The sequence below is a fragment of the Dendrobium catenatum genome, unplaced genomic scaffold (assembly GCF_001605985.2).
Source record: "Dendrobium catenatum unplaced genomic scaffold, ASM160598v2 fragScaff_scaffold_79, whole genome shotgun sequence".
In the NCBI taxonomy this organism is placed as follows: domain Eukaryota; kingdom Viridiplantae; phylum Streptophyta; class Magnoliopsida; order Asparagales; family Orchidaceae; genus Dendrobium; species Dendrobium catenatum.
Window position 1 is genome coordinate 100,353 of NW_021318541.1, and position 72,089 is coordinate 172,441.

The 72,089-nt window shown below is 33.7% G+C and overlaps 1 protein-coding gene across 1 annotated transcript; it reads right to left on the reverse strand.

Moving 5' to 3' along the window:
- Positions 1-9,012: 9,012 nt before the first annotated feature.
- Positions 9,013-51,660, reverse strand: LOC110100829. Its single transcript, XM_028696088.1, has 7 exons — positions 50,759-51,660; positions 42,498-42,689; positions 42,162-42,401; positions 39,702-39,919; positions 38,884-39,138; positions 9,322-9,582; positions 9,013-9,239 (listed from the first exon to the last, which is right to left on the reverse strand). The coding sequence occupies exons 1-7, from the start codon at positions 51,189-51,191 to the stop codon at positions 9,231-9,233; spliced, it is 1,608 nt and encodes a 535-aa protein (XP_028551921.1). The 5' UTR covers positions 51,192-51,660; the 3' UTR covers positions 9,013-9,230.
- Between the last annotated feature and the right edge of the window lie 20,429 nt (positions 51,661-72,089).

Below are 72,089 nucleotides of genomic sequence, written 5' to 3' on the forward strand. Positions count from 1 at the left end.
ACCTTCATCAGCTTACCTTCAGCTAGCCCCCCAGTACTTTAGCATCTCTAGAATTCCACCTCTACAATAATCTAGCATTCGCTCCAACACTACTGTGGACTCCCAACAAATGAAGAAAAGGAAAAAAATAATGTTTCAATTGCTTAGGTAGTTTAAATCCCTAATCAAAGGCTGATGACCAAAATGCCCCCTCCACCAACCAATGTATGCCTTTAAAAGTGACTTACCCAAAATTTTTATTACCCCTGCTACATTTTTTTTATTTTTAAACAATAATTCAATTTTTAAACATAGAAAAAAAAATTTATATTTAATTCCCTAACTTTCAAATCCTTTACATATAGGCATATAATGTTATATGTTAAATTGCTATATTTTATGAGTAGAACACAATGGCATTAAATTTGTTGAATTTTGTAAAAATTGAAATTTTGGTTTGTTTTAAATTGAGTCAAATGTGGCACATACCTAATCAAATGTGGTTTTTACATACCTTTAAGTTTCTCAAGAAAATTCAAATCTAATATATCTACTCCCCTAATTAGGTCATTAGAAGGTTGAAGTTTTATGTGACTACACTATCTATGGTGACACTCTCTAATCTTATTTACCACTAGAGCTACCCCAACCTTTTCATGTATATACTCATTTCACATTCTATCTCTAATAGTAAATCCACTCATCGACCTAAGCATCCTCATCTCTACAACACTTAATTTTATGCTTCATAAAGTATTATAGGTCGATCTCACCCATCTTATAGAATTTTACCTTAAGTTTGGGGGTACTTTTTTACCACACAACAAGCATAATGTATTTCTCCACTTTAACCATCCAACAAGTATTATTGATCCTATTTGAGTTAAATATTACTTACATCACAAAAAAAAAAAAGATACCAGTAAGAAAAATTCCACATGGATAAATTATGAGCTGTTGGTTCTTGGCTAACAAAATTACTAGTAAAAATGGACGAAAAAGTTTTAGAACATTCATATCAGCTTCAAAAACCTACTCTCACAATAATTCCATGATAATTTTACATACAAAAAAAAAAAAGCTAAATTGGCCTTCAGTTAAATATAGCAACAAGATCTCAAATGAGTATAATCAGTACCTTCCTCTGAATAGACTTTAGCTAGAAAATTTTTACAAGGCCATAATTATAATAAAAAAAACAATCACAAGGTAATGAAATACTCAGTTTTTTTTTTCAAAACTTTTTTAACCTAGCTATTTTTAACCTATCATACAAGAGATACAAAAAAGATTTGTTACCTATTTGTGAGAATTAGATAGTTGATGAGCTTACAGGCATTGATCTATAAGGATTAGGTTAGATGATGAGGTTGGATGCCGAATTGAAGAAATTAGATCAACATTGAGGAGGTGGTTCCTAGAGATGAACTACCAGGTCCTTAAAATTTCTAGGAATGGACAATCAAAGGGGATGGAGGTCTCAACAAGGTAAGATGAAGAAGATGAAATCACATTGTAAGGCAGTGGCGGAGCTAAAAAAGTTTTTCAGTAGGGGCCTAAATTTATTTTCCACCAAAAAAAAAAAAATCATTCATCCCAATTGATCTAAATTTTACTCAAAAGATATCAAACTTAAAGATTTTTTTTTTTCAAATTATTTTGCTCCAAAATCATCACAATTGATTTAGCAAAACCTGTGGAAACTAGTGAAGCCATTGCGAACGAACAAGCTAAGCCAAACTCTTTTGCTGAGCGTGAAACATAAATGGAAGCAGAATTTGAAAATCAAAACAAAATTGAACAAGGGAGATGACATTGCGGGTGACAATGGTGAGGATATCAGTGCAGGAGACCTTGTTTCAGCATTGGGTGATAGCGTCAATGACAGCCTTGGCCTTGATAACAGTGTTAAAATCATCACCGGTGAGGGAGAGATTGTCCAAATTATCCTTTTTCACCTTATTGTTCATCGTTGACACCATAATTACCGACGCATCGCAACTCTACATGTCACTGGATAAGAATATCGCAAATAGAGACAAAGTAAGAAAATAAGATTGAAGGAGAACTGTGAAGTACATTGATGAAATAATATTATTATCACGTGCCCCCACTGGACCCCCCTTACATCTGTCGTTGTTGTAAGGGAATGTTACATGGAACAACTTAACACTCAAAGAAAAGACATGAATGGTTCCTTTCTTTCCTCTCGCATAGGATAAGATGTTAAATCCATTGAACTATATAAATTTGGGATGTACTTCAAAAGGAACAAAATAATGAATTTATTTTGTCTTGACTTTGAGGAGCAGCTCAAATCCTATTTGGCAGGATTTATCATAAATCTTATACCCAAACCACCTCTTCCAATAATACAACTCTGGTTTAGTTTTCCATTTCCCTGACAACACCACTACTTTCTCTTTCCTCACAAACCCATAATTGGGGTCTACTCCAAACTTTTCTTTAATGACCCTTTCACCCTTGTCTCTATCAAGATCTCCAACATCCAGTCACTCCTTCATTTTAACATTTTATTCAAGCTTATGAATAAATGAGAAGGGGATTCACAAAGGGAAATCTGACTTTATATGTGCCCCGGATGTGAGACCTTTTCGAGATTGTATGTCATAGCATTTGCTCGATAACGTTAACTTATATGGAAGATGTTGTGAGAATCCACCAAGGATGTAGGACCTATCCGAAGTTATATGTCCGAGCACTTTGCTCGATGACGTTAACCTATATAGAAGAGGTCGAGAAAATCCAGGAATGATGTGAGATCTATCCAAGATTGTATGTCAGAGCCCTGCTCGATGACGTTAACCTATATGAAAGAGGTCGAGAAAATGTAGTAAGGATGTGAGACCTTTCCAAGATTGTATGTTAGAGCCCTACTCGATGACGTTAACCTGTATGGAAGAGGTCGAGAGAATTCACCAAGGATGCGAGATCTTTCTGAGGTTATATGTCAGAGCCCTGCTCGATGACATTAACCAGTATGGAATAGGTTAAAAAAATCTAGCAAGGAAGTGAAACCTTTTCGAGGTTGTATGTCAGAGCCCTGCTCAATGACGTTAACCTATGTGGAATAGGTCAAGAGAATCCACTAAGGATGTAGGACCTATCCGAGGTTGTATGTCAGAGCATTTTCTCAATGACGTTAACCTGTATGGAAGAGGTCATGAGAATCCACCAAGGATGTAGGACATATCCAAGGTTGTATGTCAGATCCCTGATCGATGACATTAACCTGTATGGAATAGGTCGAGAGAATCCACCAAGGATGCAAGACCTTTCCGAGGTTGTATGTCAAAGCCCTACTCGATGACGTTAACCTATATGGAAGAGATCGAGAGAATCCACCAAGGATGCAAGATCTTTCTGATGTTGTATGTCAAAGCTTACTAAATGATGTTAACCTATATGGAAGAGGTCGAGAGAATCCACTAAGGATGCGAGACCTTTCCGAGGTTGTATATCAGAGCCTTTACTCAATGACGTTAATATGTATGGAATAGGTCGAGAGAATCCATCAAGGATGTAAGACCTATCCAAGGTTGTATGTTGGAGCCTTTGCTTGACGACGTTAACCTGTATGGAAGAGGTCGAGAGAATCCACCAAGGATGAAAGACCTATCCGAGGTTGTATGTTAGAGCCTTTGCTCGACGACGTTAACCTATATGGTAGAGGTCGAATTGAATCCCACTGGGATCAATTTTCCTTAATTTGGAGGGGGCGAACACCACGTATATCCCGAATCAAAGGTGAAGAAGGGTCTGTCTTTAGACCATTACTATCTTTTTGAGGTCGAGATTAAGAACTTGCCCAAGGAGTAGAAGTCCAGCAAGGGACTGTATAAAGATTACAATTGATTGGAAGTATCCTTGCATTTGCTGGAATTTTTCTAAAATATCATCTTGATGATGAAAGCATTGGAGGATCTTTTTGACTATGATGGAGTCAAAGTTGCCCCCCCAGCCCGTATCTATTTCTTATGAAATTGATACAATAATGAGTGATATTAGAAAGTTGACTTGAATGACCTTCTGATATTGGAGCAAAATTAGCCCCATAGTTGGGAACCACATTCCCATAGACGGCGCCAAACTGTTGCATCCAAGAGTATTCACGGCGGTAGAGAGATATAAAGTTTAATGTCTTAGCATTGTACAAAAATTCGACACGCAATCAGATAAGAGAGTGTGTAGCATTCATAGGAGACACTAATATTTTTACGTGAAAAACTCCTAAAAAGAGGGAAAAACCACGAGGCCTAGCCCAGTTTAAATGAATCCACTAGTATTACAGTTGATTACAAATATGGCCCTTCCTTGGGACAAGGCCTTAGCTTGATGTACAATTTATAAAGTACATTACATGATGTGAATATAAAGAATCACTATTGACGTATTCGTTTGGTCGGGAGGACTATAGTCTGGTGATAGAGGTCAGAAAGACTGTAGTCTGTGGACGACGTAAGTCAGGAGGACCATAGTAGGCTAGCGACGGAGGTCAGAAGGATTGTAGTCGGTGGGCGATGTAAGTCAGAAGGACCGTAGTTGGCTGGCGACGGAGGTTGAAAAGATTGTAGTCAGCGGGCGACATAAGTTAGGAGGATCGTAGTCGACGAGCGAAAGAGGTCGAAAAGACTGTAGTCGGTGGGAGACATAAGTCAGAAGGACCGTAGTCGGCGTGCGATGGAGGTTGGAAAGACTATAGTCGACGGACGATGTAAGTCAGGAGAACCATAGTCGGCAGGAGACAGAGGTCAAAAAGACTGTAGTCGGCGGGCGACGTAAGTTAGAAGGACCGTAGTCAGCTGGAGACGGAGGTCGGAAGGACTGTTGTCTGACGACGAAGGTCAGAAGGACGGCGTCGGGTAGAAGTCCAACAATGGAAAGAAATCCATCTTCGGATAGATGTCTAGCGAAATTCTAATAACTGGTAGAAGTCCGACATAGGATAGAAACTTAGCAATGAGTGAAGGTCTGGCATCGAGTAGAAGTCTGACGTCTATTGGAGGCCGAGGAGAACTACGGTATCACTTGGGCTGAGTTTCGGCATCAGGGGGGAACTCTATCATTACTTGGGCATAATTTCAGCGTCTCGTGGAAGTCAGATAGAATTCAGGCGTCCCGTGGAAGTTGGAAAGAATTCCGGTGTCCCGTGGAAGTCAGGCAGAATTCCGGCTTCATTTGGAGTTCGGGCGGAACTCCGACGGTGGTCGAGGAGTCTCTTCCCTCCTATTCTTCTCTTCTCCTCTTCTTCTTGCTTGGATCTTCCATCCCCTCTCAAGAGAAATGAATGATCTATTTATAGATATTTTTGAGTGGCAAGGCCTGTAAATAGGAGGAGGATCAAGGGCAAATGTGGAGTGGTTCGTTGGACGGCCGATATTGAATCCCTTGATCATGAATCGTTAGTTAGACATTTAAAGGTCTTAATGATATCGGAATTTGGCAATCTTGGTCGTTGGATTCGTCTCGTCGAGCCGTTCTATTCGACTATAAGCTCGTCATGTTTGGATACCGTTTGGTAACTCAAACTATGATTCGAACCTTCTGAATGTGCTTCGGGTATTCGATTTGGACCCATTTGTGCTCGGATTGAGTCAAATTTGGTTTCGTTGGGTACAAATTTCCAAGACGCTCAGTTTAACTATACGTTTGCTGAAATCGGAATTCTAGTGAGCCCGAATTTAATTTTTGAAGCTTCCGGCTTGATTTTGCCTCGAGATTCGTGCCCGATCAAGATAATTTTTGCATGATATATCAATGCTCATGATATATAACCTCTCACACCTACCTTCAGTAATTGGGGTCAGAACCCCTCCCGCATTCATACTAGATAAATGGGATAAAACTGAATATATAGGGCCCTTTTAATATAATAGAGAGTGCACTTTTTCATATATCAGAACATATCCAATGTTATGTTATGCAAAATGCAAATGAAATGGAACAGTATTTAAATAAAAAATCTAATGAAACATTCAAATGATGTAGGAATTGCCAGTAAAAGCCACAATACTTAGAAAACATAGTACTCATTGAACTTTACCCTTTCAATTTCTAACTTCACAGAAATATTTACATGAATATTTTGAGACTTACATATAACTATTGCATTTACCAAAGCCTCAGTTCAATAATATACTCAAAATTTAATGTAGAAAAAATCTACTGTTAAAATCATAATTTCATATAGCCAAAATATTTATATAAAGGAGTACAATAAGATATTAAATATTCTAAGGCTTATAATTGTTAATCAAATTTAAATTAATAACAATTAACAAATAAATACATGGATTTTTGACAATGGATAATACATGTTTAATCATGTTTTGCATATGGATTAATCACGATTTCATTATGGCTTAACCATGGTTCGATCATTGTTTGACTATCCTTTGATGATGATTTGTTTTATTTTTCTTTATTAAATACTTCATTAAATTTACTCATTTAAGTTATTTAGACATGTATGTGGATTTATGCTCTAATTATATTAATTGAGGAATAATTGTGCTCAAATCGCATATAAAATTGGGGGTGGTGGAGAAATCAATTAAATAGTTTGAGCCTAATTGACCTCATTGTTGATCCTGAAAGATCTCTTTTGGAAAGTCTTCATAACTATTGGACTACAATTCGCTGGGGCCATAATTCATCAATTGTCATTGAGAATAGTTAATTATGATTAGAATGAGAGATACTTTAATATGTTTAACATTGGAGCTAAGAATACCATATTTTGAGTTATTGAGATTGTTTTCATCACCATGTTATAATTTGGAGAATTCAATTTGAGGAGTTCTAAAAGATCAAAAGTAGTAGGCTCTATAATAACCACTAGAATGGGGACAAGAACTTAAGAAGTATAGATCTTGAGCAAATTTTCATGTAGCACACTGATGTGTGAAACCTTGAGCCATATTAGATTGTAGATGATGTCCTTTTCAACCATGATAAACATGGTATTATTTTAACTAAGATGCTCGATTTGGTTTGAGATGATGCAATTTGTGTGGATATCCATTACTTGGTTAGATAGTAAGATCAGAAATCTTTTAATTTAATGAGCATATGATTCTAGAATTTGAATAACTTTTATATTAAAGTCAATTTCTATTTTTGTAGTATGCTAATTTTTTCTATTTTTCAAATAAGGGAGCAAATATGTCACTACATAGAGAATTATTAATATGTCATCATCATGTTGAATGAACTTTTTTATCATTATTACAAATTAGCCATCTTCACTTACAAAAATATCCACTTCAGGAACTTCTATGCCATCAGGGAAGATAATTTCTTGAGGTCATGGGATAATGTAGAACACTTATACTTTTTTAATAAATTAAAATAAAGTTTATTTGATGATATGTGAGACCTTATTTCTTACGAAAGCGATAATATTGTATAAATGGACCTCTCATGCATTCCTAAGTTGATTTACATGTCAAGTTTATTTAACACAAGTAGGAACTCTTCTGATCAAAATATGCTTAGACGTGGAGGAGGCAACAATAGATGAGATCACAAGGACTGCATTAAGGCAAACCATTTGATATTTTAATAAAATTTTATCTAAATTATTATTGCGACATAGCACTTAATTTACACCACTATAAAGCAAATCTTCTTAAAATTACATATAGTCGTATACAATTCGATCAAAACTATATATGTGGACTTATTTCATACTAATATAGATCCATAGGTCTATTAAAATATGATTGAATCATTTCATGAATTATTTTGATTTTATTATATAGTCCTCTATTGTAAACATGAGTATTTCAACTTATTTATATTCGAATATATTGTGTTATAGCTATTTTGATTGCTCTCTGATGTGATGTATCTATTGGATTGCTCATTAGTGTGATAGAGTAATTGCATTGAACCTTAGTGTTTCAATTTGTTTGAATTATATTAAAATAATGTTTGAACTTTATTCAAACTATGCTTGACCCATGAGTGAATCTAATTTAAATTTTGTTCGAATATGATTCTAACGTATGTTTGAATCATATTTAAACAAGATTTGTACCTCACTCACATATGATTTGAACCTTGTTTGAATTGTGTTTGAATAAATAAATAGCTAGTCAAGGATTTTTATCTAAAACAAACTTTGGAGAATATTTCCCCAAGAAAATGAATATCATGCATATTTTTATTATTTACGCTATTATGGGACATATAAAATCAAAATTCTATTTACCAACCTGATTTCAAATATTAAATCCAAAAAAATGTTGATGAGCATGGGTGTCGAAAATTCACCCGAACTAGAAAATTTTGAATTCAAGTTGGCCTATTTAATAAACAAGTTGGTTCGGTCGGTTTTTCAACCCATTTATTAAATGGGTAGAGTATAGGTTAACCTATGAATCCATTTTTTTACTTGAAATGATCTATTAAATATATCTTTTCCCAATTTTTTATACATGTGTTTAATCTTTTTTTTTTTAACCAAATATCATAATTTGTATATTTAATAAGTTATAAAAAAATAATCATAATTAGTTAACGAGTCAAATTCAAATTATTCTAGTTGCTAGCAGCTTGGGTTTGGGTTTATGTTTTTTATTTGTGAATTAAACGGATCAAGTTAAGAAAGATTGAAAGCTGCACAAGATCGACAGCAGAAATATTACAATCAGAAGCACAGGTTCGTTGAATTTCAAGTTGGTGACTTTGTGTATGTCAAAGTCAGTCCGATGAAGGGTGTGAGCAGATTTAATATTTTTTTATTATTTACTAATAAAAATAAATACTTAATATTTATTTTATATGAATAAAAGTAATTCAAAGCACAGTCGAAATAGAAAAATTTAGACCAAAACATACTAACACAAAATTACAATATTTTAAAATTCATAATAATTGAATTTTGATGAGAATATCCTTATCAAAAAAATTTGTATAGATATATGTTCAGAGTAAACAATGTAGATAAAGTGAATGCCAAAAGTTAAAAAAAAAAAAAAAAAAAAAAAAAAAGTGAATGCCAAAAGTAAAAAAAAAAAAAGCTTCATTCTTTCTTTGATCCAAGCCACTATTGTGCAATTTCTGGTAATTTCAATTCAATAACACTATGACTCAGTTTTCCCACATTACATGTAAAACAAGTGAGAACTGTATCAACTGAAGGGTCTGCCATGTAAAGTGAATATTCATGGAACTTTTCAAATTGAATGAATTGGATCGGATCGAATCGAAGTCTCCAACCAATACTAATCCTCCTGTACTCAATATCTAATCTGTTAAAATTTTGTTTGAAAATGTTACTCTAAAGGTTTCCAAAACTATATATAGCTATCAAACCTGACTGTCCAGATTTTGAGAAGAGTTTTCATCTTCAAAAAGTTCTTTAGAAGATGGAGAGGGTAGCTCATTCTCAGAAATAGCTGTGAGAGGGCCTTGAGGAATGCCAAAGAGAGTGGAGAAGATCTGTTTATGACAATCATCACAGAAACAGTAATAGGAAAAGTGGCCTTCTGCAGGCAGGCGATGGACTGTGGCTCCTGGAATCAGGCGTCTTGAGAATTCAGTCATGGATGGTGGCACTACCCGGTCATCCATTCCCTGTACAGTTAAAAACTAATCATATAGCCGTTGCATAGATCTGTAAATATCAAGTTGTATTTATGAATGAAGCAAAAACAGCTCATGCATATCTGCAGTATACAATGAGTTCTGAGAATACCAAGAGTCAATCCTGAATTTAAAACATTGATCATTAAATAGTAGTCATAATTCTTTATTTACAGTTATATTACATTTAAAAATGTTGTTAGAGTTTATATATACTCAATGGATCATTTTGAACTTATGAGCAAAACTATTTGATCTTAAAAACACCTCTAAATATTGTGTTCTATTTCATTATCCAATTTATGTAAATCATTCTATTTTTCCTAATTTTCATTGAAATGATATCAAAACAAGGTCATAACAAATAACAATCTTATACAATCATCATTTCCTAGTCTCACCAACACCAATAATGAGAATTGGAGTAACCAAATAAAAGGTTTGCTTGGATCCCAAGACATTTCGGAAGTTGTTGATGATGGCTATACAGAAGAACAAAAGGAGCCGTCCTCTTCACTCAACAAAGAGATGCTCTCCAATAGATTTGGTTCAAGAATTAAAAATCTTATATTTTATCTATCAATCGGGCAAGGTTATTGTGGCTACCACCACCATGCAAGCACGAGAGATTCTCCAAAATGCTTAGAAAGAAGCAAAGAAGGTGAAGAGTTCGCCTCCAAACTCTTCAAGATGAGTTTGAAGCCCTATTGTGTCTACCACCTTTATGCAAGAATGAGAGATTCTCCAAAAAAACATGAAAGTAGCCAAGAATGCATAGAGAACTCACCTCCAAACTCTTCAGGGTGAATCTAAAGCCCTGAGCATGTAGGAGTTCAAAACTACGTCTGGCTATTTCACAAGCAAGCAAAGATTTGTTTGGGATGACTGCAGCTACCGATAAAGCTAGTTATAAAACTAACATAAAAAAAGTTGATATTTTAAATTTGCATTGATGAAACAATATATGTTGTTTGGAAAATCCAACTGTCAGGCTATTGTATGAGGTCAAATTATCTTTAATATTACCAATGTATGTAACAAAAAAATTAATTATTGATTGTCAAACATAATCACATGCAACTTCTTAAAAAGAACATAATAATCATTTGATCAATTAAAGTCGACAATTACTAAAACTAAATCACCATAAAGGCCATAAACACTTTGCAAATCATGCACATAAAACCTACAAGACTCCTACTATGATTAAATTTTCAGTCTCAATAGGATCAAATTTCATCAATTGAGCACAACAAACAAAACTCCAAATAGACAGAACGATTTACCCCAAACAAGGGAAGCCAAACTTTTTACATTAATAACTCAAATCTTTCACAGAAAAAGAGCTTTAAGAACAACGGGTAATATAGATATAATAAATTTCAAACACCATAAAAAATAAGTTAAAATACACGTAAGAATACCTTGATGACCACTAAAAGAATTTCAACCAGTCTACTTCTCAAACTCTACCTCTCTTGATTTTTTTTATACCAATTGAATTTTCTTTTGCACTTGGCCCAAAACCAAAACAATTACGATAGGTTGAGGACTATTGGGATTGCGAAGGTGACAGTTCGTTGGGGTTGTGAAGGGCATGGCGGCAAAGATGTCGGGGAACCAAGCTCTAGGGAGGAGGCAGAGAGTTCTATAGTGGAAATGATGGTTGGGTAGTGTATGACAATTAGAAACATAATTGTTGAAGAGTAGAAAAAGGAAGAAGAGGACTAGATATACCTTTCCTAATCAACAATTTGCACTAATTAAGCGAGCTTGATATGTGCATCTCACGAGCAACTAAGAGATGATGCAACGCAATGTGAATAAGAGAATCATACTCTCGCAAGAGGAGAGTTTTGGGGCATGAAAGATGTAACGCCAAATTAAACTGAATAGTTTTGTATGAAAATGGCTCAAAATCACAAAAGACAGCCAATGTGGATGGCGAACAAGGATGTAAAACTTCATTTTAGAAAGCATAACTTTTCAGTACTTCATTAAGAATTAGTGTTCCGAAATTATATTTCATAAAGCAAAGCAACAAAAAAGCTGCTCCAATTAAAACCTTGCCATTATTAATCAAACAAGGTGGAATGATGAGACTTTGAAAGACATCCTAGTAGACAAAAATATACACATAATGAATGCAAAGTTTGGTTACATTATGGTGACTATTGAAGAGTTAAAGAATTTGGAAGCTCATGTCAATTGATGAGCTTATAGATTCATTACAAATCCATGACCAAAAGAAGAACAAAGAGGCAATGGCCTTTGGATAAAATTGTTCACAAACATTCTAATAATGAATGGGGGCAAAAGCCAAAAAGATTGTGGTGATATTTGTAGCCGAGGCAAAGGTACGGGTCCCGGGCGTAGCTTAGGATGATAAGGTTACACTAATGATGAAAGAAACCCAGATCTTAGAGGAGGATGTGGACAAGGGAAAATTCAAAGTATGAAAAATAAGAAATAGTGTTATAATTACAAGAAATATGATCATTATGCTTTAAACAGTTAGCATAAATATTCCAATCAAGTGGTTGAGAATACAAATTTTACAAAGAAATAGGAGATTATATTCTCCTATTAGCATGCAAAGGAGAAAAATCAACGAGCAATCTCTATGGCATTTGACCACCAAAACAAGCAATCACATGTGTGACTAAAAAGAAATGTTTGTGAAGTTAGATGAATTCATGGATGGACAAGTTTCTTGTTGGTGAGTCTTCCAAGGCATATCTGAAGACTAAAATGTAAAATTCTAACCAATTGAAAGATGGAAGTAACCGATTTATTTCAAATATTGGCTATGTGCCAAGCATGAATTTTTTGAGTTTGGGCCAACTTTTGAAGGGAATTTATAAAGTTCATATGAAGGCCAAAAGCCTATTCTTAAGAGAAAAAAAAATGTACTTGCTCCTGTCCAAATTTCAAGCAATCAATTTTTCTTATTAAATATCAAGCATATAAATGTCAAATGCTTAAAAGCTTGTTTAAGAGATTCTTCTTAGAGATGACATTTAAGATTAGGGCATTCACATTGTTGATGCACTTTTTTATTGCATCGACCTGACTCCGATTGAGCCCGACTAGGCTTGATCGTGCTCAATCGATTCGATCGAAGGTCGTCGAAGAGAAATTGACCCAAATCAAACCCGATTTAATTAAATTAAATCAATTTAATTTAATTTAAAGCAAATCAATCCAAATCAAATCCAATCGAGCCAAATTCGACGCAATTCGGCGCCGATTAAAGTTTATTTCATGAAATTAAATTGATCAGACGCAATTCAGCGCCGACGCAATTCGGCGCCGATTCAAGCTTGATTGGGCGGTGCCTTGTGCACCTCTAAGAGACGAAAGGGAGAGTGGGGGAGCATTCGGCTCCCCCGTTTTTGTTCCGTCCCGAACCAGAAACAGATAGAGCGAGAGAAAGGAGCAGGAGAGGGGATTCCGCACCCCTTTTTGCGTGCGTCTCCAGGCGCGGAAGGAGGCAGAGGCGGGGAGCTCTTCGTGTGGTCTCATCCAAGCCGCCGGTTCCTCAAGTGCAGACCCTCTAGGCCATCCATCTCCAGGCGATCGAGAGAGACAAAGAGGGAAGGAGAGGTGTTCGGGTAGGCCTCTACAGGCCGGCTGAACTTGTAGATCTTCTTTACTGTTGTTTTCCTCCTCTTTGGACTTGTTTTCCTCTTCTTTGGACTGAAAAGGAGTTCTTCTTCGCTGCCATGGTTTTCTCCCTTCAATTAGAGAGCAGAAATCCCCTCTTGCTGCTGTTAGTAAGCTTCTATTCCAAAGTCTAGGGCAAAGGTGTGCTGAAATCAGCCTTTGTGGCAGCTAAGAGAAGGTAGGAAGCCTATACTTCCTTCCAAACCATTTCCGACAACCTCCAAACATTGCAAACTGCTGTTTGGAGCGTTTGGACAGCAAGTGACGGCCTCCGGGAGCACTCAAATAGCAAAAATTGTTGTCTGGAGCACTCAAAAAGCAAATTCATCCTTTGAAACGCCTTGGACAGCAGGTTGGAGGATGTTGGAAGCTTCCAAACAGTGCTTGAGAGACTTTGGAATGCCTTAGGCAGCAAAGAAGGCTTCCGGAGCGGCATGGACAGCGACAACGACAGCGACATCTGGAAAGGCTTGGACAGCAGTCTTCTTCCTTGGGAAAGTCTTGGACAGCAGTTAGAACTTGGATTGGAGCTTGGACAATAGCATGGACATCAATTTGGAGCGCTAGAACAACCAGGGTGAGGTAAAACAGTAAAACTTAGTGAAACCTAAGGTCCCCCAAGGCCAATTGATACATGGTTGATATCCCCAAGCCATAGGTCCCTTAGAAACTTAAATTTATACTTCCCCGAAATCACATGCTCGCTGTCCTCTTTGTGAACTTGGGGAAATCTGGTGATTTTTGCCAAGTTGCTCTCATGTGAGAGTCAAAAGGACACGCCGATACGCGTAGGGTCGTTGGATTGGTATCCAACGCCCTCCAAATGCATGAAATAGCATCATGTTGTTCTCCAACGCCTTCACCTACAACTAAACCATAGGATAGGTGATTACATTTGATTCAAAATTGAATGTCGAGGCGTAGAATTCTTCTCTAAATGTGGCATAGTTGTTTGTCCTCTAGATTCACACGTTATGACAAAATTAATGCATGCATGTAGAAGGTTTGTATTGCTATTCTACTTATGATTTTCTTCAAATTTATTGGTGTTCAAATGTGTGTTTCAATTATTTCATGAAGTGGTGGGATATTTCATGAACATTTATGATTTATGTTTTAAATCCCATAATGAAATGATTAATTGAAATCATCTTTGAAATCTCTCCGAATTTGGAGAGCCAAATCATGTAAATTTTCAAATTAAATGTACTCATTTCTAGGTTTTCCTTAGATCATAGCAAAGTGATCCTTAGGACCTATCCACGAGCATTCAAGTGGTGGTTCACTTGCATGCCTCTAGGTTTCGTTAGATAACACCAAAGGTTGTCTCCCAAACCTCCTAGGAAATCAATCTTCCTTCTCCAAAATGAATCCAAAACATTCATTCAAATTATAGGGAACTCTCTTTCTTATACGATTCCTCCATTGTAAGCGGAGCCTCCTCAAGGTTCCAAGTTCCTATCCTAATTTTAGTTTCATGGACTAGCTTCTTTGCCCACATTCGTCCTTGATGTGGGAACCCTTGCCTATTTAACACTGCACCCGGGCGCCGGTGCAGCGGCCCTTGCACACTTGTCACTGTATTCAGGCCATACAGCGCGTCGCTTCCAGGGGACGCCCTAAATAAATCCTAAGTCTCCAACCCTTTGTTGGTTGAGACAAAGTCAACAAACAATCATCATCTCTTTCATGCACATTGATTGGAACCTCCTTAAAGTTCCAAATGTATCATTGCATGACTTTTAACTCACCTTAGGAGCTACCACCAATCTTCCCATGCATAAGGTTGTAAGCTCTTGAACTTGAGATCAAACATCAAGTTCTTTCATCTCATTTGCTTAGCCACTATTTAGGAAAATGAATACCCCTCCTTGGACACCCAATGTCCAAGGAATTCCTTTCAACATGCAATCCAAATGTTGCTTGTTGCTTCTCTTTTCTATAACTTAAGAGTTGTGGAAAGTCTTCTCGTTTTCCTAAACCCAAACTTAGGAGAATGGTTATCTCCCTTTGAACACCAAATGTTCAAGGGTACTCATGAATGTAGAATCTCTAAGTTGCACATCCTTTCCTTCTTCTACCAAATGAAAAGTGTAGAAAATCTCTCCATTCACTTAGCCTAAATCAAGTGAATGTGTGTCATTCCCTTTGAACATCAAATGCTCAAAGAAATTCCTCTAACTTGTAACCTATAAGTTGCACATGATTTTCCCCTTCCTACAACCCAAAAGTTGTAGGAAAACCATCTCATCCTCCTAAAACTCAAAATTAAGAGAATGTACACATCTCTTTTGAGCACCAAATGTTCAAAGGATTTATATGATTTGCAACTTCTAAGTTGCATTTCCCTCTCTCTTTCCTACAAGCCAAGATTGTAGGAGAGCTTCCAAATCCATCTTCATACTCTCAAACCCAAGTTGGGAGAATGAATTCTCCTCTTTGAACTCCAAATATTCAAAGAGCTTTTAGAAGCTTGCAACCCAAAGTTGCATCTTCTTTTCTCCTTTCTACTACTCAAAAGTTGTAAGAAAGTCTCATTCACTCAACTCATGTTGAGTGAATCAATCTTGTTCCAAACCTATGACAAATCGTCTATTTGTTGAATCAAAATCATCAAATAGTTTAGTCTAAATCATTTATTTGTTGAACCAAATTCAACAAATAATCTCATATCAAACAAAGGAATCAAAGTTCTAGCTTTCTCTCATTCTCCTAATCCAAATTAGGTGAATGAGTTCATCTCTTTGGACACTCGAAAGCCCAAAGAATCCTTATGGGCCTACACATTATTCCCTTATGTTTGCTTAATCCAAACTTAGCAAACTAAATACCCATCATTGAACATAAGAGTTCAATGATAATACCTCTTGGTTTGTAACTCCAAAGTTACAAATCTTTCTTACTTATTGAGCTAAACTCAATAAATGACTCACCTTTGTTTGCCTATTCCAAATTAAGCAAATGAAACCCAACTCCTTGAATACAAAAATTCAAGGAGACATCCTTTTGATTCGTAGCCTCAAAACTACTAATCTTCCCTCACTTCTATAGGTTCCAAAGGGCTTAGAAGGTATCATATCCTAGCCCAAAAGCTATAGGTTCCCAACTCTCCTCCAACTCCAAAGTTATAGGAGATTTCCCCTCTCTTTAGCTCCAAAAGCTAGAGGGAGTTCTCTAACATTTAGCCCAAAAGCCAAATGTTGAATTTTTATCTTTCTCCTCTTAGCTCCAAAAGCTAAGGAGAATACCTCAACATGTAGACCAAAAGCTACATGTTAAATACCTTTCTTAGACCCAAAATCTAAGTATCACTTGCATGCAACCCAAATTGAGTGATTTCTCTTGTGTCATTTAAAATGTTAAACCCATAGATGTTCCTTAGGAGTTATCCTTTCTGTTGAAGTTTATCCTACTCTATTAGATGAATTTCACCAAGTCTTAAATGAAACCCCTTAGGCATGTCTATCTTACCCTATTAGATAGACACTTCTCTTATCCAAATATTAAGAGAACTCCAAAAAACCTAAAAAATTACTTAGGTTTCTTTTGATATAATGATTAATCATCTCCCCCCCAAAAAGATGGGATGTCTATATCATTGTATCTTAGGATTTATAAGTAACAGACTTGCTTAAAAGCAAGCAGTGGTTACTTTATGGGTTCTTGATAACCCTCCCAAATATAAAATATTTAAAAAATTAAAAAAATCTTTAAATCACAAATAACTTAAAATGAAGTCACCCTTGTATAAAGATTAAACATATTCATTCCAAAATGAAACTAAACACCCTTAGTGTGACATGCTACACAAGTCTCACATACTTAGGTGCACAGCCCCTTAGGCATGCTAGGATTAAGATTTTTCTTTTTCTGTATATGTGTTCGATGATTTGGTGTGATTGCCCTTGGATTGTCTATGTTGTGGACACTTGCCCTTAAGTGGATAGTAAAGAAATATATATTGTTCTTCTTGTATGTGGTCATATCTAAAAGGGGGACGCTCATAAATAATAAATTGCTTGTCTGACAGATGATGCTTAAAACCCCCCAAAAGATGTGGCCAAAAGGATAGAAGCAGGTGTTTGGCACCCTAAGTGTTTAACAAAATTTGTAAATGTGTGCTTTATTATATAAACTGCTTCTAACTCTATCTTGCAGGCTTGAGTCTTTTACATTTTCTAAATGTATTTGATAGAAGTATGATGTAAAACTTGTGGGGGGTCTGGATCAAAAGAAAATGAACTAAACGGATGTACCTGTGAAAGGTGAGGCCTGAGGTTTACTTGGAAGATAAAGCTTCAAGACCCTATAAGTAGAGTCTGTAATAATTTGACTGGGTTGTATAATGGCAGACAACTCAGCTGTCAAATCTGATTGTAATAACTTGGACTCTGTTTACATTCATTGCATTTGATATATATATATATATATATATATATATATATATACATATATATGTATATATATATACATATATATGTATATATATATACATATATATGTATATATATATACATATATATGTATATATATATACATATATATGTATATATATATACATATATATGTATATATATATACATATATATGTATATATATATACATATATATGTATATATATATACATATATATGTATATATATATACATATATATGTATATATATATACATATATATGTATATATATATACATATATATGTATATATATATACATATATATGTATATATATATACATATATATGTATATATATATACATATATATGTATATATATATACATATATATGTATATATATATACATATATATGTATATATATATACATATATATGTATATATATATACATATATATGTATATATATATACATATATATGTATATATATATACATATATATGTATATATATATACATATATATGTATATATATATACATATATATGTATATATATATACATATATATGTATATATATATACATATATATGTATATATATATACATATATATGTATATATATATACATATATATGTATATATATATACATATATATGTATATATATATACATATATATGTATATATATATACATATATATGTATATATATATACATATATATGTATATATATATACATATATATGTATATATATATACATATATATGTATATATATATACATATATATGTATATATATATACATATATATGTATATATATATACATATATATGTATATATATATACATATATATGTATATATATATACATATATATGTATATATATATACATATATATGTATATATATATACATATATATGTATATATATATACATATATATGTATATATATATACATATATATGTATATATATATACATATATATGTATATATATATACATATATATGTATATATATATACATATATATGTATATATATATACATATATATGTATATATATATACATATATATGTATATATATATACATATATATGTATATATATATACATATATATGTATATATATATACATATATATGTATATATATATACATATATATGTATATATATATACATATATATGTATATATATATACATATATATGTATATATATATACATATATATGTATATATATATACATATATATGTATATATATATACATATATATGTATATATATATACATATATATGTATATATATATACATATATATGTATATATATATACATATATATGTATATATATATACATATATATGTATATATATATACATATATATGTATATATATATACATATATATGTATATATATATACATATATATGTATATATATATACATATATATGTATATATATATACATATATATGTATATATATATACATATATATGTATATATATATACATATATATGTATATATATATACATATATATGTATATATATATACATATATATGTATATATATATACATATATATGTATATATATATACATATATATGTATATATATATACATATATATGTATATATATATACATATATATGTATATATATATACATATATATGTATATATATATACATATATATGTATATATATATACATATATATGTATATATATATACATATATATGTATATATATATACATATATATGTATATATATATACATATATATGTATATATATATACATATATATGTATATATATATACATATATATGTATATATATATACATATATATGTATATATATATACATATATATGTATATATATATACATATATATGTATATATATATACATATATATGTATATATATATACATATATATGTATATATATATACATATATATGTATATATATATACATATATATGTATATATATATACATATATATGTATATATATATACATATATATGTATATATATATACATATATATGTATATATATATACATATATATGTATATATATATACATATATATGTATATATATATACATATATATGTATATATATATACATATATATGTATATATATATACATATATATGTATATATATATACATATATATGTATATATATATACATATATATGTATATATATATACATATATATGTATATATATATACATATATATGTATATATATATACATATATATGTATATATATATACATATATATGTATATATATATACATATATATGTATATATATATACATATATATGTATATATATATACATATATATGTATATATATATACATATATATGTATATATATATACATATATATGTATATATATATACATATATATGTATATATATATACATATATATGTATATATATATACATATATATGTATATATATATACATATATATGTATATATATATACATATATATGTATATATATATACATATATATGTATATATATATACATATATATGTATATATATATACATATATATGTATATATATATACATATATATGTATATATATATACATATATATGTATATATATATACATATATATGTATATATATATACATATATATGTATATATATATACATATATATGTATATATATATACATATATATGTATATATATATACATATATATGTATATATATATACATATATATGTATATATATATACATATATATGTATATATATATACATATATATGTATATATATATACATATATATGTATATATATATACATATATATGTATATATATATACATATATATGTATATATATATACATATATATGTATATATATATACATATATATGTATATATATATACATATATATGTATATATATATACATATATATGTATATATATATACATATATATGTATATATATATACATATATATGTATATATATATACATATATATGTATATATATATACATATATATGTATATATATATACATATATATGTATATATATATACATATATATGTATATATATATACATATATATGTATATATATATACATATATATGTATATATATATACATATATATGTATATATATATACATATATATGTATATATATATACATATATATGTATATATATATACATATATATGTATATATATATACATATATATGTATATATATATAATTTTACAGATCTGATTATATCTGAAGCTCATTTTTTATGCTATCCATCAAAAACATATGCTGGATAATTTTGCTTGTTAGGTTTGAACGGTAAGATTGCTTATGTATTTTGTATGTGGAATATTTAATATTTTTCTTTTTACTCAATTTCTAAAATAATTATCATTTTGCTTTTATCTTAATTTTACAGGTTTTTATCATATTAATTGGTAGTTGGTACTTGGTAGTAGAGATGGAAGAATTTGAAGAATATGGAACATCCAAATATCAGACAGACAAGGAATATATAGTTCTATCTTCTATTCAGTTTTTACTTATGCTCTGTTATGAAACTTCTTAATCAGTTGTATGATTCTTATTGTTGTTTTTGTAATGATGATATGAAATATAATTTGGTCAAATTTTTATATTATTGGAAATTCTATTTCTATATTATTTAAGTTTTTATAATACATATAGATCAAATTTTTAAATTAAATTTTTTAAAGAAAGATGATTGCTCTAGCTGTTGGTTATGCCAATCTACTCATAATATATAGATTCTTCTACAGCTTAAATTTTTTTTTAAAGAAATTAATAGTTAAAGTTCTAGACATTTTATGATTAATTAAGTTATTTTTTTATTGTTGAAAACAAATTTTAATTAAGTGTTAGAAGAAAAAAATTTCAAAAAAAGAGAATTTTTGTTTAAAATTAAAGACTCATGCCAATTAAAAGAGTTAAGAGTTCAATTCGAGCTTTTTAAACGAGCTCGAGCTCGAGCTTTTTAAACGAGCTCGAGCTTTCGAGTCGAGCTCGAGCTTGATATTTTTTAAACGAGTCGATCTCGAGCCCACTAATCGAGCTCGAGCTCGAGCTCATTAAAGATTAAACGAGCCAGGCTTGATAAGGCAAATACTCGACTCGACTACACCCCTATCCTAGACTCTATGATTCTTCCAAATCAATCTAAAATTCAGGACTCCCCTAGATCTAGACCTTAGGATCTATTCTAGATCCTTCTAGACTATAGCCCTTAGGATCTACTCTAGATCCTAGGATTTCTAGACTCTAGACTCTAGGATTTTCTTAGACTCTAAGATCCTTCTAGATTCTAGGACAGAGTTGGATTCAAATCAATTCAAACTCCTGATCAACCCTGATTCCAAATCAAACTAGATTTCAGACTTATTCAAGCATGTCTAGATCCCTAGGCAACTCAATCTTTGAGTCAGACTTTAAACCATCCTTCCATCAAGCCTTAATCTTGTCTAATCATTTATGATTATCTCAAATAGTCATAAATGATTTAGATAACCCAAGTTCAAGCATTCAAATCCAATATCTAACTCAAACCCAAAAATCCAGACTCAAATCCTAAGTCTTAAGGCCCTATCCTAAAGGCCTTTTTTAGCAAATTTTCAAACACTTCAAAACCCAGCCAAATGGCCTCTGATTCAGGGTCTGTCAGTTGCATACTGATGGGACATGTCTCTAGAAGCTACCCTCCAAATTTGAGCCCATTCTGAGGTCTCTAACCCCAGAATATAAATCAAAATCCAAAGGCTGTAAAACCTTCAAATATTTACAATCTATGCCACTGGACCTGCATCTAGTAGATTTTGACCCTGGAGCTGTCTCCAAAACCTCTAATCACCTCCAGACCCTTGATTATGATCCATTGAACATTAAACTGTACTTTAGTGGACCCACTCTGACCACTAGTTGGCCATAGGTCCAAATGACCAAAATGCCCTTTAAGGGCAATTTTGAAGTTTTTCAAAGACTTCAACATGCCCTTTTCAAATCAAAACTCATAACCTCTTTCAATGCATCCTAATCACCCTTAGGAGTGCATTGAACTCAAGCTCTGACCCTGGTCAAGCCTTTTTGACCAGATCGACCTTTTTGACCAAAATGCCCCTAAGAGATTCAAATATTGATTTCAAACCAAACGACCTCCAAATTGAATGCAATCACCTCCAGCAAGTTTCAAATATCAAACCAAATCTGTTGGACCCATTCCCAGACCCTGGGTCAACCTGGTTGACCAAGTCAACCTGGTTGACCTAAGAAACCCTTTAAGGGTCTAAACAGGTGATTTGACTGAAATGACCTCTCTAAGCCATGGAACTACTTCTATTGGCCTCCAAATGTCATTTCAAACCTGTTGAGCCTGACCCTAAACCTTGGGCCAACCTGGATGACCAGATCAACTAAGGTCGACCCAAATGACCCTTAATGGGCCCAATAAGCCCATTTAGCCAAATCAAACCCTTTAGACCCTGGGACCATACCCAATGGACTATAAATATCATTTCAAATCTGTTAAACCCATTTCCAGACCTTGGACCCACCTGGTTGACCAAGTCAACCAGGATTGACTCAAAGCCCATTAAAGGCCCAAATAGGCCTATTTGATCCAAATGACCTATTTAAACCTTGAAATCACCCCCACCAGACTCCAAATATTATTTCAATTCTGTCCAGCCTAAACCCATACTTTGGGTCCACCTAGTTGACCCAGTCAACCCAGGTTGGCCAAATCAACCCTCAAGCTCTTTCACTTTAAATCAAATTTCAAATGCATACAAATATTTGTCAAACCCTCTCCAGGCTATTTTAATTAATTCCTCAAATGACCTTGGCTGCCACCTCACCTACTGTTGACCAGTTGACTGGTCAACATAGTCAACAAACCCCTTTAAGAGGCTTAAATGCCCATTTGGCTCGACCCAAGCTAACCCATTCCCTCTTAATCCATTCCAACAATTTCATTTAATTCCCAAGGCCCTTCCCATGCAACCTCAGCTGCCAAATGGCATGGGGACCAGTCAAAGAGTCAAACCATGCTTTGAAGTGGTCAAATGTGATCAAAACCCCATTTAAACCTAATCACCCTTTAATCCAAACCTATCTAACTGTTTGAATATTCTCTAGAAGCTTCCTGGAGTAATCCTCAGCCTTCATATCTTAATCAAATGGCTTGGATCAAATCCTTGAGCTCATAGAGGACAAAATACCCTTTCCACCTAGGATGCACCCTTGTCCTTTAGATGCTCTGCTCCCACCTACTCCTTGGACGTGTGCCATCATCGGGGGAGTTCGTGCATCAATCCCAACCATCCAAATCATCTGGGGACGTTTGAATAGAGGGAAAACGTCCTAGGAAGCCTGATTCGAATCCTTTAATTCTCTCACCCATCTAGAGCTCCCCTAGTCAAACTCTCAGTTCCTTTGAGTTCCCTTGAGTCCTCCACCTACCTTCCCACTCAAACTCCAGCGGTCAAGGCCGTTTCCGGTGATCTTCCGACGAGCCCCATACCCAATCCGTCCAAGGCTCGTACCAGGTGATTCGTGGCATGTCGGAGCTTGGGTTCAACTGGGAAATCAATCGTGGACAGTCTACAAGCTCAGAGAATCCAAAAACGGTTCAATCCGTCCATTAAATCAATGTAAATTCGTCAACCTAGCTTAAGACACATAGAGTTAATTAGCATTTTATTAAGCTCTCATTTGATAGTTTAAGCATGTCCCCATTGATTCTCTTCACCTAGGCAATCTAGGTTTTAAATTTCAAGTCATTTGATTCTCCGGTTTGAGAGAAAAATTAAAAAAAATGGGTTTTAGGGCGTCTCGGTAGACTGCCGCAGGTGTACGTTTTTTTGAGCCGTTGATTCGGTGATCAACGGCTCTGATCTCGTCATCCTGCCCTCTGTTCAGCCACGTGTATCCGTTGTTCGCGTGGATCATGGTCTAGCGAAATCCTCAGCGTCCATTCAAAACCGCGGGATCGAGACGGACCGTCCGATCCCGCCGGATTGAGATCAGACGCGGGATCTGATCTTGACCGTTCGATTCAATCTCATTAGGTCTAACGGTTACGATGAGATGTCGCGCTGGTTAATTGGCGAGACCCATTGACCGCTGCCGTCCGCGTGTCCCAGTCACTTGCTGCCACGTATAAAGCGCGTGGGCCCGCCGCCAAGTCAATCGTCCAGCAATGATTGCCGCCGCCACCGCGGTTTGGTCCCGCGAACCAGGAAGCGCCATGTGGCCACTCAGCCGCCAGAACTTTTTTTATTATTATTTAACTTGAATTATTTGAATATCCTTAATATTTAATTAGTATTTAATTAAATATTTTGAAATTTAAAAATTTATTTTCAAATTGTTTTAAAAAATCAGAAATCTCTCAAATTCTTAAAATTTTATTTCAAAAATATTTTTAATTATTTATTCTAAATTTATGTTATATATATAAGTAGGTTTATATATATATTTAGTTATTTTGAAAAATACTTTGAAATTATTTATATATTTTAAATCTTTAAACTCTTGAAAGATTTATTGAAATTCTAAACCTAGATCAAGCCTATTTGAATAGAATTAGTGGGGAATGATAGTTAATTAATGGATAATTACTTTGGTAAGTGTTCATTGATTAATTCTTTAATTAATTAACTTATGTTTAGACTTTGCATGCTTAAGGTACACATACCACCTAGCCTAGGCCCTCCTAGTTTTAAGGACTTGATTGTATCTTCGTGTGTGCTTATTTCCTGCTTGTCCAAGAGTTAGTTAAAACATTGATTTAAACCTATTAAATCTAGTGACATTATTAAGGACAATAATTAAGGACATGTTTAGAAAACTTAGAGAAATTCTAGAAATTAGGATTTACACCATTTTGACTTGAAATTTGAACCACTTAAACTTAGTGATACTCACAGCTTTAGGAAAACTTTTCACTAGTTTTTGAAGTCATTAAGCCCCTTAATTAAATTTCCTAAGTTTAAACCCTTAATTAAGCTTCAAAACTTCTAAAAATTCTAATAAATCACTTTTAAACGCAAAAAATACAAACAACCCCTCTAACTGACCAGAATCAAGCCCTTAATCAATGAAAATTAAAGCCAACTTAATTTGACAGCAAACCTACCCTTAATCTAATTTTAATTGAAAATCAGTATTTTATTAATTTAATTAATTAATAATAATTAAAAATTTCAAAAATTTCCCAAACACTTGGGAATCTCTTCTTAGGTCATTCCTGACCTTTGGATTTGATTTCAAGGAGTTGGGACCTCATTTGGAGTAAAATTGCAAAAAGGACCTTTAATTAAAGATATTTAAAAATTCCAATAAATACATAAACTTCAAAAATTCATAACTAATTCAAAAAAAATCCAAATTGACCAAACTCACTTGCATTGAACTCATAACAAAGTATAATATTTATTAAAAATACTAAAGTTCCAGAAAATCATCAAAATCAAAAAGTCAACAAATCGGTCAACTTTAAGTCAAAATTAGTTCAAAACTTCAAACCCACATAAAATGTAGAAAAATTCAATTTCAGTGTACTTACTATCTAACTGATCGTATTAAGGTCTAGTATTTTAATAAAATGCTAACTTTCCAGAAAACGTTCTTAACAAAAAAGTCAACTTTTGACCCTTTAATTAAATGATTAAAATATTCCAAAAAATCTTAAAAAACTCAAAATTGTTTTAAAAACTCCAGAAATGGTTAACCAACCCTTAAGATCAGCAATCAAACACTTTTAATAAAATTCATCAACCCTTAACCTTTAATCAACCTAACTCACTTAATCATATCGGGTACCACTGGGTAACCCAGACCTACGAGACTATTTGCTTAGCCCCAAGGAATGTGAAATAAACTTCAAGACCTCGATGTGAAACAAAGGTGGTTTCCAACAAATAATTAAGAATTATTTTTTTTAAAATTCATTCAAAGCGATTAAGATTTAAATTTCAATTAAATATCCCTTCGGCCTTTCAACTAATCGAACCTTAAGCAACTTCAACCTAATATCATATTTAGGACATATCAAAACCACACAGCCTACCTCACACACTTTAGATGGTTTGCTAGGATCACCGACACTAGTTTTAGGATAGGCCGGTGTTTACTTTTCCGCCGTGTGCCGGATTTTGGAGTTTTCATTGCATGTTATTTGCTAGTTTAGAACTTGTGTGTTTATTTACTTACCTGTTTACTGCACTTTTTTACTGTGGCTGCTTGTGCGTTAGATCTACCATTAGGTTATGAGCGATCTTTTTATACTAATCTAGTTTTGTGCATATGGTCATGCTCGTGCAGGGCATTGAAATTAAATGGGGCATTTAATAAAAATCAAATATATATACTCTCTGCACAGGTACCTACTCGCTTAAGACTCCCTTTAAATAAAAAGAGCATGGCCAAGTGTGGCTAAAATAACGTATTTCAATTTTCAAATTATCTGCTTGGGATTGCATATATAACTGTTGATTATTAGGATAACCTTGCAGGATCGAGTCTGGATTTTTTTTATTTTAAATTAATGTAAATTTGATTGAACAAGGTTGTAAATTTTTGAAATGATTTGAGTTTGGGATATTTAATCCAATTTGAGTTCCAAAAAGGTGAAGACATCCCTAAAGGGGAGAGTCTTCTTCCATTTGGAAGTCAAATTATGATACTTTTCAAATATCCAAAGAGGAGAAATAACACCTCGTTCAAGGGGGAGTTTCTTTCCATTTGGGTATCCGAAACTGACGAATCAAGATGTTCGTAAGAAGACAAAAAAATGGGCGACGAGAAGAATCCCAAATCTCAAAATCATTTAGGTGCTAGGATTAGAAATCTGGGTTGTTGTTAATGGTGTCCGGCCACTTTACTTTTCTGCAAATTCTGTGATGTAATATTATAAGGCACTTGCCTATGGAAATTCAATTTGAAATATTTAATTTGATTGATTTAATTAAATTGATTGTGCATTAAAACTGTATGTTTTTCTAGTCTTTTTATTTGCATGTCGTATTTGATTTGACCTGGAATACGATTGTAGGCTCTTAGGGGTTTGTCAAAAATTCTTCTACTCTAATTAAATAAAATTTTTAAGATAAGATAGAAACTCTAAACGGTCATAAGAAGTAAGCTCGGACTCACCGAGGGTTTTTCATGCATCATATTAATACTTCTCTACCTTGTTAGGCACCTCCCCGCCTGCGGGTTCTGACAGACCACCTGGCCTATGAGGGTGCCGATCTGTCAAGGGGATGTTGTGCAATATTTGGGAAAAAATCTATTTTCTAAGCCAAAATTTTTAAACTGTTACATATTGATTTATGCATTTTATCGAGTCGATTAGCATGCATCGCATTAGTAATAAATTTAAAAAGAGTCTAATATTTAATCGCATTTATTTAGACATCAAATACCCGACATAAGTTAAGAGGTCAATTAAGGATCTTCTCTAGATGTCGACCCCATTCCTCCAAACTTTTCTAAGCAACATCCCTACCACTCAACAATAAATGACTGGACTCATATTTTAAAATCGTTTAGTGGTTTAGCTGGCTCCCCAATCCAGGCCGGGGTAAGACCAGATTCGCACTGCATTAGCTAGGTTTGGGGCTTTTTTTTTTGCCCAATTTAGACTTAGGTTCTGAGGCGAGCTCGGGCTATAAAACCTCAACCTCCGGGAATTGAATCTCGACTTTCTAATAAAATTAACCACTTAAACATTAAATCTTTTTCTATCAAACTTAAGCTCAACACTTAGGATAGACTGGGGTGTTTATGAAATAATTCAGAATCTCAAATCACCTCCTACTTCTCCTCCTTTGACTCTAGAAATAACTGTTCAAACTTAAACCAATCCCTATTCAAATTCCAACCCTTACCCTCCTTTGATATCGGACTTTGAAACTCCAGATAAAACTTATACCGCTTTTTTAATCGAGAGTGTTCGTAGGAAAAATTCCAATCTTCCTAAGATGTAATTAATTACGAGGGCTTGCGCTCGTAGGGGATTTAGAAATCCAAATCTAATTTTCAAAATTCAACTTTTTCAAAACTTTTGATTAATTATCTTTGGGAAATTAAAACAAAAATGACGATCATTACTATTGTATTCGAATAATAGACGATGAGTAATATTTTCTTCCCCAGGGATACATGTTAATCATTGTTATGAATTCATGTACAAAAAAAATTAATGACGCTATATCCAAATTATCATAGCTAAATATTCGATTGAACACCGTTTTGATCCTTTGGGATCATATGTAGTTCTTTCCCAAATTTGGCCATGATATTTATGATCAAATTTATAATCTTAAATCTAAACTCATTAAGGGATTTTATTTTCATCTCTCGAGATGATATATTATCATTAATGGATGTTTGATTTTAGGATTAAAATTCAAATTATTCCCAAAGAAAATTAAACATTTTTCAAAATACATATTTTTCAATCAAAACAGGTACTACTTATCGGTAGTCCTCGCCTTAGTTTTAGGGTCCGAGACATTGGTTGATTTCAAATCATCCTAAAAGCCCTCACCTTTCGGGCAATCCCTTCAACACATGTTGTTGGAATATAAGCCCCAACTTTTTAATTAAAATATCAACTTAAACTAAAATTAGATTAAAAAATGTAAAGCCTAACATAGGATAGTTTGAGCACCTCTGAATTTCCCTCAGAATCAAGTGCTCCTACTTCACCTCATTTGGCTCTCATTCCAAAATCTAATTCCTAGTTGATTAACTCCTTGAAATTCCTAAAGGACCAAACCTTTAAACAAGACTTTCACGGACTTTAAAAAAAATCAAAATTTAACCAATATTTAAATGACTTCCAAGACAAGAAAACTACTAGTTTAATCAAAAGTTTTCTCAAGCCAAAGCTTAGGATGTTATTAACCATAGGGGCTTGCCCCTATGGGACGTCTGTACCCCAAAAATAAATAAACCCCACTCGACCAAATATCGAGTGGGGTAATCTCTGATAAATTGTAAATTTTATCATTGAGTCCATAAGGAAATGATATTTTTATCCTTCGGGGTAATATATCATCTTTCTTATGCCTTTTTCAATCATAAAATATGCAATCCGTTTGAGGATACAAAAATTCTCCAACACCCATTTCATTGGCCTCCAATAATTATTAACCTAGCATGTTGTGAAAAAGTTGCTTCAAATTATGATGTGGTTGCTGGCAGCCTAGCTGCCTAGGTGGGCAGTAGCACAACTGCCCAGGTGGGACCCAGGACCTCCTTTATCACCTATAGGAGAAGAAGCTTTGTGGAGAACTCTTTAGAAAAGATGTAAGGGATATTTATTAGGGGATTTAGGCTGTTTAAGGGGGGAGATTATGGAGGGTTAGGGTTTTTGTTGAGTTTTATTTTCTACAGTAATTTTTGTTGAGTGTTTGGGCTCCTGGTGGCTGCTAGGAATTGTGGGAGAGACAATTTACCTCTCGAATAGTGAATCAACTTGTATCTTGGCCTTTTTTGCTTGGAGATTAGTAAATACAACCCTCTTGGTAATATTTATGGATCTATTTGGAGTATGTTGTTGTTTTCTTTATTGTTGTGTGCTATTTTGATCATCAAGTCCAATCAACTTGGTATCACAACACAATTTGAGAACTATGGCGTCGAAGAAAGTGGATGCTTTGAAAGAGAAACTAAAAGAAGTTGGTCAACTCAAATATGAAGTTAAGAAATGGATTTCATCTATAGAAAGAAAGTTTTCTAACTTATGACATCATGAAGAAAATATTAGAGCTTCACACCCAACCGACAACATCAGAAACAAGAGCATCGACAGGTGGCCAAGGAAGTGGTGGAAACCCCAAGATCAACAGAATGGGGGATGATCAAGAGGTAAAAATTTTGGACTACAGCGAAAATAGGCCACCTCTTGAACCAGTAACCAAAAGGAAAATGGGTGATGGATTCGGCATGAGGAGAAATTGGGAGGAAGAAACGAGGATAGATGATTTTGAGGAAGATGATATCTATGAAAGGAGGGGTGGGAGAGAACAAGGGAGAAATCACAACAATTGCCACATAGTAGGAGCCAGAAGTGGTAGAGGATGTCGGGGCAAAGGGGATCTAAGAGTGAGAAAGCTAAAGATGACCATTTTTAGGGGGAAGATGCTCATCGGTGGATCTATTGGGTGATGAGGTACTTTGAGGTGAATGGGTTGACGGACGAGGAGAGACTCATGGCGGCAACTTTATAAATGGAGGGGAAGGCCTTGTCTTGGTATCAATGGAGAGACATGAGAGATCCAATTCGATCGTGGAGAGAGTTCAAAGATAGTTTATTAGAACGTTTTCAAACCAATCAGGAAGGAGACTTCTATGAGCAGTTATTTGCTATGCTCCATGAAGGGACAATGATGGATTATTGAGAGAGATTTGAGTACCATTCTAGCTGATTGTGGAGGCTATCTAAGACAGTGTTGGAGGGGGATTTAATGAATGGACTCAAGCCAGAGTTCAAGATCGCTATTCGGTTATTGAGCCACGAGGGTTGGAGGAGGCTATGGAGCTAGCCCAATTGGTCGAGAACAAAAACTCACTTAAGAGAAGCAGCAAGGGAAGTAGTTCAGAAACTTCATATAGGACAATGACTACTTTTTTGGCACCAAAGATACAGCTTGTGCATCCAAGGATAGGGGATTGGGAGCATGGCCCAAGGGAAATTTCAAGCAACTAACTGAGGCAAAGATTCAAAAGAAACAGGCTAGGGGGGGGCAATGTTTCTATTGTAATGAGAAGTTTGCACCAGGCCATCACTGCAAGGACCGTTCGTTGCAGGTACTTACAGTCTATGATGAGGAGAGACTCTAGAAAAAGGAGGTGGTTGAGGAGGAAGAGTATTTGCACCTAGATGTGGCGATTGTCTCCCTAAACTCAGTGGTAAGTTTTACCTCAAATCACATCATGAAGTTAAGGGGTAGATAGGACGAGAATCAGTGGTAATTCTTGTGGACAGTGGGGCAACCCACAATTTCATCTTCAACTAGATGGTGTTGACTGGTTAGTGTTGAAATTGGTCGAGACACACTATTTTGGGGTGATGATGGGAACAAGAAAGGTGGAGAAGTGTAAAGGCATCTGCCCAGGGCTGCTGATGACACTGTAGGAGATCCATGTGAGGGGGGGATTTCCTTCTCTTAGAGTTAGGAGTACGAATGAAATTTTGGGCATTAAGTGATTGCAAACACTGGGGGAGACCAAGGTAAATTAAAAGGAATTGATTATGGAATTCATGATGGGAGAGAGGAAGGTTGAGGATCAAGGGGGGTCTTAGTCTGTCCAAAACTAGAGTTCTCTTAAGACCATGGTGAGGACAATCCATGAAGTAGGGATGGAATTCTTGGTGGATCTCCAAAGCCTCGAGGGACAGGGAAGTATGGAGAAAGAGGAGGTTCTAGAGATAGTTCAATCACTCCTGCTATAATTCAATGAGGTGTTCCAGCTGCCTGAAGGCCTACCTCCCCATGAGAGCATGAGCATGTTATCATCTAGGAGGGGTATCACTTATTAGTATTCAACCCTACTGAAACCCATAGGTTCAAAAGGATGAAATTGAGATACTAATCAAGGAGATGTTGGAGGCCCAGATCATTCATCCCAGTGTTAGTTCCTTCTCCAGTCTTGTGTTATTGGTAAAGAAGAATGATGGTAGTTAGAAATTTTGTGTAGATTATCGGGCTCTGTTCTGAATAAGGAAATGATGTTGGATAAATTTCCTATACTCGTCATTGATGAGTTGCAGGATGAGTTATATGGAGCAAAGATGTTCTCCAAGATTGATCTGAAATCGGGATACCATTAGATCAGAATACGGCCCGCTAACATCCAGAAGATTGCTTTCAGAACTCATGAAGACCACTATGAGTTCTTAGTGATGTCTTTTGGGCTAACCAACGCTCCAGATACATTCTAGTTGCTTATGAACAAGGTGCTCCAGCCCTTTCTCTACAAGTTCGTATTGGTTTTCTTTTTGATATATAGCCAGTCTGAGGCAGAGCATGTCTTGCGTTTGAGGTTCATGTTAGTGACATTGAAGGAGCATCAATCATATGCCAATTTGAATCTTCATTTGCATAGTAAAGGGTAGAGTATTTAGGACAAGTGGTGTCCAAATCAGGAGTAGTTGCAAATCTTTCCAAGATAGAAGCTATGTTGGAATGGCCCTTACCCAAAATCAAAAAGGAGTTGAGGGGGCTTTTGAGACTCATAGGGTGCTACAAGAAGTTTGTGAGGGCATACAACTCTATAGCATACAGCTCTATAGGGTACTACAAGAAGTTTGTGAGGGCATACAACTCTATAGCATGGTCGTTGACAAAGCAATTGAAGGAGGATAGTTTCAAATGGGAGGGGAAGCTACCCAGGCGTTTGAGCAGCTAAAAAAAGTCATAACAAGTGTCCCTGTGTTAACACTATCAGATTTTAGCTAGTTGTTTGTAGTGGAGACTAATGCACTAGGCTATGGGTTTGGAGAAGTTCTCATGCAGAGTCAGAGACCCATAGATTATTTCAATCAGGTGTTGACTGCTAGGGTCAGACTGAAATCAATGTATGAAAGGGAGCCGATGGCGATAATGTTGGTAATACAAAAGTGGCGGCCTTACCACTGGGGCGACACTTCATAGTCAAGACCGACCAGAGGAATATGAAGTTCTTATTATAACAGAGGATTATGACAAAGGAGCATCAACAATGTCTTTCCAAGTTGTTGGGTTATCACTTCGAGATCCAGTACAAGCTCGGGCTAGAAAATAAAGCTGTAGAAACTCCTTCCAGGCATAATGCAGACCCTCAGGTTATGGCTCTATCTGTTCCCATAGTGGTGGATTGGGAGGCCTAGAAGCGTGAGAGCGAGCAAGATGAGAAACTTTGTAAGATCATAGGAGACTTACTGCAAGACAATGATAGCCATCCTTGTTACTCTTTGATGGGTCAAAAGCTATTATACCAAGGACGGTTTATGATTTCGAGGACATCACCATACATCCCTCACGTGTTGTAGGAGTTTCATGGCATAGCTATTGGGGAACATTCAGGAGTTCAAAAGACATATCATAGAATAGCAGCTAGGGGTATAAGTGAGCCGAGCTGGCTCGCAAGCAGGCATGAGCTCGACGTATTTATGGGCTCACGAGCCGAGCTTATCGAGCTCACAAGTCGAGCTCGAGCTTGAGCTGGCTTGAATAATTATTAATATTTTTTAAAATAATTTTATTTTATAATTTAAATTTAAATATTTAAAAAATAATAATAATAATAACGACCTTAAGTTTTATTTAAATGTTAAACATTGCATCTTTTTTTCTAAATCCCACCTAAGTTTTAAAAATCTCACCTAAATTTTAAAAATCCCGCCTAAGTTTAAAAAATCCCGCCAATGGCTCACGAGCTAGCCCGAGCTTATTTATGTGGGACGAGCTCGAGTTCGAGCTCTCTTATCGAGCTCGACTCGAGCTCGAATTGAGCACGCTTTCAAACTGATGAGCCGAGCTCGATAAGGCCTAAACTCGGCTCAACTCGACTCAACTCGTTTACACCCCTACTGGCAACAGAGCTATACTTTGTGGGCATGCGAAAGGATGTAGAGGAGTTGGTGAGCCATTGTAATGTGTGTGAGACAAATACCTGGCTATAGCTCCAAGTGGTTTTCTACAGCCTTTGGCATTACTCGATAAGGTGTGAGAAGATGTTACTATGAACTTTATTGATAGACTACCTAGATCATAAGACTTCACTATGATTCTAGTGGTGATGGACAGATCTAGCAAATATGTTTATTTCATTCCTTTATGCCACCTATACACTGCGGTGTCAATGGCAGCCGCATTCATTAGAGAGGTGGTCCATTTGCATGACATACTCGAGGCCATTGTGTCCGATCGGAATAAGATCTTTCTGAGCCACTTCTAAAGGGAATTTTTCAAGATGCAGTGGACTATCCTGAAGCGGAGTACTGCTTACCACCTCCAGATGAATGGTCAGACGAAAGTGGTGAATCGCATTGTGGATACTTATCTTTGTTGCTTTGTATCAGATACACCAAAGATATGGGCCAAGTGGTTAACCTGGACGAATATTGGTATAACACTTTATATCATACAACAGCTCAAACAATGCCATTTAAAATCCTATATGGGAAGGATCCACCTCATATGATATATTATAGGCATGACAACACAAGTTTCATCAGTGGAGCAATACTTAGGAGAAAGAGATCAAATTTTGGCAGAATTGAAGGAACATCTACGAAGAGCATAGAAAATCATGATGAAGCAAATGGATGGACATATAAGAGATGTGCAGTTTGAGATTGGGAACATAGTTTATCTGAAGATCCAACCTTAAAGACATAGGACTTTGACTCGAGAAAGGAATGAGAAGCTCTCCCCCCATGATTTTGGGCCCTACGAGATTGTGGAGCGCATTAGCGCAGTAGCAGATCGCTTACGGTTGCCACTAACCTTAGCTATCCATCCTGTATCTCATGTATTGCAACTGAGATGACTATTGAAAACCACACACCCTTGCCTGCACTACCGGCCACAATGTCAGAGGATATGGAGGTGATATTATAGCAACTAAAAGTAAAAATGGTGTGCTAAGAAGACAAGGGGATCAGGAAGATGTTGATCAAGTAGAAGGATTTATCAGAGTTGGAGGCAACATGGGTGCCCTACAATACCATCCAGAAGCAATTTCCCTTTTCCCATCTTGAAGACAATGTGATTTTTTGGAAGGAAAATATTGATATGGTTGTTGGCAACCCAATTGCACAAGTTGGGCCCAGGACCTCCTTTATCACCTAATTAAAGAAGAGGCTTTGGGGAAAAACTCTTTGAGAAAAATGTAAGGGACATTTATTAGGGGATTTGGGCTATTTAAAGGGGGAGATTGTTGAGGGTTAGGGTTTATGATGAGTTTTGTTTTCTATAACAATTTTTGTTGGGTGTTTGGGTTCCTAGTGGCTGTTAGGGATTGTGGGAGAGACGATTCACCTCTCGAATCATGAATCAACTTGTATCTTGTCTTTCTTTGCTTGAAGATTAGCAAATACCACCCTCTTAATGTTATTTCTAGATCTATTTGGAGTAAGTTGTTTCTTCTTTATTATTGTGTGCAGTTTTGATCATCAAGTCCTATCACATTAACTCTCTAGAATAATATTGTAAAGAATGTGCTATTAATAAGCAATCAATGAAGAGTCCTAATACAAAAAGTATCATATCATTTAACAAAGCTATTAGAGCTCATCTACATCAATATCTATAGACCCATAACTCCATCATAAGGAAATCAATATTTTTAATTTTTATTGATGATTATAGCGAGAAAGCTTATATTTATCTCTTAAGGGATAAATCATAAGCATTTTACAAACTCAAAAAATTCAAGTAATAGTGGAGAATCTAATGGCCTCCAAATCAAAGCACGACTATCAGATCATGGTGGATAATTAATATACAAAATCTTTAAAGATCTAGGCAAGAAGCATTGCATTCAATAATATTTGATGACACTATATTCACCACAACAAAATAGCATAGTGGAAAGAAAAATAAAATCATGTTCAAAATGATTCGTTGTCCATTAAAGACCAAGTATTTGTCCAAAAAAGTTGAAGTTGTGGACTATCCTATCTAACTAAATGGATGTCCAACAAAGAGCTTGAAGAACACAACTCAATAAGAAGCATGTAGAGGCCAAATTTTCTCACTTAAAGGCTTTTGGTTCTTTTACGTATGCACATATTATAGATCAACATAAATAAAGCTTGATGACAAGAGTGTTAAGTTTGTCTTCATTGAATATGATGCAAAGTCAAAGACTTGCAAGATCTTCATCAAATAACAAGAAAATTGCACATGGATTATGATAGGGAGTTCAATGAAGATGGATTGGAACTGATTAACAAAGAGATCTACTGATTTGAAGAAGAAAAACAAGCAAAGCAAATAGCAAGATCCCACACCACTGCCATCTCTTACAACTTTGGAAGATAGTCCATGGCAACAAAGAGTTGGAAGCTTGCAAGAGATATATGACGTAACCAATGAGCTTAATCTCTTGTCTTCTTGCTAATCAAAATCAATTTTGATGAAGCACAACTTTCCCGCTTCAAAAATGAAAATGATCAATTATGTGGATACAATGAAAATTTGGATTTCAATTCCATACTTGAATGGATGGCAATCTTCATCATGACAAGAGCATTCATTTGTCAATGTTTGGACATTACAAGATCATTCAAAGCATCAAGATCAATCAAAACCACCATCAACCAAGAATTTAAGGGTGTGATGATCAATAATCATTCATTAAGGCATATTTCACTTCCAAATTCATGTTTTGACATCCCTCCCTCATCCATCCAAATGTCAATTTCACATTTCAACGCCTCTTCCAAAAATCAAGGTTTATGGATAGCATCTCCATCAAATTTGGAGTGGTTGTAACTCCTTATCAAGTGGTTAATGGATCCTCGCATTTAAATTTTGCAATTTTTTATTTTTAGGAGTTATCATGTGAATCACTATCAACACTGACTGGTTTAAACATTCTTGTGTATATATATTGAACTTATTGATGGAATAATGAATTTGCTTGGTTTTGACTTTGGAAATTAGAGTTTCCTCTTGCATGGGATAGCTTGGTGGCTACCATGGTGTAATTTCTTATGTGAGGAACTATATTTATCTCATTTTACTATTTATTCTCTAACCAGACTCATCTTCTTACTCTTTTCCACAACATAAATAAAAAACCTACAAACTGGGTCCTAGCCTAATAGTTCATACCCTAGCTCCTAACCATTAGGCTATAGTTTTGATCCCTACTCATATTTGTTACTCATTTCTTTGAAAAAAATTAAATTTCATTTCGATTGGCTTTTGTATCAATGGTTTGTCCTTTCAATGACTTCTTAAGATCTTCTAATTGACGTTGCACCTATTTGTAAAACATATGGGATAGATTTCTACGCCTAAAAAAATAAATCAAACCCCGAAACCTCTAAAAGCACTCGACATCATCATCTAATTTCAAAACCCCAAGAGCTCTCGATTTTTCTTTCTCCCAAACCCTGAATACACTACTAATCTCTCTACGGTTATTCACAACAATTTTACATTGAACTAAATTTAAATCCCTCTATCACCATTCTTGGCGAAGACCTCTATAGTAGCAAAACCTAGCTTTATCCCACCGCAAACTCAACATAAGAAAATCCTACCTTTGCTAAGTCTTGATCCCTCCTTAATTCATCATAAGTTAGCCCTAATAACCCCCCATAGCCCATCCAATATGTGAAGAAATGCAATCAAGTTGCAAATATTTTCACCTATCATTTATGGCAAATCCATATCATTAACACAAGGGTCTTCTAACACTGAAGGATGGAAGGCAATGAAGTTTAATAGTGTTAAAAATTCAAACTAATATGTAACTTCATAATTCTAAGGGTTGTATAGAATTTTAGGAATTAAAATTTTAAACATCAAGTTGCATTTGTGAATGCATTAAAAGCAATTAATGCATATATGATGTATAGAGTGAGTTATGATCATATTAAGAATTATTCCCTATTTTCGAATGCAACTCTTGAGCAATTGTGTTATTCTTCATTTAAAGTTGCATTGTATCTAGAAATCTCCATTGAACCTATATATAACCATAGGGTTTGATTGGAATGACAGGCCAAATTATCTCCTCCAAATATTTTTTTTATTTCCTTTTCCAAGTTTTATTATTCTATTTCTTCTAATTTATATCAAAAGCTAAAATAAAGAACATATAAAAGAGCATCAACAACAAATGTCTATTTAAGGTATATCCTCTTTAGTGATTTCTAGAGAAAATGAAACATATGTAGTCATCAACATCACTCATTTCTAATATTTCCTCTACCAATTCAAGAGGTACCTAAAGACCAAAACCTTTGTCTTATTCATTGATTAACAAAGCTATATGAGTATGATGCAAATTTAGGCAGATGACTATCACAAGAATAGTAGGTCTAATCCAAGCCAATCATATCAGGACAGAAACCCTACCCCCAATCACAAAGAATAACTCCAGCCTAGAACTAATGCAAAATGGAACTTGAGGCAAGCTATTAAAAATAAAAATAAAAAAGAATATAAAGAAGGAAGTTTAGCAAGAGACCTGCCAAATGTGTATCGGACCAAGAAAACCAGTCCACTCTCCATCTTCTTGAGTATAAATGGACTTCAGCCAAAGAAGGAGATTTTTGCCTTCGTGCTTCTTTCGTGCTTGAAGGTCAGCCAAGCTGAACCCCCAATTAGATACTTGTAAGACAGCTTCCTCAACAAAGGGTTTTGGATCATTCTGTCGGATGGACTCTGCCACATCCCTTTCCCAAAATTCTTGAAAAATGTGTCCATCTGTTAAAACCTTATCCTGCAGGCATAACGGGAATAATGAAAAGGTCAAAAATAAAAATAATAATTTAAATACAGCAAGATTGAACCTTTTTTTAGAGGTTCATTAAAGTAAATGCATAAGGTTTACTATCTTAGCACGCTAAATTTTTGTTTGAATGAGGATGTGTTTCACACCCATATAAATCAATTCCACAAATTTCAGGCAATAGAACGAGCCACCATTCTTAGAGTTCTTATGCCAGTATAGAATTGAACCATCCAACACCATGGCGGCAATGCAAATGAAGCACATTTAGAGATAAAAATATGGTAGCAATGCAAATGAAGCACAGTAAAGAAAATTATCGGACTACCTCTATGTCCTCGGTTATATGAATCAAAAGGTTATCCCCAAACACATATTAATAAGAAAATCAAAATAACCTCAGAAAAAAAATAAAAAACCTCAATATAGGACAACAAAAAAGATGAGGAAACAAATAAGGGCATGGTAAGCCAAGCTTACAATGTTTTGGTATTTGAATTATTTTGTACTGTTTTTTTCAATCGTAAGCAAGCAGCAACTGAAGTTGGGAATACCTTCTTTCCCAAAGACAATGATAACCACCTTTCCAACTGACCCTGCATTCCTGATAGAAAGCTTTGCCGATAGAAGTAAGGAAGAAGGGAAGGGAACCTTTTAGCTACAATGAACATGAACTTTCTTTTTGCTGTCCACTTCTCCCAGATTTTATTTTTCTCTTCCTTTGTCATTCTGGAATCATATGGATTGGTTATTGGGGCAAACATAGCCACACCTGAAAGATCATGTCAAAAAAAGAAATAGAACATGTAAAAAACAAAGTCAATGTACAAGTCATAAACCAAATTATCAGATTTCTTCCAATGCTGGGCTTTTAACTTTCATGTCGATAACAATAACAACCAGATTCTTATGTAAAACACAATTAGCAAAAAAAGGATTTTCCCTTCATCAGTAAAGACATCAATAAGCATAAACGCTTTCAATGCCCACAAATATACACTTGGAAATAAAAGTATTTCCTCAAAAATGATTAACCAGAAAGGCAAGAGCTCTTGACACTCATTCTCATCATTTATGTGATACTACAACAACAAGTTAACAACAAGCTTTTATTCTACTATATAGGGTCGGGTATATGAATCTTTTTTCTCCATTGTATCTTATTAAGAATCAAATTCTCATTTAGATCTAATAAAGAAAGACAAAGTCTTTTCAAGTCTACCTCTATCTTTCTCAACATAGGTTAAATCTAATACATCTACTCTCCTAACTATGTCATCGGAAGGCCGCCATTTTATGTGACAAAACCAGCTAAGGTGACTCTCTCTAATCTCTCAAACTGCTCTCTCCCCTTCCTCCTCTCCTATAGAGTCCAATGCCGGGCATTTACTTCAAGATTTATATAAGTTTTAATATATATAGCGTGAGGCATAAGCCTCATGTCAGTGAGGCGAGGCGGGCCTCAACCAAGTTGAGGCGCAATCCTGATAAAAAAAAAACTCGAGGCGTAAGCATCGAGGCGTTTTTTACTGGAATTGCGTAAAGGCGGGCTCAAGGCGAGCCTCATATTGTGCAATTTTAAACCATGGGAGTGATTCCTACTAAAACATTCAATTATTCAAACAGATTTATCAGCAAAAGAAATAACGGTCAATTTTGCCCAATGAAACCTCCAACGGATAATGCTATCATAAAAAGAAGTAATCCTCATAGTCATATTATCCAACAGTCTTACATTAATGTATGCTCGTCAATCAAATCAATTAGGACATTGCATTTCATTAAAGTAGGCGTTATACTAGATACTCCTACCAAATTAGTAAAAAAGTGATTTATTTAGGTTTGTGTGTGCTCCAATACTTGAGGGGCGGTGCATCGTGCTACAACAAATAATTAAGTGGGTTCCACCACCTCACTTTAGTCGACTACTATAATGCACCGACACTTCTTCTCAAAGAGGTATGCAATGTCCGACACATATTGGACACGACACAGCTCCAACACGTGTCGGACACACCAAAGATGTGTTGGATTAAAAAATATTAAAAATAAATTAGACATGCGTGTCTGACACATGTCTTAATATTTTATTTTAAAAAAATTATTGTGCTTCAAATTTTATTTATTAAAAAAATAAAATAAAATTTCATATTTTCTCTTCAAAGCCCCAAATCAATCTCTCATGCTCAATATCTCATTCCCCAAACATTCTCATTTTCATTTCTCTCTAGCAGGTTACGACTAAGGCTTTACAACAACGCATGATGTCGTATGTCCAACACCGTCACAACAGCGATTTTTTAAAATAATCTCAACATTTGAAGGCTGGTGTTGTCTTGGCATTGGCGCATGACGTCAGCAATTTCTACACCCACAATCATGCCCCTGCGTCATCCCGACATTTCATCTTTGTCCAACATCATCTCAACATCGACAACCGACGTCATCTTGACTTTGAGGATCGATATTGTCTTAACATCGATGCTCGATGCCCATTACACAAAGTCGAAGCCCGACTCTAGACAATATTGTCATTTTCCCTCTCGATGCCTGACATGACATCCACATCTGACTATCAATATCCTTATATTAATTATTTTAAGCACATATCCTAGTTAAATAACTTGTTATTTCTCAATTATTCTTAATATTCTGCTTATTCAATTTCTATAAACTATTTTTAAGATATAAAAAAATTATTATAACATGTCCAACCCATGCCTTATCCTATATTTTCAATAATTGATATGTCCAGTGTTTATGTCGTGTCGTGTACGTATTTGTGAATCATAGCTCAACTAAAATAGTGTTCCATGTTTGAACAGAGTTCAAGCCTTTTTTTTTCTTTTTTTTTCGTTTTTGTGGTGCAAATAGCAACATTTCCTGATACAGGTAAAAAACACAACTCAATCAAGTTATGAAATTGGAACGTTAAACCCATTTATAAAAAGAAAAAAAAAATACCAGGCTTATTCCCGGTTGGCATTGATATTGAATGAAAAAGGTAAACAAACCTGCAATTCTATCAGGGATGTGGCGAACAGCAGCCAAAGCATGCATTCCTCCGCCAGAGTAACCCAGCACCCAGAACTTATCCATAATCCCAAGAGCATTTGCTAACTGCAACATATCATGTGCTGATGAATTAAGGTTCCTGCAGGGATGAGGATCACTTTCACCAAAACCCGGAAGATCATATGTGATAAAACGAACACCAAAATCTTTCAACAAAGATTCTTTGATGCCAGGTATACCTGTAAAAGTAGGCAGTCTGTAAGGAAACTCAACTTGAAAGAGAAATAACAATTCTGCCAGCTAAGATTACAGTATTCTTAAATAACAATTCTGACCTGCTAAGCGAGAGGAAAGAAAAGAATGTGGAGAAATCATGGTAAATCTAGCCCTTTCAACTGACACCCCTTGTTCCTGGTAGGCCATAACTCTTCCATCCGGAAGTTGGATTAGGCTAGCACTAGGAGGATGTATATACAGTTTCTTTGGAAGTTGCACTTGAACTATATGGCCACTATTTACATTCAAAGCTGCAAATGAGTTCCGTTATTAAAGAATGTGATCCAATATACCAAAATTTAAATTTGATAAATTACAATAAAAAAATAACGGTCTAGTAGAAAGTCCTCAACAAGTTAAGACTGAAGAGGATAGCATTACTATGCACATTAACTAGGCTCCAAGAAAATTTACATTACGTTTCAGCTAAAACTGATAGTGGAAGTAACAACTAAGCGATTTCTAAGTTTATCATAAGGAAACGTAAAATGTAAAAAAATAAATAAACTAAACTTAAAATTGACTCAAATTAACGAAACAGGAGGAATGCAACCTAATATGAACGGAGATGGCATGCTCGATCAATCGAGCTAAAAGATAAGATTAATGAACATTACAGGCACTAAGCATGCAACTTTGACTGCACTTAAGTTGTTTGAAGCTTTTCTGTAATGTTCCAAGTAGCGTAATGAAGAGCTGGCCTTGCCAATAACAAGTGAATGTTTTAATGATTATCACTGATGCAAAAGGCAGCCTTTGGACTGTTCTTCCTATTATCCTTATTCAAAACAGATGCATGCCTAAATGTTCAGTAAAATGAGCTCATTATGTCATGATACATTGTCATTGTTGTGACTGACCAGATCAAGTTGTACCGACTTATGGCTAATCAAACCAAACCATCCTCTTTAGGTAAGAATTTATATAACTCCTATACATAGCTGAATTGAAATAATACAAATTTATTGAATGCTTTTGGTGGGTTCCAACCATTTAGACAAACAACAAGACATTAATTAAGAAAATTTTGCAAAATCAAACTAATAGTTTACAACAATAACAATTGGATGCGTTTTCTCATCCATTCTACATTCTGATATGATAGAGCCAGAACTATCAATACAGAAACATGGACTTTTTTTTTCTTTTTTCTTAAGGAATTGAACACCCTGACATCTCCTTTCGAGGTAGGGTGCAAACGCCACATTACTGGCATACATCCCCTCTAATGCAATAACACGCTCACCATACCTGTAATAAGTTGGCCACAAATACAGGTACTAATTATTGAATACAGCTCTGCCTGTGATGAAAGAAAAACCTTATTTGTAAGACATATAAGATTTCGGTTGAAACTAAGTACAGAGAGAGAGAGAGAGAGAGAGAGAGAGAGAGAGAGAGGATGACTTATGTCTTCAGTTAAAGCTGACAAAAGCAAGGAGTAGGCGACTTGTGTCCATCCTATAAGGAAATTTAAGACAAGTTACAAAGATGTGGAAATTATCAATTGGCTAGAGGGCGAGCTATAGTTAACACCTGTTGCCCAAAAATAAGCTTCACTTGGCAGAGTTTGATCTTGAAACCACTATTTTTCAAACAACTTCCATAGTAATTTAGAGAGATGCCTACTAAGGGCATATACGTGGCAGAGTGTCCTCTTTTTTCCTAACTCGTGAACATAAAGGGCAAGTTGGAACAACTTGAAAAAGAGAATCAAGGCCTGAAGCAATCGCTTATAGGTGAGCCAGTAGCTAAAAGTTACATTGATGACTTTAACAAAAAAGTTGTCAAAGATATGGATGCGTATAAGAAAGAGATGAATAAATAGATCGTAGAGTCAACAATCTGAAGATCGTCAAGTTATAGAGCAAGATCAATGCCTTAGAGCCTTCTTGGTCTGAGTCAAAGTCCCAAGAAAAGAACTAACCCAGTCTATATGCTCAACAAAATTGCGAAATGCCGAGCTTGAGAATTTGCTGAAGACGTTGAATCTAAACCCAATACCTATCAACTAGTAGAGTTTATCGAGTTCATAAATATTTCCTAATATATAGATGAAGTGGCATATAAATTCCAATACGGCATCATTTTTTTAGACGACTTGATGGATAAAATTGTGATAAACTATGCATGGTGTAATTTCAGTTTCTTTTACAAGAGCAATAAGAAGTATTTAACAGGAACAGGTGAGAAGAAACTCGACAATGAGGATAGAGAACAATTGTCTTCTGATGATGCAGATAGTGTACATTTGCCCAAACATGATATTTGAGTTGTATTTTTCATTTGACATTTTGATAGCAGATGTTTTGTAGAATATTTTGGATTTTGTAATTGATCTCTTGAGAGTGAAACGAAACAATATTTTGTTCATCAAATGGATCAGACTTGTCATACTCTTGATGTCGAACTCCTTAGCATTGAATTATCATGCAAAAAATGAACAAATTCCTAAATAAACATAAGCTTTTTTATTAAGACGAGCGATCAAGACATGTTGCATTTTCCTCCTATGTCAGTGGATTAGATCGCCGCCTTGAATTGGCCTAACATTTCCTCATAACTCAATATTCGCAGGGGTAACCATTTAAACTCTCCCGACTAAAATGGACTAGTCGCAAAAGGGTAGTCAAATTCTAGGGTTAGACATTTTATCCTTCAACATCTTATAGAGTTAGGCCAATAGCTTGAACTTTTAATAAATAATATATAATCGAATTCTTGAAACGTGTAGGAATAACCACTGTAATTCCATGTGTAATAGAATATTGAATAGAGAGTTCTCACATAAAAAAGGAGATTCTAATGTTGAGTAACTCTTTCGCTAGCGAGTTCTCTGAGTTCATTAAAAATGACCGACAAAATTTCATAAATAGCAAATGCAGAATTACCGAATTTCACCTATCAAGTTCTCAGGCACATATTGACAATGATATTCATTGCATGCCAAATATTAAATTATTCGAAAAATTGATGAGTGATAGATTCCAAGAGATCAATTTTTTCAATGTTAAACTACAAATTTTTATGATGAATTTTTACATACATAACACCTAAAACTATTATAATTACATATCTAATATCTAAACTTATCTATTTACTTACTACCACCTAAATCATATTTCACTCCTCTAAAATGCCACTCCCGTTAACTTCTGTCAAAACCCCACCCCTACACCTTCACTCAACACCCTGCCTTTCACCTCGCCTCTTCTTGGCTCGAGACCTGCCTTGTGCTCCAAACCTACTTTTAGTCACCTAGATTTGCTTTTCGTCTCCTCCATTTCTTCGTTGTTGTCACATTGTTTTATTTTCGTCTCTCCATTTGACCTTCGCATTGTTTGCTTTTTGTCTTCTCCATTTCTTCATTGTTGTGAATGTGGTTGTCGCGTGAAGTGGTCCGGAAAGAGTCGCATTGAGCTTCTCCACCTCCTATGACGTTGTTGTTGAAGTCATGACCGTCCAGGTGAGAAAGAAAGGCAAAGATATATAGATGATATAAATCTCTTCATGAATACTCAACATTTCTTTCTAACAACAAATTTTATGATTTATAAATACATATGTAGTCTTGCGATGCTTCTTTGCTTCTTAACTCAACTAGAAAGACTCTCTCCGAGAACGAGACATACAAAAGCTTCGGCATGAGGAACTTCAGGTACTTGGAAGAAATCAAGGATGCGGTGGAGAGGGAGTGACCTGGAGTTGTCTTCTGCGCTGATATCTTAATTCTTTTGGCTAGAGATAGGATTTATGTGGAATTTCTTTTTTTATTTTTCTCTCTTAGCTAATCAATTATCTTCTATTGTTGATTAATTTGTTTTGGATTGACCGATGAAAAGGCTGGAGGACCAACCATTGCTTTGAAGATAGGAAGGAGGGATGGGAGGAAAAGTAGGGCAGAGGTGGTGGAGAAGTTTCTTCCTGATCACATTGAGAGTATCTCTTCTATTTTAGTAAGTTTGGAGCCATGGGAATTGACACCACTGGCATTGTTGCTCTTCTTGGTAACTCTTTCCTTTCTTTCTTTTTTTAATATTTTAGCCAACAGGTTTTTTTTTTTTTTAAAGAGGCGAGGCAAAAGAAAGGGCGGTGTGGAGCGAAGGTGTCGGGGTAGAGTTTTGACAAAAGTTGATGGGAGTGGTATTTTAGAGGAGTGGAATATGATTTAGGTGGTAGATAAGTTTAGGTGTTAGATATGTAATTATAATAGTTTTAGGTATTATGTATCTAAAAATCCCTTTTTTTATAAATTTTCAATATTTGAATATGATAAAGAACCTGCAATAGATGAAAATCAAAGCCTTCGGTGCCCTATTATATAACTTTGCTTGAATTATAAAAATTCAACAAGAACATTTCTTGGAATATACATATTTTTGTACCGAGTAAGCCGTCGGAAGCCTTTAGTGTCGCAACCATGATTCAAGCTAAGTTGGCATGAAAGATCTGTAAGGGTATACAAGAAAGAGCATTAGCAAGTTATTATGTTAAGCTCATTGTTTAGGGTGAGGGTGACGACATCGATATTGCTGGAAAGTTCGATGGCGAGCTCCTCTCTTGGCTAATTCGATATCATGAAAAGACTAGAAATTTAGCCGAGTTCAAATATTTGGTGCCTCCATGTTTAATCCTCAAGAACAAAGTTTTTAAGTATGAGGACTATGGGATCAACTTAAAAAAAGTCTAAGTGAATTTGAACTTCTTAAATTTATCAAATACATCCTTTTTCATTATAATGAAACTTAAGCTTAAGATTAAGTATCTGACCTCATTAAGTATAGATTATCCGTCTACTTGGGGCATTGGCTCTCTACAATGAGTAGAATGGTGTATTTTAGGATTGACCTTATATCAATATCACTCTGATTCCGAACATAAATTAGTTTTCGTTTTACTTAATTAGCTGAGTGCTTGTTGAGGAAATATTTTTTTCAATATAAATCTCCACCATCAATGCGTCAACTTTGCAACTTGAAGTTGGTTGACTTCAATTTAAAGTTTATTCATGAATTTATAAATCCAACTTATTTAAAATTTTTCACTTCTTCCTTTCTTTAAGATATGTATGTACATATATGCTTTTAACAAAGAGAAAAAGCTTTCTAAAAGAGATGAAAGAGTTCACCGAATTCTCAAATTTGATGTGATCAAACATTGTTAGATAATGAATACCAAGTTTCCTAAGAATTTGCCAAATTCTATGGATGTGTTCCCTAAGTACTTGTTAGATTCTTCGTGACTAGTTGTCTATTAGTGATGAGATATTGATTCTTCCTTTTTGTAGATCTTTTTATATTTTAACACTTTATTTCTTATAATGCTTGGTTTTTGTTTCTTAGCATCAATGCACAATCACCATACCTTTCAAAATGTTGAAACCAGATCTGTATATGATTATACCAAAACCTTACTTGCAGGACTTATAAGACTCCAATATAATACTAAGTAGATAAAATAGACAAAAGATAAAATAGAGTGAAGCTCTAAAGATTTCACTACAACAACATCAAGCATTTATCCCCCTACGTGTGGTGATTAGGGTAAGCTGCACGAATCATTTTTCTCCATTGTCTTGTTCAGAGTCAAATTCTCAAGCTCTAAGGATTTCACCACTAGCATAAAATACCCATATATCACTATCCCTAAAAACAGTCATTTGATCCCGTATTTATAGTGTTTCAGACACTAAGAGATGTTACACATTAACCTTATAATAAACAAAATATAAAAATACATTATAGGACTACCACAAACATGTGGATAAACACATGGATAGAGCACTAATGGGTGCACATGGAAATATCGATCAAGGTACCAATTGCATAAATGAACAACCCTTCTAGGCAAGTGGTATGCAGGAGTAGTCACCGACTAAGTATACAAGGTCACGAGTCTCTAGAGAGGAATGCATTGATGAAATCACTGGCTCGAGATAGGAGTAGGCGAGTCTCTCTTGGTTAAGTGTCAGGCAAGTGATCCTCCATGTTGGGTGAAAGCCCTCAGATAGGGCCAAGTGCCCCATAGGCTGGGTGAATACTCTTGGCAAGTTCAAGTATACTCTTAGCTGATGCGACTTTACCCCTTATCAGTTCTTCATAAAATGGCAAATTCTTGTTAGTTTTGGCGAGTTCGTGATGGTCATGGCAACTTGACTGAGTGGTCATCTGCCAGTTGCTTAAGTCCCACCCTACATATGTATAGAGGCGATATTACTCTCCAATCAGTAAATGAAGGTTGTACTTGTCTTCATTCCTCATCTAGTGCAATTTATTATCGTCAAGCTGCTCTTGCAAAAGATAGATAGACTATAATAAGGACAAAAATAGGCGGATAAGGAAAATTATATTCAATCCAAAAGGCCTTGACATTTTTCTAATCACTAGTTAGTTCTCTTATTATAACCCTATGATGCACAGCCACGGACACGGCGACACGGATACGACACGACATGGTCACAGAACACGTCAAATATAGGGCACAGATACGGACACGAGTTGGACGCTATATTCTAATTTTTATATTTTAAAATAGTGTATAAAAATTGAATAAGTTTAATATTAAAAATAATAAGTCATTTAAATATAGTTTATGCTTAAAATGATTAATATTAAGATATCAAGAACCAGGAGTCAATGTCATGTACAACAATGCTATCAAGAGTCAAGCATTGATGTTATGCAGTAAGTATCGGACATCGATATTGAGAGAGCATGTGTCGTCGATGTTGAGAGGGCGTTGGTTGTCGATAATAGAAGCGGAACCCCCAAATGTTCAAGGGGACAATTGCCCCACCTAAAAAAATTTTATTATATGACTTTTTAGGTAGTATATAGGAGTCTTTAGGCAATTGCCTCCCCCCCCACCCCCTGAAAATTAAGGCCAGTTCCGTCCCTGGTCGATAATAAGATGACATTAGATAAAGATGAATTGTCAAGTTGTGGGAGTAGAAATTACTAGCATCGAGCATCAATGTCAAGATAGTGTCAGATTTTGATGCTGAGATGGTTTTGAAATGTTGATGTTGTAATAATGTTAGACTTCAATGTTGATATAACATTGGGCATTGTTGTGAAATCAAAGTCGCGACCCGCCAAAGAGAAATTGAAAATGAGAATATTCGATGAGTTTGAGTGCAGGTGATTGATTTAGTGTTGTGGATATAAAATATGAAATTTAGTTTTTATATTTTAAATAAATAAAGATTGAGCACAATCCACGCAATCACTTGTAAATAGTAAAAATATATTTTTTTACCTAAAACCACTCTAGCTAAAAGAAAATAAAAGGTGGTATTCAAAACATTACAAAGCAACCCAAGATGAACATTACAAGGTGAGGTCAGCATAAGCAACCCAGCCTGGGCAGGGTAAAAATATCACAATTGGCAACAATCACGGCAGCAGGGATCTAAAAACGATAGAGCTGATATTTCAAATAGATAGTGCTGGCAACAAAACAATATGAGAAAATTGATGTTAACCCAGTGCATGAGGCTCCTGAAAAAGCAAAGTACGAGGAGGATCGATGAATGCAAACATACCCATGCGTTGCATGGAACTTGTTTCCGTGATTTGAAATCATAATGAAGCCTATATTTCAAATAGAAAGAAAAGGCAAAAAATAGGGATGCCTTGCAATGCAAAGTTTAGAGACAGATTGATGAAACCATGCATTGCGAGGAGGTTATTTCCATAATTTGAATCCATGAAAGTTCAAGATAAGATGTAAGTAACTTAACCATTGCTCCATTGCCCTCTACATATGCAAAAGGCGATGCATCCCATGGTGAAATGGCATAGGCCTTGCCTTCGAGCTAACCATGAAGCTGATAAAAATATACAAAGTTCTCTTATGATTACAAATCCAACTCTCTATAGATAACAGAAGGGGACGGGAAATTAAATCAAAATCCGTGTTCACACCATCTTCACGTACTCATAAAGCATAATAGATATCTCTTACGAGCATGCACCATAAAGTCAAGTCAACATCAGAGAGGCCCAATCTTTTAGTAATCCATCAAAAATCTTAAAATATAAAATAAAAATATCGAACCCAATTAAATCCAAAAGTTGATGAAGAATTATGCGAAAAAAACCTAAATTTTATGCTAAACCAAAGCGCCCAACTTCAAATTTTCAAATCAAACAATCCATTACAAAAGATTCCTATCAAGCCACCAATATACTTACCACAGTTCCCATTTCAAAACAAGCCGAACAAAAATAACATCAACAAAACAAGCATAAAGTAATAGTACACAAAGCACCAATACTATAGCAATAGGAACTGAAAGAAGCTCCACACTTTGTCATACCTAGAAGCGCTACAAGAAAAACGCAGATGATCACCAACCAGGAGTGCATCGGATCCCGATCCTCGGGCAAGTAATCATTCAAAAACCCAAACCGCCTCGAGACTACACCCCACGGCCCGCGGAGCCTCTTCGCCACGTAAGAGTCCTCCACCCCCGTCAGGCTCTGCTGCAGTATATCTCTGCATCCCCTCCCGAAATCTTGCATCATCTCCACCGATGCTTTCAAAAACCCCTTCAACTGGTCCTTCATGCTCTCCTCCGGCACAATGCCATCCTCATGTCTGTAGTAACCCTCACCGACCACACTCCCATTGAGATCCGACGCATTTCCCTCCACCTCGCCGCCGATGGCAGAATACTGAACCCCGCTTTCCCCCACCAAACTAGCCAACTCCTCCTGCCACGTCATTGATCCTTCTCCCACAAATGACATCGATTTACCGAAGAAGAAAATGTCGAAAAGGAGCAACGTGGTTTTAAGGACACATGAACGTCTCCTACTCGCGTGAATCGCAAGCTAGATTTCCTTTTCCCAACCTCCGTCCCCGTCACGGTAACCCTAGCATCATCGGCGCCGTATAGAACGGACGGTCATGATTTCCTAAGGAGAGGAAAAAAGGGAAGATAAAAAGAATCGCAACAGCATCTCGAAGCTTCGCTTTATCTTCTTCAAGCTCTGAAACCCTTCCAATTGGCAGAATTCTTTTCTTTTTCTCCGATTCCGACTCACAATAAAATACCTGGGAGCTGAAGCCACGCAGCCGCAGCAGTTCGGAGGCTGATACAGAAAGTCTGGATCAGTCCACGTTGATGGTGGCGGTCGCCGTGTGGAAATAATTGAACGACCGGGTAGCCGTAACGCTCCGGTCCATGGACACTCGACACTACCAACGATCGCCGTGAACGTGGAAAAGATCCGCTGCTACAGTTAACGGACGAAAGGCCATTCGACTAAACAATCGCGACGGATCCAATGTCCATATTTTTCCACATGTCATTTTTACAGTGGCCGAGCAGGATTTAGTAGGCCCGCCAAGATAGTGGCAGTCGGGAACTTTTATTTGGTTGAAAGGACGTAGAGCTACGTTCGGCCGGCACTAAATCATGCCACGTAGTAGACACAAAATTATGTATTTGTTGGTTTTGTTCGGCAATAACGAGAAATATCATTATGTGAAGATAAATACCGAGCAATACCGAGCAATACCGAGCAATACCGAGTTTTTTCTAGAAAAACTCGGTATTGCTCGGTATTACTCGGTATTGGTCTTCACAGAGCGGTATTTCTCGTTATTGTCAATCAATATCTAACAATACCGAGCAAATACAGAGCAAATACCGGGTAACTCAGTGGTGACCGCACGTAGAGCTACGTTCGATCACCGGACTTAATAATTGTTCGGCATTCCGCAGTATTAGAAAGAAGGGAAAAATTTTATATATATATAAATTGTATTAAAATGAAGTTAAATATTATAGAAATTATTTTAAAATTAATATTATATATATAATCAATATTACATTAATTTTAAGATAAATTTAATAATTTTTAAATTAATATTGACGTAATTTGTATTAGAATATCTTGAAATAATTTTTATGTAAAATATTTTTTAATTTAGGATATAAGTTGTGAAAAATTAATAGGACTTAAAAAATATTTCACAAGACTCTTATTTTTTATCTGTATAATATTTAATATTTTTTAATTTATTTATGTTGTGGGCTAGTATATTAATGATGGTAGAGTTAGAAAATTTTTCATCCTAGCAATACACAGATATCCAGTACACAAATATATAGTTAGAGAGAGAGCGAGAAATACTATACATTTTTTTACGTGGAAAACATAGAAAGGGAAAACCAACTGTGTAAAACCCGTTGATATTATCTACCTCATGACCTATTTTAGATATTTTGATGATAACAAACATATGCTTGGATGTTCTAATTTGTGTGCTAAGTATTTCAGGTGTAATAATGTGCATAGTAATTATTTATGAAATTTGCATTGCACAACTCAAGTTCAATCAAATGTTGAGATTAAGATGGACCAAGATGGATAACTTAAGTACTTTATATTATCGTAGGAGTATGTTAGTGGTCTATTAATATTTACTTGCATGATTTAATCTGCTCACAATCTAAATATCTATTAATTATATATTAATATTGATATAGAAATTTATAAGATTTCTTCATTAAATAAATTATTTAACCTTCATTAATTGCATAATTATTATCAAATGTAGAAAGTTATATAATTAGGGAATTAAAGGTAATAAGCTTATATGGTAAAATTTTTATTATTTAAATTTACTTGTTTCTTATCAATTTAATAATATATGATTAATTATATATTGCATTAGATTTTTTGGATTCTGTAGATAGAAATTGATAGGTTATATAAATCATTTAGATTTCATTTGAATTTATAATGAATTTCCAAACATTATCTAATTTAAATATAATCTGCTGATGGCCATTTTTGTCCTATTTATGATGCATATAAAGACTTTTTTGACTTTCCCATATGGCTAGCCATTTGAATCTCATATATATTTAATATAAATGAATTTTTGATCAAATATAATATTATTAGTTGATAAATTAATATTAATTTAATAGTTTTATTCAAATTTAGTTTTACTTACTCTTTTCCTTTAAATACCTCTTTTCTTCTTCATATAAGGGCTGCTCAAAATGAAAAAAACTCTAATAATTCTTCCATTCTTTCTTTCTTCTTTACATGCTAAATATTGAGAGGAAAATTTTTTATTTTTATTTCAAGTGCTCTTTTCATTTGCGAGATTGAAATATTGGTTGGAAAGCTTCAACACACAATTAAAATCGAATAATATCTATTGGAGTTCTTGAGTTTGCTTTCCTTCACTAAATCTTTACTTCCTATTCTTTAGCTTTCACCATATATTTTATTCTTAAAAATATTTATTATTTGGTAAAATATTATTGGTTAATGTTATATTAAGGTTTTATATATTATATCTTTTAAATCCATAAAGTTTAGCAAAGCAAGTATTTTTTATTTTTTTTAAGGTAGCATAGATTTACATTTATAATCTAATTCATTTTATTTATTTTTAAGAGTTAAAGTTTAACTAAGCAAGAATATATCTTTATTTAAAATATTATTCTTATTTTAAACAAAATATAAATCTATCTTAAAGTGAGCAATTTTAATTTTTCATTTGCAAGTAGTGAGGTGATTAAAATTAATTTGTAAGATCACCTCAAATATTATGGACATTTTATTGCAATATAATTTGAGCTTATATTATTTACATCAAATTGTATTTTTCATCTTCTTGATCTAAGCTATTTGGCTTAATTAAGTTTTAATTATAATTAGATTGGTCTGTACTCGCCCGTATAGGAGAATACTTAGGTTGTAAAGAATTTCTTTGATTTAAAGAAGTGAGGTTTACAAAGCATTCACAAACTTAGGATTAGTGAATTCTAGCCCAAGAGTTGCTAGCATGGACGTATGTCGAATTGGAATTCGGGCCAAACCAAAAAATATTATGCTTCTTATTTTTATTTTTTGCATCTTTTTTGTCTTTTTCATAAAAATTGTGTGATTTTTTATTCTTTTTGACATAACTTAAAAATCATTTTAATTTTCTTCGTTTACTAAAACTTTTAAAAACCCCAATTCACCCCCCCCCCCCACCTCTTGGGGTACCATAGTCTTCCAATAAAACTCTTTAAGTTAAAAAGAAGTTAAACTCTTAAACATTGATGCTCTTTTTTATGTAATTGTTAAAATTTCATTAACAAGCTCCACAATTAAGCATGCTCATCTCGAAAAAAATCTTAAGCTGGGTCACCTCTGTTAACGTTAAACCAATAAAATAAAATCATAATGCCCTTAGGCCAAAGTGATAATATATCGATAGTTAAGATTTTAAATTGTTACAAGTGGTATTAGAGCAATACATTAGTTGGAAGATGGAGCTAAGTGTCATATATGACAAAATGCTATATTGTGGGAGTCATCACTTGAACTTGTAAGTGCTACCTTAAGAATTATATCTGTCTAATGGATGATTTTGGGATAAAAATATTGATGAGGACATTAGTTACTTAAATTGGGGGAGATTATAAAATTCCTTAAGTAAAAAAGAAGCTAAACTCTTAAACAGTGAGTCATCTTTTAATGTAATGATTGAAATTTCATTAAGAAACTCCACAGTTAAGCATGCTCATCCTAGAAAAATCTTAGGATAGATAACTTTATGGGAAGTTACATTAATAGGACAAAACTGTAAGGCTCCTAGGCCAAAGTGAATAATATCTTGATAGCTAAGAAATTGTGATGTTATATATGGGGCCTAGCCCAAATGAGAAGATTTCACTAAACTTGAGTGATTTATAAAGCTTAACTCACCCCTTAACTTGGAGAAGATGAAATTACAATAATTTGGACAGTTGGTCAAACTTCATATAAGTACTTAGGAGCTTATAATGATCATGGTTAGATGACAGAAGTCACGAGTCCGGTAATAATGGCTTGGAGATGATCCAGTAGGTGTTGGCGGCAGGGCGAAGATATGATGGTAACCAAGTAGAGGTCTGGTGATTATCGATGGCCAGGTGTAGGTCTGGCGATGGTTGGATGGAGCTCTAGTGGTGGTAGGTGACTAGATGGAGGTCAAACAATGATCAGTTGACAAGCAGAGGTTCGACAATTATCCGTAGTTGAGAGGAGGTCCAGTAGAGGTTGACAACCGAGCAGAGGTCCGATGATAGTCAGCGGTTAAACAGAGGTCCAACGATGGTCAACAGTTTGGCAAAGGTCTTGTGGCAGTCAATGATTCTATGATATTCAGTGACCCATAGGAGATTGGCAGATAGGTGGTCGGTGGTTGGTGGTTAGGTGGAGTTATAACAATGATTATCAGATGGGGGGTTATTCCAATGATGGATGATAATTGGGAAAAGATCAAGTGGTTATCGGTGAATAGGTGGTGGTTCGGCAATGGTCCATGAATAAGAAGAAGTCCAATGGCGGGGCGGTGGTCTGGCTTTAGTTGGGGTGGAGTGATGGTCAAAGGAATTTCACTTTGCGATGGTGCATGGGTAAAACTTAAGGATCCTTAAAGCTTCAGAGCTCTCTTCAATCTCTAACAAAGGGTCCCCTCTCATGTAGAAAGTGGGAGTCTTTTTAAAGATTTTTTTTGTGCCACGCTCTATAAATATAAAAAAGATCTAAGGCAAGTTCGGAGTGCTCCATTGGACTGCTAATATTGATTCCCTTTATTATAGAGTGTTTTTAAGCATTTAAAGTACCTTAATGATGTTAGAATTAAGAGATCTTGTGCTTGTTAGATTTTACTTATCAAGCCGCTCAATTCGATTATAAGCTTGCCATATTTAGAATTCATTTGGTCATCTAATTAATGTTTTGAGCCTTCCAAATATGCTTCATATCCCTTGATTTGGAGCCATTTGTGCTCGAATGAATCAATTTTGGGGTTTTTGTTTGTCTCTTTAAGATGCTCAATTTGACTATAAGTTTATTAAAATCCGAGTTTGGGTGGTCCCAGATTTAATTTTGTAAGTTGTTAACTTAGATATGCCTCGAGATTCATGCCTGATCAAGGCAATTTTTAGTGACGTATCAATTTAAATACCATCTTAATATCTAAATTACATTAAAATACACATAGGAAATAAAGTATTTCCTTTTAGATTAATGAATATTAATAATTTTTTATATGATTTAAAAATTGGAATGTTATATAAGTGTAAGGATTTAGGTGTTACAGATGTAAATACATAATAATTTTATGGTATGCATATAAATCCACAAAAAAAAATTGATGTAAGATGCATTAATACAGACATGGACATATGGACATGATGAAACATGGACACAAGACATACCAATATATATATATATATATATATATATATATATAATATTACACATTAAATAAGAATTAAATAGAGTAAAATAAGGAAAATTAAATTAGTATTATTAAGTAGCTAGTATATTTTAAAATAAAAGACAAATGCTTGGAGATCCACTAAATGAAAGCCCTAGTGTGACATATAGAACAAATATCTAGAGATCCACAGGATCAATCAACATACAACAAACGTGGTTCGCTCTAGACGCGTACTACATTTGTTGGGGGGGCATTTGTTGACCTACAGGCCTAAACAAAAAAAAATCTTTCATACCTGTAGCGCCGAACACATCACGTCAAAATCGTGCCCAAATCGCAGAAATCCTGCAACCCGTATGTCCTCCGCCGTTTTTCGCACGAGACTTGCACGTTGACGTCGCCAATCCCACGTTCTCTTTGAATGCATTGTCCTACCTCGCTCGTCGATAAATACCGGAGAGAACGAGCCTTCGCTCTCTCGTTTTTCTCACTTCTCCCTCACGCAAAGAGCTCCGACGTCTCTAGCTCATTCATTCCGGAGAGAGAGAGAGAGAGAGAGAGAGAGAGATTAGAGAATCATAGATGGAATTTTGGCCAAAAGTATTGGATTGGGTCATATCTCCATGCATGATCTTTGGTCCTGTGTTTATTGATTTGGGCCATGGTCAATGAAATATAACATGGTGCATAATGAATTTCACGAAGAGCATATTGATGAGTTAGATATGAATGACTATGAAGTGATTGTCATCAAACCAATAAGCAAGAACATTTGTTGAGTTTCAAGTTAATAGTGAGTCATTTGTCAAGTTTTACTAATGAGAAGCCCATTTGAGTTCTTTTGTGAACTCCTAATTGACAGTCTAGTATTTTGCTGAGCACTTAGATGAGTAACAATGAAATTTAGGAGAATAATTTAGAAAAATAGTCGACATCTTCGATCTTCTTAGTAGCATTCAACATATTAGTACTGAAGGCTACGTATATTTCAACTCTTAAGTGATATAGCAAGTTTTAGCTTTTTGCTAATAATGGTTTTAGTTGGTAGGGGCCGACTCAAGTTATAATTGATTTAAGTTGATTTAAGATTAAGGAATTGTTGAACCAAGTTTAGATTACTACAATATAATCTAAATAAATATTAGCATACAAGTGAGATACATATCAGAAAGTACAAATCAAACCTAAAGTTTTGATCCAATGGTGCATTCCTTATGATATGACCCCAAAAAATTTACATGATCAACATGAATCTCGAGATAAATTTGAATTAGAAACTTTCAAGAATAAATCTAGAATCATCAAAAATATAATTTACGTAAACTTATAATTGAACTAAACATATCATTGAGACAAACCTATCAACATTACAAATAATCTGATCCAACTCCAAATGAGTTTAGATTAAGGATTTGAATTGTATTTAGAAGCTTATAAACATAAATTGATAAACCATACGACTTTCAGTTATAACATGCTTATAGTTAAATTAAGCAGCTTTACGAGATGAATCAAACGAGCCTAAGATGACTCAGTTTTGATATCGTTAGGGCATTCCAATTATTGATAAATGAGCTAAATCAAAGAGTCAATATGGAGTGTAATGGATTATAGCTAAATTTATCAAAATTATCTTACAAAAAAGTTAATAAATATAACTTCATTCTGTAAAAATTGAATATTCAAGAGGGAGAAAAAGTGATCTCTTGCATTTTTGTGTTATCCCCATCCATTCCACATCTAGCAATCACCGCCACTGCTTCTAGACTTCTATCAAAATCTAATCATATCGTTTGTTTTTTAATTGTCCACCTAGGGACATCTAAATTTTAAAATCCGTATAACGGGAATCAATCAATTATTCTCAATATAATCTATTTATCTTCATTTATGAGAAATGGATGATTTTTTATCTCCTATTCTATTATAGATTTTTTTTATCTAGGTCATGCTCCATAAATTACAAGAGAAAGATATTAAATAACAACTATACCAACACAAATTTTCTATCACAGAACACCTTAAATTTTAATGGCTTTAGATGAGATATCTATGTTTTAACATTGAGCAAATATGATATTTGATTAAATTCATCAAATCCAAATTTGATCATTTCCATCCATTGCCCTTCCTTTTTTTTAACAAAAAACATATATTAATGACATAAAAGAGTACAAGAGCAAATAAACAAAAAAGCCTAGGAAACAAAAGAAATACATGGGACATCCAATCCCGAGGGCTCAGTATTAGGCCGAGACTACCAGCTTCCCAAAAGCCACGGTCATACCGTCCAATTTGGTGAAAGAGACAAACGCGAAGCAGCCACCCCAACCGAGCAAAGGATCTCCACCAAAGGTTGCCATGAAACATGCCAATTGAGAAACAAGCCCCAGCCACATCATTGCCCGACCAATAGAAAATAAAAATCGGAGAGCACCAAAAACAAGCAAAAAGTAACTAGAGCTGTCAACCATAAAAACACCATGAAGTAGGCAGGAAAAGGCAAACCCAGCACAACCCACAAAATTATCTTTCACGTCTACCCCTTTCACGAGCCCTTCCACGAGAAGCAACAGAAACGATTGGAGTGTCCCGCAACAGAGCAAAAGAATTCCCTGGATCCTCAACCCCAACTGACTAAAAAAGAGGAAACAGAATCAGAATCATCAGATGACCCATGAAGCCAACCAATCTGCACACGTAGATCCAACCCAGAGTTTTCACCCACATAATAAACCAAGTCTTGATGGCCAATAACATTAACTTGCACACCCACAAATGAACTATGAACTAAACCGGCATCTACATGGGTAGAATCACACCCAACCCCACCCAAATTACCATTATCAGTACCAGACCCAATCGGGTCATCCACATCCTCATGAGTCTTAGAAAAACTAGCCAAAATGACCGAGGCAGCCAACACCGACACCAAGGGAATATAATTAAAAGCACAACCAGGATTACCAACAGCACTGTTACAAGCTCTAGGGGACACAAAAGAAGGTAAAACCCCAGCTGCATCAGCAACAACCTCAACAACAATACTCAAACCATTATTCGACATAACATGCAACAAAGCAATAGAATTAGTAACAGGAGAGCCCAAATCAATTACTGGTGGGACAAAAGGTAAGGCATCAGGGGACAAAACAGTAGAAGCAACCATATGACTACCGACTTTATCACCTGATACAACATTCTCCAGATTAACAACAAATAGGGGGAGTAAAGTATCAGACGTGTTAAGAGCAACCTTAGAGCCATCAATCATAGAAGCTTCACCCGCAAGGAAACGCTGTCCCTGGACAGGCCCAAAATCCAACATCAAAGCATTAGAAAAAGACCGCACAGGTGAAACACAATCAACATCAAATGGAGTAGAGAGGGGCAGGGGAGAAGACACCACCACCGGGACATCCTCCAAAACATTAACATTGGGTGAAATACCTTCACAGACAACATCAGGATGAGATGCCATGACAGCCATCCCCAAGATAGAAAGCTTAGAGGGATCAGCAATCGGGGCATCACTTTTAGACTTACAAGCACCCCGAATATGGACAAAAGATTGGCAAAGAGCACAGAACGGGGGAAAGACCTCCATTTCCACCTTTTGAATATATCTAAGCTTCTCAGGGTCAATCCAGACAGAGTCCAGAAAATTTTTTGTTTATCAATCTCAACTAGAACTCTCGTAGTAGATGGCCTAGACCCTAACAAAGTAGCTGAATCAACCTTCAGCGGAAGTCCAAAAATCGATCATAATGCATGAAGAATCCTTAGGGTAAAGAGGTGAGGACGAAGCCCAGGGAAGGAGATCTAAATTGGAATAATCGGGCATTCAACAGAGATGTCCAAAGACGGGATCCATTTTGTCATTTTCATATAGCAATTATAGACTAGGTAGGAACCATGGCAGAAGACCCAGTTATAATCAAGGTCATTCGAAATCTTCACCAGAATGTATGAAGATCCAAAACAGTGACAGAACAATCATCTATTAGTTTAAGATTCGCGAAAAACCTCCTAATTGAGTCAAGACTCGGACGACAAGAAGGAAAGAAACCGACAAGAGAGAAACGAAAAGGAACAACAAGTGCCCTAATTTCATCCTCAAAAATCCAAAAGGACGGAAGGCCATGGAAAGACGAAGTTATAAGCTCCTGAAAATTCCCATTAGGAGGGGAAACCGCTAAAGCATCCACAAAAAACGGGAAAAACTAGAATCAGACAAAAAACCCGTGTCCAACAATCGTTTCGATGCCTTACCAACACTAGTAGCCAGCACAAAAGAGAAAAAACGAAAGAACACAATGATAAAATATAAAATTATAACACAATGATTATAATTATATGGAATCAATCATAGCTGATGAATCTACTACTATAAAATTTGGCAGGTCTAACTCTTTGATTTTGTTTTTAAAACTTTTAAGCTACAATTTTTTAATATTTACCCATTTATTGTTGTCTATATATTTATAATTTAGTTTTATATTTTAACTTATTCAGCATAGACTTTAATATTTAGAAAGGCCATAGTCTACGTCATGACGTCATAAATAAAGTCGATGGTTGGTGGGCAGTCGCAGTCCTCGCCCATGCGGCATGCAAAATTCAACCAATTAGATAGCGCATTACGTACTAATAGTATATGCTGTGGCCATTTCTGTAGCTAACGGAGGACAAATGGTAACGGTCTCTTTGTTGCCCGTGAATTAATTGTCTTGGGACGAACACCAATTAGTGTAATTAGTGCGTTAGAGACACGTACTAAACCTTTCTTTACACGTAATAAATTTTTGTTGTTTTTACTATTTCAACATCTAGCATCAAGATATAAATTCTATATTGATAAAATTTAAATTTAAAATTTTGATATTGCTTTTTAAAATTATGTAATAATATATAAATGAACTTAAAATATTGAAAATTATTATTGCAATTTTAAGATTAAAAAGGATATTTTTGAATGATATCTAATTCAAACAATAATAAATTATTTTAATAATATAATTTCAAGTTTTTTTTTAAAGGATTATGACTTTAAATCTTTAGTAAGATATTAATATAGAATAATATAAGTTAACACATAATTAGTATATATAATAATAACATAATGACCTTGAATATTCTATTAAAAGGAAGCCACTAAACTTTACTTTTTATTGCATAGAAGCAAATTATTTATATGATTTCAACCCAACATCATATTCTAATATGATTCATTCTATATTCAAAAGCACTAAAATATATATTATTACATTATTTTGTAGAGAGAAAAAAGGGGCAAAAAATTTCAGGATTTGATGGAATAATTGATGTGCATCTTACTTAACTAAGGATATTATTGACCACAAAATATCCAAAACTTCTTTTCTATTAAAAAATAAAAATTTTGCAGCAAAAAAAAAAAAAAATTCTTTAGCAATTAATTCAAGTTCTAGTAAGTATGGTTCAGGACCAACTAGAGCTTCTTATAGTGCACATCTTCTAAGAGAAAGTTGTAGACTTTGTAGTGTATAGCTGATAGCAAGTCACAATAATGAGTGCCATGAAAGGAAAGAATAAGATGTTACATGAGAGGTTATGGTGAAATTCTTAATATGGTGATGTTTGTGATGCTACAAATAATGTATAATCTGTGGAAGCTGTGCCTTTCTTCTTTATTTCTATTGAAGTATTATTGCAAGGCTGATGCAGCATATTGAGAATATAAAGCTAGACATAGACCAACAACAATATTCCAAAAACTAAGGCTTCGTTTGGGACCAAATTTTTTATTGCATTCTAAATCAAATTTTTGGTATAAAATTTTATTGAATTAGAAATTTTTGTACTAAAATGTTAATTTTGAAAACAGTAAAAAAGCTGTCACAAATGAAGTCTAAGTAAGCATCAACCACAAATTAGTTCTCCATTTTATATTAAGGCATCTTTTGACATAATAGTTGTTTTTTTATATTTAAAAATATTTGAAGTTTAAAATTTAAATTTGAATTTTTGCATTAAGTAAATTCAATATCTCAATAGGTACATTATGTATATGACGATATTTAAGGTGAAGCCAAAATGATGATAATAATTATATAATGTCAAATAAGAATGAATGAGGTTAGCCCCAAACACATGTTTATGGGTGTGTATAGTGTTAAAGTTGAGTTTTAAGATTATACACACCTATCATGTATGGCTATTTTTTGGGATATCTTACATTTTTGTGTCGTATAAAAGTATGTATATTCCTATAAACTCAATTTTTTGTTTCATTTGGGACAATTTTCTTACTTCTTTTTAAAGCTATTTTTTAGTACAAAAAATTTTAGTTTGAAAAATTTTTGTACTAAAAAATTACTTTATAAATCAGAAAAAAAAAACTGTCCCAAACGAATCATACATACATATATATAGCCATGAAAGCTCAATTTTAAGATTGTACGCATATGTGAACAACTATTTTTTGAGTTACACTCTTCCATTATTTTAATTGTCCAAGTGTGCATAATCCTTTAAATTCAATTTCAGGGCTTGTGTATATTTGTTATGGGGCAAAAATTCTTCCATCTTTTTTGTTATATATGAGTGTGTAAAGTCTTCTAAAATCAAATTTAGGACACATTTGTACACATATATTGTGAAAGACTTACAATTTTCAAGATTTTTGTTAACCTATACGAGTTAAGAATTATTCATGAGTCATTATATGTTCAAATTGCAAATCGTCTTTGTCAAAATATTTATAATGTTGTGCTTTAATTATCCTATTTTTTCATAATGTTTGGGCACTACTAAAATTTCTTAAGAAATCGGCACCTATCGATACAAGTGGAATTTTTGGGACTGTCATATGTCCATTTTGAGAACTAATTTCACCATAATTTTCTAAATAAAATTTGTTCATTTATGATTATTTTCTATAATTTTTAAATTTAAAAATATAAAAGAATTTGAATAAAATTAATATTTTAATATTAAATAATTATAATAATTTATATTTTAATATAATATCTCATTCCACTATTATATAATATGATAATTTTTTTTTTCATATTTTTCCTAAGTTGAGATCAATTAGAGAAATTAGAGAGAAAGAGAGGAGAGAGAAAAGATAAAATTCTAATTTTGGGCCATATCAGGCCGTTTTCGTCTGTCTGTCCAATTAAAAAACTTGTTTGTCTCAAAATAAGTCACATTATGCCCATCTCAAATTTTAAAAATATGCAATTCAGATCAATTTTCCTGACACATACAAAACCTTATTAGATTCTGGCCCCTTATGACTCCCTTTTTATTTGTGCTTATAGCACCAGAACATATCACATATCTCTATTTCAGACAGAATCTCAAAGAATTCTCGCCCATTATAGCTCTCAACAATTCCCTAACATAGACAGAATCTCAGAGAATTCTGGTCCTTTATGGCTCCAAATATATATAAATTACTCATATATGCACAAATATCATCACATTATAACAATTAAAGAGTAATTGAGCATTTATCAAAATTTCATAGTGTTGTATAATGGTAGTAAAAAAAAAATTCAATTAAGCAAAAATGCATATTTTTAGAAAATTACTAAATTATAAGGGTTATATCATGTAAAATGATGTTTAAGACTTATTGTATTACATCTTTTTTTTTAACATCCAGATAATTTTCTATTCAATAAAAATCCTGTAAATTTCAAAACCACCATTGTAAAATTTTCATAAATATTTAAAATATGCATAATCATAATTTCTATAACATATAAAAAGTTATGCGGTAAAATTTTTACATGTGCAAAGTTATCTATCTGCATTTTTTGCTAACAGATACAAAATTTAATAAAAACATTCACTAAAATTATGCCTTTTTAAAAATTGATATGGGCATAATGTGACTTACCTTGAGACGAACAAATTATCCAACTGGCCGACGGATGAAAACGGCCTGAAGTCACCCAAAATAAGAATTTTTTTCTTTCTCTCCCCTCTCATCCGCTCTAACTTTTCTAATTGATCTCTATTATGGAAAAATATGAAAAAGTAAATCTTGTCATATTATATAATAGTGGAATGAGATATTTTAATAAATATTAATTATTATAATTATTTAATATTAAAATATTAATTTTATTTTAATTCTTTTATATTTTAAAATAAAAAATAAAAGAATTACATAAAAATATTCATAAATTAGCAATTTTTTTTAAGAAATTTATGGTGAAATCAATTTTCAAAATGGATACGTAAAAGTCCCAAAAATGCCACTTGTAGCAAGAGGTGCTGATTTCTTAAGAAATTTCAATAGTTCCAAAAAATTGTAAAATAATAAGATAATTAAAACACAATTTTATAAGTTGGAGAAGACGGTTTGGATTTGGTACTATAATGACTCCCAAAATAATTATTAACTACTCTAGGTTAACAAAAATGTTCATAATTATTAGACTTTCACAATCTATCCACCTTTAAAAAAATATCAGCTTCAACATTCTCAAAATAGAATGATTTAGAATAAACCTGGATACAACTATCTCAAGTCAAATTCATTCTCCCAAGTAGCTTTTTTGGTAGTTTTATACTTCCATTGCACCTTGATCATAGGAATATGTTTGCTCTTCAATTTCTCATATCATATGCCAAAATTCTTTCAAGTTCTTCCCTATATTGTAGATTCGAACAAACCTCAACATCCACTACAGATAATCTCTTATAGAATCAAACACCTTCTTTCTCAAAGAAGATATATGAAACACACTGTGTATATAAGAGATTTGATTAGGTAATAATAATATGTAAATAGAACTACCAATCTGCTCAATGATATCAAAAGGTCCAATATGCCTTGGATTGAGCTTACTGATTCTCCCAAATTTACTGATACCTTTCATAGGGCTAACCTTGACATAAACTAGGTCACTAATCTAAAACTCAACAAAATCGTGTTTTTTATTGTAGTACTTATACCTATCATGTATAAATTTCAACCTTTCTCTAATCAAAAAGATATTTGCTATAATATCATCCACAAAGGCTGAACCTATCACCTGTTTAACTCTCACCTCTATCAAAGTTAAAGGATTCCTATATTTCCTACCATAGAAAAGCTTTATAAGGAGCCATTCCTATGTTGGATAGATAATCATTATTATATACAAACTTTATCAATGAGACATGATCCTCCTAACTACCCTCAAAATCTAAAACATATAGTATCAGAAGATCCTTTAATACCTGAATAATCCTTTTGGACTATCTGTTCGACTATGGATGAAAAGCCATACTGAAGTGCAACTTCGTACCCAATCTTTACTGAATTCCTTTCCATAATTTGAAGGTAAACCTGCCATCTCGATCAGATATAATTACCATTTGGCACACCATGCAACTTAATAATATCTTTAATATAGATCCGTGTTAACCTATCCACCAGATATGTATGTTGAATCATAATGAAATGGGCATATTTTATCAGTTGATTGACAACAACCTAAATAGCATCAGGCCCTTGCCTCAATCTAAGAAAACTCATTGTAAAATCCATCATTACCTCTTCCCATTTCCACTATAGAATTGGTAATGATTGTAGAAGGCCTCCAGGACACTGATGCTCTACCTTCACTAGCTGACATGCCTCACACTCCGACACAAAATTTGCTATATCTTTCTTCAATCCAGACCACCAAAATATACCCTTTAGATATCTGAACATCTTGATACTTCTTGGATGAATAGTATAGCCTGAATAATAAGCCTCATATAGAATCTCCTACCTCGGATCTCTAAAAATAGGAACCCAAAGCCCATCCTTGCATAAATAACACCATAATCAGAAATTTGTAGTTTATATTTCTTACTAGATCTGATCTGATTAATAAAATTTATATATTAAGCATCTGATTTTTAAGCTTCCTAAATATTTTATTCTAAAGAAGACTGAATGATCGTATAAGTTTCCGTACCAGAATCCCAATCAGTAGAAAAAATCACCTCCAACTATAATATCTTTATATCTCATATTAAATACTCATCAAAAGTGAGCTGCATACATAATAATTTAGAATACTTCCTGCTTAGAGCGTCTGCCACCACATTAGCCTTACCAGGCTATTATTGAATAGTTAGATTATTATCCTTGATCAACTGAAGCCACCTCCTTTTCTTCAGATTCAAAGCCTTTTGAGTTAATATATATTTCACTCTGATGATCAGTGAAAATCTCACATCTAACACTATACAAATATTGATGACAAATCTTCAAAGAAAATATAACAACAACAAACTCTAGATCATGTGTTAGATAATTCTTTTCGCGTGGCTTCAACTATCTTGAAGTATAAGCTATCACTCGACCATGATGCATAAAAAAATACCCCAAACCTCTCAATGAAGCATCACTGAATACCTAAATCCTTTTGTACTAGAGGGAAGAGATAAACTAGAGTAGAAGTCAAACATTCCTTTAATCTCAAAAAACTAGCCTCGTACTTAGGAGTCTAGATCAAAGCTACTGACTTTTGAGTTAGTCTCATTAAAGATGTAGAAATCTAAGAAAATCTCTTCATAAAATTTTTATAGTATCCAACCATACCTAAGAAATTATATATCTCAAATGTAGTAGTAGGCCTCATCCAGTCAGTGACTGCCTGAACTTTCTGTGAATCAATAGAGATGCAATCACCACTCACCGCATGTCCTAGAAAAGAAATACTCCTCAACTAAAACTCACATTTGGAGAATTTTGTATATAATTCATGCTGCCTTAAAGTCTACAATACCCTCCTTAGATGTTTGGCATGATATTCCTCAGAAATAGAATATAACAAAATGTCATATATAAAAATAGTCATAAATTGATCTAAATAATATTTGAATACTCTATTCATCAGATCCATAAAAATTAACTAGTGCATAGTCATCCCAAATGGCATGACAAAAAACTCATCGTGTCTATATTGAGTACTGAAAGCTATCTTCATCACATGAACCTCTCTCACACCTTCACCTTATAGTAACCAGATCGTAGATTAATCTTTGAGAATATAGAAGATCCAGCAAGCTGTTCGAAAAGATCATCAATTCATGGTAGTGGATACTTGTTCTTGATAGTAACTTTATTTAACTCCTTGTAATAAATAAGCATACGCATTGTATCATCCTTTTTCTTCACAAATAGAGTAGGTACTCCCCATGAAGACACACTAGGATGAACAGACTCGCTATAAACTAACTCCTGAAGCTAAACCTTTAACTCCTTAAACTTCTTAGTTGCCATCCTATATAAAGCATTTGATATTGGGGCCATACCTAAAAATAAATTAATACAAAACTCTAAGTCTCTGCTTGGAGATAAATAAACTTACTTATCAGGAAATATATCTAAAAAATCTCATACTATCAGGATATTAGAAAGAGAACCATCATCTATACTCATATCTCAGACTAATGCCAGAAATATCATACAACCATTCTTCCATAATTTATATGCTTCCATTATAGAAATCAAATAGGATAAAACATCTCTAACCACCTAGAATACACAACTCTTACTACCCATAAATAATATAACTCGCTTCTTCAAGCAATTAATTTGTGCCCTATATTGACTCAACCAATTCATACCTAAAATAACATTATATGAGAAAATGGGTAATAAAATTAAATTAAATTTCCACTTCTTATAAAAAATCTCAATGTCAAAGAAATAAATCTACTAGCAATCATAATATCTCCTGCCAACAAAGTAAAAGAAAGAGAAACATATAGTACAATTAAAGCCAAGTGCAGTAGTAAATCAAAGAAATGCTAAAAATAAAGGAATTAGTAGCTCCAAAATAAAATAGAATATAACATGGATGCTTTGAAATATAAACTATATCTGTCACATTATCTGGAGCATCACGAGCCTCCTATTATGTCAAATTATATACACATGGCTGAACCAAAGCTAGAGTAACAGAACTACTAGGCTCTTTCTAACCACTGCCAAATGGACCCCTTGCCACTAAACCTGAACCACCAGCTCTACTAGATGGCCCCTCAAAAAACTATGGAGAGGAAATAATATCAATCTCCCTATTAGTTTAACAAAGCACTCAAAATGGGACTCAAAATATCGGTCAAATATTACCTGTGGACACTGCTACATGATGCCCTCTTTGACAGCATCTGAAACATTGTCTAGTCATCTTATAGCATTGAATAGAATGACATCTACCGCAACTCTGGTATATAGGTGCGCCACTAATAGAACCAAAAATAGCTATATTGCCACTACTATAGACTATTGTAGATGCTGACGTCCACCTCTCCTGGAATCTCCAGGTATAAATCTACTCTTCTTTCTTAAAAAGCCACTACCAGAAGTTTCACCATTAAACCTCTTCCTACAAGTAGTCCACCATTATTGAGTAGCCATTAGGTCATTCTCTATCAGATGAGCTCTCTCTATAAGCTCAGAAAAATAAAAAAAAGTGAAATGGTATAAGAGGTTGTCTCAGACTATTCTGAAGTCCACTTAAGAACCTGTAGCACTTCTCCACAAGAGTGCTAACCAATTGTGGAGTATATCTAGCCAAAGTAATGAACTTTATCTTGTATTATTTAACTATCCTTCTCCCCTGAACCAACCTCAAAAAGTCTCTTGTATTTGTTATCATGCATAATGAGGTACAAACTAAGCTCTAAGCATATCTGAAAACTCCTCTCAAGTAATCAAAGAGTTCAATCTCCCTTAAAATTTCTCTTCTTGTTGGCCTATCCACCAGCACTCTGCCTCACCATCTAATAGAAAGACTACTAATGGTATCTTTCTTATAGGAGGACACTGTATACCATCTAATATCTTTTCCAGCCCTCCTCAAATAGTCTTCTATTATTTTGGACTCAATAGTACCCTCACATCTCAGAGGCTTCAATCTTAGAAATATTTGTAAATATCTATCTACCTCTTCATATCTTAAAATAGAAACCCTGCTCTGTGCCTCACCCATCATTTGGGCTATCAAACTAGTAAACTAGGAAATTATATCTAAACTAATTATCGAAGCATACCCATATATAGGAACACCCATATAGACTTAAAACTGCCTCACTAAACTTATAGATCAATTTATATAGCTCTATTTTATATTTTAATTCTAAAACTATTGCTTTGATATCATAAAAGCTTATCACTACCTAACCTAACTAGAACAGGTCCTATTATTGAGCTGTGATAGATAAATCCCAAGATCTAGTTTTAGAATTTTTTTTAGATTTTCTTCCAATATTTATTGAAATAAATGACAAACTATAAAGCAATTAAAATATCCAAATAGTGAAAAATGCATCCATAAAGTTTCCTTCATTTCATCAAAATAATTATCTACACTATAATATATGACTACATACATGAGCTATAAAACTAAAAATTTAACTAGCTAGGATTGTATAAAAATTAAAACAAAAACCTAAGACCTCATATCTAATCCTGATTTATTAGTCCACAATCTCATTCCCCTTCCTAAATTTTGAAAACCAGAAGCAAAATCACAGTGAGCTACAATAACTCAATAAGCAATACAAACCAATCTAAATTTTCAAATATTTATTCATCAAACATTTTGTTAAATATTTAAAAGTAGTTAAATGCTATTTTAATAAATAAATTAATATACTAAGAAATGTAATAAATATAAAATAGTTATTCCCTGATTTAGAAAATAATACTTAATAAGTAAATAAATTGAAATTCATATCAAAGAGTAGTTTAATTCACATTTCCCTAACCCACGCAAAACCTCACAAAATTTTGGCCCCTTATGACTCCATATTTATTTGTGCTTATTGCACTAGAACATATTACATATCCCTGTTTAAGACAAAATTTCAAAGGATTCTAGTTAGCTCTAAGCAATTCCTTGACACATATAGAATCTCAGAGGATTCTGGTCTCTTATAGCTCCAAATAAAAATAATTTAATCACATATGCACATGTATCATAGCATTATAATAATTAAAGAGTAATTCAAAATGTACCAAAATTTTAGTGTTTTATAATAGTAAATAATAGAAAATTCAACTAGGAAAAAATGCATATTTTCATAAAATTACCAAATTACTAGAGATTGTGTAAAATGATTTTTAAAACTTTTATTATACTACACCCATATTTTTCAATATCCATATAACTTTCTATTCAATAAAACCCTACAAATTTTAAAACTCACATTGTAAAATTTTTATAAAAATATTTAAAATATTCATAATCATAATCTCTATAACATATAAAAGTTAGACGATAACTTTTTTTTCTTGTGCAAAGTTATCCACATTTTTTGCTAATGGATGTAAAATTTTAATAAAAAAATTTGCTAAAATTATTTTTAAATATTCAGCAAAATATTTGATAAAAGAATATTTATAAATTTAGATTAGTTTGTGTTGCTTGATGAATTAGTGTAACTCACTATAATTTTACTTATAGTTTTCAAACTTAGGAAGGGGATTGAGATTGTATACTAGCAGTTCAAGATCAGATATGACTTCATAGGTATTTTATTTTTTTGATTTTTATACAGTCATGGCTAGTTAAATTTTTAGTTATGTTGATCTTGCATATAACCATGTAGTGTAGTGTAGATAATTATTTTGATGAAATGAAAGAAACTTTATTGAAGAGATTTTTAGTATTTGGATATTTTAGTATCTCTATAATTTGTCATTTATTTTAATGAATATTAAAATAAAATCTAAAATAATTTCAAACTTAGATCTTCATATTTATTTGTCACAGCTCAATGATAATGACATATATCTTAGGGTAAGTTCATTCTTTTTTTTGTTGTGCATCGGTATAACTATATAAATGAAAATTTAGAAATGTGCCCATATGTATCTTAACTATTTTGAGGCATGCTCTTAATTTTTTTTTGTACATATATTTTCATGGCCTTGTAAACTAAACATAAAATTTAAAAATGTACATAAATATATTGAGGCCTATTCTATCCTTTTTCTAGAATATGGGCATGTAATACTTAAAATGAATAATATGATTTGTATGAATCAATGTAAAACACTCAATTTTACCAATTTAACAAAAAAATATCGTTATAGTCTTAAAAATAATTGAAAGCATGTCAAGTGGTTACATAATAAAATTTAAAAATAAAATCATAAATAATATTAATATATACCTTTAATATCATATTATAACTAGACATATTAATGCATGTCTTTATATCCAAAATAATACATTTACAAATTAACTCATTTTACATATGTTACAATACAATAACTCAAACAAAATCTTATAGAAAATGAACTAAAAGACACATAAAAAATAATATTTGGTGTGTAACATTCTATAATTATGATAAGATAATTAATCCTATAGAGAGGCGGACAGGAAGGGAAAGATGTCAAAAGGGGAAGAAGAGCAATCAAA

Bases quoted from the DNA above. Each gene is read 5' to 3' on its own strand.
- LOC110100829 (XM_028696088.1), bottom strand. From the start codon at position 51,191: ATGTCATTTGTGGGAGAAGGATCAATGACGTGGCAGGAGGAGTTGGCT. The intron at 39,920-42,161 runs GTTTGTTTACCT...ATGATCTTTCAG, and splicing joins CATCCCTGATAGAATTGCAG to GTGTGGCTATGTTTGCCCCA. The intron at 39,139-39,701 runs GTATTCCCAACT...TTATGCCTGCAG, and splicing joins CATTGTCTTTGGGAAAGAAG to GATAAGGTTTTAACAGATGG.